The sequence below is a fragment of the Lepidochelys kempii genome, chromosome 1 (genome assembly GCF_965140265.1).
Source record: "Lepidochelys kempii isolate rLepKem1 chromosome 1, rLepKem1.hap2, whole genome shotgun sequence".
Classification (NCBI taxonomy): domain Eukaryota; kingdom Metazoa; phylum Chordata; order Testudines; family Cheloniidae; genus Lepidochelys; species Lepidochelys kempii.
In genome coordinates, this window is record NC_133256.1 from 183,114,742 (window position 1) to 183,186,830 (window position 72,089).

Below are 72,089 nucleotides of genomic sequence, written 5' to 3' on the forward strand. Positions count from 1 at the left end.
CAGATATGATAACAAATTTGTTCCTATGTTTATACACATTCCACTTTACCTGTATACCACTGTAGTAATATATTACAATCTACTTGAAAACGAGTTAAATAACAATTAAAAGTTAAGTATTGTGAATGCCACTAAGATGTGGATAAATACAGTATGGCACCGTCTGAAAAATTACAATAGGGGAAACAAACACTGTCACAAACAGGCTGTGTTCAGATATTCAGAACTGAAGTTTACAGGACATGATTCCTTATTGCAGTGGAATTGCTCAGGGAGCTGAAACTGCAAGAAGTGCTTCAGACAGCAGAGTGGAACTTATCAGTTCTGGGAGCCAAGTAGTTCTGGTTCAAGGACAATGGAGGGTTGTAGCTTCTGAACGGGTTAGGCAAAAGTGACATACAAATGTGGGGTCATCTCAGATTTTAGTGCAGATATGAGCAACCTGAGGGCTGCTTGAACTTGCCACTGGCAGTCAATGGTCCCAACAGCTTAATGGCAGCCAACAATAGTAGTATTACAGATATGTTTTCCTCTCTGACTGCCTACTATAACATGCTTGTTGTGGTAGGGTCTGTTGCAGGGGGTGATAAAGGGCCAGCTATACTGGGTCTGTACCTACTGCAGAAGTCTGTTACATCAGGAAATTCCCTGGGAGCCAGATCTGTTGGCTTTATGGTGCCTACGTAAAAGGGCCATGGGGCAGTGATGACTTGGGGATCATTGGTGGCTGGCAATCCTGTCCTCACCTACCTTACATGGTCGCTCTCTTGGCTATCTCCTTCATGTCCTTCTTTTTGGAGGCCATTCTGCTCACAAGATAGCTGCATTCTTTCACTCACTGCCAAATTAGAGCGGGCTTATACTGGCAAATTGTAAAAGATTGCAAGCCCATAAAACATTAGCTGTGTGTTTGACCAAGTGCAAGGATCAGTGTGATGCTCATCCTGTTTGCTTCTGTGATAGTAAAGTAGGATTAGCACCACATTGACCCTTACACTCTCCCATGCCTGCCAACACTTACCACCCCCAAAACAAAACTTGAGCAGTGGTTGAAAGATAATTTACTGTCACAGTCTGGCTACGAACATTAGAATTCTTTACGTGGTGTGGGATACTCATGAACATTATTTGGGGTGAAATATAAGTACTGGAATATATTATGTGCAGGAACAATATGAGCACAACAAGGCCGAAGCATAGATAGACATCAACAGAAAAGTAAACTGTAATATAGGATAGGATTTGCCCTGCTGGGGAAAACCAGTAGTCCATTAAGTCTGGAACCCTCATTTCCACAGTAGCCACTGGTCCATATTTGATTGATTACCCCTCATAACACACCATGGTATAGTTGGTTGCATAATACTTAATAGTCTTATACTACCCCTCCCTGCTGGCCACACCTCTCCCTCATCCAATTTCCTCCTGCCAATTTCTGACTGAACAGTCAGGACAGGAACCAGTAAGTTCCCAGAACCAGTAAGTGATCGTTCCCCTCTATTCGACATTGGTGAGGCCTCATCTGGAGTACTGTGTCCAGTTTTGGGCCCCACACTTCAAGAAGGATGTGGATAAATTGGAGAGAGTCCAGCGAAGGGCAACAAAAATGATTAGGGGTCTGGAACACATGACTTATGAGGAGAGGCTGAGGGAACTGGGATTGTTTAGTCTGCAGAAGAGAAGAATGAGGGGGTTTTGATAGCTGCTTTCAACTACCTGAGAGGTGGTTCCAGAGAGGATGGTTCTAGACTATTCTCAGTGGTAGAAGAGGACAGGACAAGGAGTAATGGTCTCCAGTTGCAGTGGGGGAGGTTTAGGTTGGATATTAGGAAAAACTTTTTCACTAGGAGGGTGGTGAAACACTGGAATGTGTTACCTAGGGAGGTGGTGGAATCTCCTTCCTTAGATGTTTTTAAGGTCAGGTTTGACAAAGCCCTGGCTGGGATGATTTAATTGGGGATTGGTCCTGCTTTGAGCAGGGGGTTGGACTAGATGACCTCCTGAGGTCCCTTCCAACCCTGATATTCTATGATGCTATGAGTATGCAGAAGGTAGGAAGATGACAGGACAGGAGCAGGGAGGTATTATAGACGGATTTAGTTCTATTCTTTCCCGGTACCTCAGTGCCAAACATAGTGCACGTGTCCTCAGTGCTCCAGAGATTGAGGTGCAGGCCTAAGTGGTCATCCAAAAGACATACAATTAGCTTTCATGGGGAGCAAAGCCAAATTATGGGGAACCTGCACCTGTGGATGCTTGATGGAAAAAACACTCTCTTGACTGAGCATAGCTAAAGTGTGATACTTTTTTCTGCATAGCACAGTATGATTGTGTACTGCATACAAGAGGATCAGTCCAGCTTGTTGTTAGCATCCTGATTAGGGATGGATGAACCGGTTTGGATAAAACAAGAAATAGTCTGAATCTTTGTGTAAAGCACAAACTGAACCTGAATTTGGAAAAATTTGTATAATAATTTTAATTGTTTAAATTTTCATGTATCTCTGTACTACCTGGTAGTCGCCAAATGGAAGTGGAAATGCCAAAAAAGCTGAGAGATGTGAAGAATAGCACATTTCCTGGCCGAATGAAAGCTGGAAACACTGAAAGTCTTATGAGAAACCTTATTCTCTTGAGATTTCAGCTACATTTCAGGACCAAAATGACGTTTTCAACACTTCTCTGAACCCAGACACTGGACATTTGGATGTTTGCCCATCATCAGTCTGTATTCCCAAATCTGTGCCAGGTAGCAGAAAACTGACAATCTTAAACAATAGTATCAGTTTTCCTGGAAGGCTCCTTGCAGTTTTTATAAAGTTTCTCAAGAGGATATTAGGCTGACAGTGTTGAAAGTTTCCATCATGCTCAGTTGACAGTCTAACATCTCGAGACCAAAAGGACATTTAGCTTCTTGCTCTGCAATACTAATGGAGTGTTGGCAAAGCTAAACTAAAGGTCTGTGGGAGTACTGCAGAAATATTTGGATCCTAATTTAAACGAAGGTTCCAAATGGCAATCAAGCTGGAACATGCTTTTTGAAAATGCAACTAAATATTTTATACTTTAAAAAAATGCCATTTTTATACAAAGATGTCTTAAAATACAGGAATAAACATATTTACAAGTCCGTATTCTACAGAATGTATTCAATTGCCTCTTCTGGTTTCCTTCTAATTTAATGAAGATAAATACCCATAGCTAGTTATTTTCTTGGGCCACTCATTTCAACTCTAACCAGTCTTCAGAAGTCTACATTTTACAGAGAAAGCTGCTATTTAATATACATGTTAGGGTTTTCTTTCCTTTAATTGCACAGTGGGATTGTTTCCAGCAAATTAAAAATTTTGACACCAATTATTTTGCAGTATGGGGATGTTTTCTTTTACCTTCATTTCATTTGCTCTAAATTAATCTGACTGTAATTAAATTTTAAATAAAAATTTCTAGGTATTTTTCCCTCTTAGAATTACTTCCTTGTAAAGTGTGGTTCCCTTTGCATTAAACTTGGTGACTTATTTGCTTTTAGTTCTGAAATATTCTGACACTAATTACTTTTTGAAATATAACCATTTAACTATGTTTTTCAGATTCCCCCCCCCCATTTCAGATTCGTTTAGAAGCATTGGCTTGTTGTTTTATTGCTAAATATTGAAGTTGAGAGCCATATTACATATATCAGTGTGCTATTTTTTCTGTCTTTAGCTTCGTTAATTAAATTCTGAATCCTCTGTATTGCTTATGATTTGTAATGTCTGTTGCCAAATCTCAGGTTCTGCATGTGAGATCTACTCAGTATAAATATTTTATATGTCTAAATGTTTTTGAAAACTACTTCAGCCATAATGTCTAGCATTTTCCTCCTTTGCAGAGTGCTGAATGATCACAGTATATAAAAATAAAAGATCTCTTGGTGCACTCAAAGCCAAAATGAAAGTTTGAGTGTAGATTAACTTTGTTGTTAGGAAACAGAAAAATGTGAGCATTCTTAAATTACTGGGTCACTTTCTGATAGAAAAGTAGGAATTGCTATATCAGGTCAGAGTAGTGGTGCATCCGGTCCAATAAGCTGTCTCAGGCAGTGACCAGTACCATCTGCTTCAGAGGAAGGTGCAAGAAACCCTGCCTTTGGCAGTCACAGATTAACCCGTCCATAGGAAAAGTCTCTTCCTAACATCCGTTAGCTAACTATTGACTTATGCCAAAACATCAGAGAAATTCCTACTTTTAATTCTTGTTATACATATTAATGTCCATTCCTTTTTTTAGGGCTGTTGATTAATCGCAATTAACTCGTGCGATTAACTCAAAAAAATTAATCGTGATTTAAAAAAATTTATCGCGATTAATCACACTGTTAAACAATAGAATACCAATTGAAATTTATTAAGTATTTTTGGACATTTTTCTATATTTTCAAATATATCAATTTCAATTACAACACATAATACAAAGTATACAGTGCTCACTTTATATTAGTTTTTATTACAAATATTTTCTCTGTAAAAATGATAACCAAAAGAAATAGTATTTTTCAATTCACCTCATACAAGTACTGTAGTGCAATCTCTTTATCATGAAAGTGCAACTTACGAATGTAGTTCTTTTTGTTACATAACTGCACTCAAAAACAAAACAATATAAAACTTTAGAGCCTACAAATCCACTCAATCCTACTTCTTGTTCAGCCAATCGCAAAGAGATTTACATTCATGGAAAATAATGCTGTCTACTTCTTAATTACAATGTCATCTGAAAGTGAGAACAGGCGTTCACATGACACTGTTGTAGCTGGAGCCATGGAAAAGAAGCCCTTGAGGAATTCCACCATGATTTCAATAATTTCCATCCCACCATCAACCTCAACCTAGACCAATCCACACAAGCGGGCCATTTCCTGGACACTACTGTGCTAATAAGCTATGGTCACATAAACACCACCCTATACCGGAAACCTACTGATTGCTATACTTACCTACATGCCTCCAGCTTCCATCCAGGACATACCACATGATCTAAGATACAACTGCATTTGCTCCAATCCCTCAGAGAGAGGCAAACACCTACAAGATCTCTATTAAGCATTCTTACAACTACAATACCCACCTGCTGAAGTGAAAAAACAGATTGACAGAGCCAGAAGAGTACCCAGAAGTCACCTACTATAGGACAGGCCCAACAAAGAAAATATAGAATGCCACTAGCTGTCACCTGCACCCCCAACTAAAACCTCTCCAGCGCATCATCAAAGATTTACAACCTATCCTGAAAAATGATCCCTCACTTTCACAGATCTTGGGAGACAGACCAGTCCTCGCTTACAGACAGCCCCCCAACCTGAAGCAAATACTCTCCAGCAACCACACACCACACAACAAAAACAATAACCCAGGAACCTATCCTTGCAACAAAGCCCAATGCCAACTCTGTCCACATATTTATTCAAGTGACACCATCATAGGACCTAATCACATTAGCCACGCCATCAGGGGCTCGTTCATCTGCACATCTACCTATGTGATAGATGCCATCATGTGCCAGCAATGCTCCTCTGCTATGTACATTGGCCAAACCTGACAGTCTCTATGCAAAAGAATAAATGGATACAAATCTGACATCAGGAATCCTAACATTCAATAACCGGTAGGAGAACACTTCAACCTCTCTGGCCACTCAGTAAAAGATTTAGGGGTGGCAACTTTGCAACAGAAAAGCTTCAGAAACAGACTCCAGTGAGAAACAGCTGAGCTTGAATTAATATGCAAACTAGATACCATTAACTTGGGTTTGAATAGAGACTGGGAGTGGCTGGGTCATTAAGCATATTGAATCTATTTCCCCATGTTACGTATCCTCACACCTTCCTGTCAACTGTCTAAATGGGCCATCTTGATTATCACTACAGTTTTTTTCTCCTGCTGACAATAGCTCATCTTAACTAATTAGCCTCTCACAGTTTGTATGGCAACTTCCACCTTCTGTGTGTGTGTGTGTGTATGTGTGTGTATATACATATATATATATATATATATATATTTACTATATGTTCCATTCTATGCATCTGATAAAATGGGCTGTAGCCCATGAAAGCTTATGCTCTAATAAAAGTGTTAGTCTCCAAGGTGCCACAAGTACTCCTGTTCTTTTTGCAGATGTGCAAAGATTCATATGCCTGTTCATGCTTTGGTCATCGTTCCAGAGGACATGCTGATGATGCTCGTTAAAAAAACAATGCATTAATTAAATTTGGGACTGAACTCCTTGGGGAGAATTGTATGTCTCCTGCTCTGGTTAATCCACATTCTACCATATATTTCATGTTAAAGCAGTCTTGGATGATGACCTAGCATGTTGTTCTTTTTAAGAACACTTTCAATGCAAATTTGACAAAACGCAAAGAAGATACCAATGTGAAATTTCTAAAGATAGCCGCAGCACTCGATCTAAGATTTACAAATCTGAAGTGCATTCCAAAATCTGATAAGGATGAGGTGTGGAACATGCTTTCAGAAGTTTTAAAAGAGCAACGCTCTGATGCAGAAACTACAGAACCCAAACCACCAAAAAAGAAAATCAACCTTCTGCCGGTGGCATCTGACTCGGATGATGAAAATGAACATGTCGGTCCGCACTCTTTCAATTGCTATTAAGCAGAACCCATCATCAGTATCGAAACATAGCCTCCTGAGGTCCCTTCCAACCCTGATATTCTATGATTCTATGAATAGTGGTTGAAGCATCAAGGGACATATGAACTTTTAGCTCATCTGACATATAAATATCTTGCTACGCTGGCTAGAACAGTGGCATGCAAATGCCTATTCTCACTTTCAGGTAACATTGTAAACAAGAAGCAGACAGCATTATCTTCTGCAAATGTAAACAAACTTGTTTGTCTGAGTGATTGCCTGAACAAGAAGTAGGACTGATTGGACTTGCAGAGTCTAAAGTTTCACATTGTTTTATTTTTGAATGCAGGGGTTTTTGTACATAATTCTACATTTGTAAGTTCAATTTTAATGATAAAAAGATTGTACTACAGTACTTGTATTAGGTGAATTGAAAAATACTATTTTTTTACAGTGAAAATATTTGTAATAAAAATAGATCTAAAGTGAGCACTGTACACTTTGTATTCTGTTTTGTAATTGAAATCAATATATTTGAAAATGTAGAAAACATCCAAAAAATTTAAATAAATGGTATTCTATTATTGTTTAACAGTGCAATTAATCATACGATTAATCACGATTAATATTTTAATCGTGAAATTAATTGTGAATAATGTTTTTAATCACTTGACAGCCCTACTTTTTTTAATCCTGCTAAGCTCTTTGCCTCAATCATTTGCTCACAAATTCTAAAGATTGCAAGATTTTCATAGAGTGTGGGTTTCAGAGTAACAGCCGTGTTAGTCTGTATTCGCAAAAAGAAAAGGAGTACTTGTGGCACCTTAGAGACTAACCAATTTATTTGAGCATGAGCTTTCGTGAGCTACAGCTCACTTCATCGGGTGTGGGGTAGTTTTTAATTGATAAAATGTTAATCTATTTGTAACACATCTAGTGAAAAATGTCTAGAATTACAGCTAACCTTTAATTACATAGTGTCAGTCTGTAAACCTGTTCTAGAATGTAATGGAAATAGACATGGAATCTGAGTCATGAGGGGCATTCTCAGACAACAGTATCTATGTTCTCTGTGTGTGATTCCATGGATTCTAGAGACAATCCTACACAGGGAACCCTCATGGGAGCTAGAAAATTGACCCAAATACATGTATGAGTTTGATGCAGGCTCAACAAGAATTTGGTATAGAGATATAGCCAAAAGCAAATAGCAAATAGCCAAAATGCTTCATAACTTACCGTTTTCAGTGCACACAAAAGAGAGGATAATAATGTTAAGGCTAAATTCTGTTCCAGATGTGGATGAACGCTGTTCCAATGCTGGGGAAAATTAGCTACAGCACATGCACAGCCCAATACACTAACTGTTTTCAAGATACGCAATGCATATTGGGAGACAGAATCAAGTCTTATATTTGAATTTAGGGAAGTACGGCATAATTAAATTTATATTCCTCACGAAGGGTGAAATTTACCCCTATGCAAAGAGCACCAGTCATGTGCACCATTTATGCCCTCAAGATAGGTCTGAAAATAGAACTTCAGTGGTACTGAAGGAAGGTCTGGACTTCTGGAAGGTCTCTGCAAAGGAGTGAATTTCACACATGATTAGAGATGTACAGCACAATCAGATACAACACTGAGCAGATTAAGTAGGAAATTAAATCTGTAAACCTGTACCCTGCTGAGCAGGCTTCTCTTATATAGCTTTTCTCTACAGGTCCTTGTATATTCATCTCCAACTCTTTCTTCTGGTGGGAGATCAGTCTTTTACGCCTCCTAATCAGGCTATTGAGGTCCACCTGCTCATTAGCCTGATTAGGAGGCTGTCAGATCAAGAGGAGGCTGTCCAATCAAGAATGGAGAAGGCTGAAGAAATTGGGCAGGCAAGTGGCCATGTATGAGAAGGAGTAGCTGCTTTCTTCCATGAGCCTTGAAGGGTTGTAAAGGGCCCACGTTCTCTAACACTGTTGCATAAAAAACCTCAAGATTATTAAGTGTCCACTAATTTTGGATGTCTCAATTTTTAAGACATCTAGTTCCTGATTTTAAATGGGTGTTGAGCAACCACAAATCCCTCTGAGGTTAATGGAAGATACAGGTCCCCAGCATCTCAAAAACAGATCTGAGGTGTCCCAGGTTAAGTATACAACAATTAAGGCACCTCAAGTTTGAGGCCACTTGTGATATGGTGCCTTCTATGAAATATAGAAATAATATCTAGGGAATATTTATATAAACTGAAGAGGGATAGAACCTGTCAGCTGCAGCATAAATGGTTTTACAACAAAAACTATGATGTCCTTGTTCCTGTTTTGTTTTGAGTGTGTGGGAGGTATTATGAGGTGTGGTTGTTTTTGTTTTTTGTTTTGTTTTGTAAATGCAGCAATAGAAGCTTCAACTAGATTTAACTGCCCTGTAATTAATTCCCATGAGGGTGTCCTCAGCCTCATCTCACAAGAAGAGCTAATGAAGGAGGAGTAATATCTAGCCTGGAAATGAGCATTAAAAAGGTCTGAGGCAGAGAACAAAAGTCACAAAGGTTATGAGTAGTGTGTCCTCTAAAATACCATGACAAAGATTTCTCCATTTGCAATGCTTTTATCTGGAAGCTTAGGAAGAAAACTAGAATTGTCAGTAAAAGGGAGGGAGAAAACGGGCACACCAGAACAAAACACTCTTCATACACACACTGGCACAAATAATGGAGGATCAAATTTAATCTCCTTATAATGAGAGACAAAATTTAAATGAAGTAGAATACACAGGGAAGTAGGAGAGGCAGAGGCAGAATCTTCCTCAAGGGAGTTTGGCTGTGAAATGCCCGGTAGGTAGTGAAATACCCATTAGGAAGAAGATGGCAAACTCCATGCAGTCCTCCCTGTTTAAGTGGTTTGGCACGACCAAAGCCATCAATTTGGTGACAGAATGCCAACCGAAGGCCTCACCATCTAAGAAGCAACTCAAGTGATGATTAGTTAACTGCTAACATGGCACAAAATACAGCATTATATTGATTCTTGTGTGAGGAGACACCTCTGTGTTTTTTTTTGGGGGGGGGGGGGAGCTAAACAACATTTCTACCATTTTTTAATTTTAGGAATGTCTGTTTCCATGGCATATTTTTAAGAGGAGCATCTGTGAAAGATTTTAAATCCAAAGAAATATAAATATGTTACGCATGTTCATTCTGCTCCAGACCTGTGCCTTTTAGGAGATAAGAGTGCTGAAGTGCAGCTTGAATAAGACCCAGGGTAGTGGTGTGCCTTGAAACTTTGTGTACAGGAGCCAGAATGTGTCCCAACTCAATAGAAAATTCTCTTGCAGGGGTATGCAGAAGAATGAGGCTGTTCCATACCCTAGATAACAGACAATGCTTAATGTGTAATGAAAGAAGTGCCAGGGCTCAAGCAATTTTTTTACAGTCATAACTGAGGGGGCAAGCCCAGAGGTGCCCGGGCTATGAACTGCCAAGCCTAGAGGTGCCGGGGCTCATCCCTGGCAAGCCCTGGAACAAATTAAGCACTGTTAACAGAGCAATCTGAAAACTCCTGAAGTATAAGAGTAACTGAAATTCTAGGGATAGATGTTTCTGGCTGGGAGATTAACAGAATGATTCAACCGTGATTCTGATCCAGGGGGATCAGCAGACAACCTATTTAATCTGGTTACTAAAGTATAACAGAATTAATATTTCTACCCTTACAAATAACCGTTGACTTGCAGTTTAAATTGGCATCAGGTACTCTTTTGATTTCATGCATAGATAATAAGAAATTCAGCAAATAGTCAGCTTCTAGACGTAACATTGCAGATTATTTAGAAAGGAATCCTTGGCTCTGTGGCTTGGTAAGCAGCAGTGCTGTGGTGGAGAAGGGGTGGCTAGTTGAAGAATGACCTCTGGTCTCTTATTCCCATGTCTGGCAGAATAATTCAGATACATTTTGAGATGATTTACAACTATGAAAATCAGGCCCTTAGTCTCCATCCATGGTGCTGGCTCAGTGCACAAATACTATCTTCTGGCCAATCTGTTGATAGGTTGCAGAGGAAGTTTCTCACCAACTTTTGTGGCAAGAAATTAAATATCATGTTTGTTCTTCTCTAAAAAGATGAATAAGTATTCTCTAGCATGAAGGGAGGAGTGGTAGAGGGTGTCCTTAGGATCACCTCTCCACAGGCCTTTGTCACGACAAGGAGTTCACACTAGTCCATTGTGGCAGATTAGATGAGCATCAGCAAATGAAGTAGGTAGATTCTAGCTCTGTATTTTCTTTTGTAGGGGTCAAAGTACAATTTCAAAATTACTTGACCTATAGCTCAGTAAAATGCACCTTTACTTATAAAAATCAAACCATCTGCTTTTCTTGTTCTGGGCTAATTGGCTAAAAGCTTATGGGGCATTGTGCACTGACCATATTGATTCTGTGACCAAAGATCCCCAAAAAATGTTGAGGTACAAATTCTGAGAAACATAAAGCCTGCCATAGGAGGTTTTAGCTGCTTCTAACTGCAAAGATATCACATTGGAAGTAAACGTGTGTGAGTTACTCAGACAGAAGTTGATGTTTTAATATCTTCGGTATTTTATGAAGACTTTTATTAAAATTTGTTCTTTTTTGCTGCTGTATATGAGATTTACCTCCTTGAAAAAGAATCTTTGTCCACTTCCCAGAATGGCATAGAATCATTGGACTGAATAGGATTAGCCTTAACACCCCACACCCCAAAAAGCTAAGAGTTGTTGTTGCTTTTTCAAGTGAAGATTAAATATTGGATCATTGTATCCTAAGGTTTTAAGCCTCCTCAGAGTGGGGTGTTGTCGGGGTTCCTTCCTCACTCTGAACTCTAGGGTACAGATGTGGGGACCCGCATGAAAGACCCCCTAAGCTTATTCTTACCAGCTTACGTTAAAACTTCCCCAAGGCACAGATTCCTTTCTTGCCTTGGGATCGCTGCCACCACCAAGTGATTTAACAAACAATCAGGGAAAGGACTACTTGGAGTCCTATTCCCCCAAGCCTATATGCCCTCTTTCCTGGGGAGGCTTGAGAATAATATCCTGACCAATTGGTTACAAAATGATCAAAGACCCAAACCCATGGGTCTTGGAACAATGGAAAAATCAGTTAGGTTCTTAAAAAGAAGGATTTTATTTAAAGAGAAAAAGGTAAAATAATCACTTCTGTAAATGTTGGCTGGTAATTAACCTTACAGAGTAGCAGAAAATTCAAAGAGCACAGAGTAACCCCATCTAACCTTAGTTTCAAAGTTACAACAAAACAGGGATAAACCTCCCTCTAGCAAAGGGAAAATTCAGAAGTTGAGAAAACAAAGATAAACTAATATGCCATGCCTGGCTGTTACTTACAAGTTTGAAATATGAGAGACTTGTTTAGAAAGATTTGGAGAACATGTATTGATGTCCGGTCCCTCTTAGTCCCAAGAGCGAATGAACACAGAAACAAAGAACCCAAAACAAAGCCTCTCCCCACCCAGATTTGAAAGTATCTTTTGTCCCCATTGGTTCCTTTGGTCAGGTGCCAACCAGGTTACTTGAGCTTCTTAACCCCTTACACGTAAGGAGGAATTTAGGCTACCCCTATGGTTATGACAGGTGTGGATGGAAGTTATTTGAACTTAGCACCATGGAGATCAAAATGTGGCTAGTGAATACTGTGTAGCTTATATCAGATGGAAGAATGGAGAAAAATGACTGTGTTACACCCTCTAGACATGAGAAGAGGAAAAGACCCTACATCCCCACACATCTGTGACACTGAATTCTGACTAGAAAATCTGAAAATAGATTAGAAGCTAGCCGTAACAGATCTCAGAACAGAATTAAACTCACTTCTGGGTAACATTTAGTAGGAGAATCAAGACATGGAACCAGTAATAACAATCTTCATAGTAATAATAAATCATCTCCAAAAGAATGGAGGCATAGATGTATATGACATTATATTTGTGACACTACCATGCTATCAATGTGTCTAAAAATAAAAGTGTGAATACACCCTTGATTTTCCTGGATTTATTATTTCTTCTCCCCCGCCAGAAACAAACCAGTATTCCAGGCTGAAACCTGTATAACCTGATTGATAGTGGTCCTCCGCTGAGATCACATATCAAGATAAGGGGCTTCCCACAGATTTGACAGATCAAGCCTGATTTGCTTCCCCCCCAATATCTGTTAGAGTCCCTAATTCTTTATTTTGCCATAAACACAAATGGTCCAGTGATCATTGCCAACACCCCAGAGTAGCTCTGTTACAACAAACCACTGTACACATGCAATAGAAGAAAACAAATCAGCAAGGAAACAGATTTCAGCTTTAGGCTGGCCTGGGGTGTTAGAGATAACAGTGTGGGGTGAAAATATTTTAACAGTTATTAAAAGTGTTTCATTCGTATCCTGAAAAGTGAAGCATATTGGCTTTCTTGGTGTAATGATATGTAATCCATGTTGATGGGCTAATAGAGACAGAAGTCAAGATCCAGTAAGACTCTGTCTGCAGTGGTTAGTGGCTGACTAAATCTAGAACAAGGAGAAATATTTTTATTTTCTCTTGAAATGAGGGTCAAGCGAGCCTGTAAGTCCTACACACTTTTCCTTTTGTCAGAAACGTCACTCACTAAAATCTATAGAAAATTTTGCAGGTCAAAAGAACAAATGCTCAGGTTCTATCTTTTCCCCCCTTAATATCTATAGATGAATGTCTGATAGATATTTTCCATTATAAGCCCTATTTAAGGAATTTAGAATATGTCCACAAAAGTTAGCCTTTTGACTGTAATTTGGCATATGTCTCAACCCAAAAGAATGAGTTAAAAATGTTTCAAACCCAAGGCTATGTATCTTAACACAGTATCTGTACTAAAACAAAATTTAGCACACAATTAGAGCTGACCTGGAGAGCCTTACCCACACAAGTAGTTCATTCAGCTTCACTGGAAGGACACATTGAAATAAAGATGACTCACAGGACTGGGTCCTTAATTAATTAGATGAGTGAAGTACTTTTGATCCTTTGAAAGAAATCGAGCCATATCAAACTTTACAGTTAGCACACTGAATGCATTCAGAAATGTTTTGCCACAATGCAGTAAGCCATCCATCCCTATGTACGAAGGGTAAAATCCACTCAAAGAAGCTCATATAGCTGGGTTTTATGGGGGGGGCACTAAATGAGAGGTGGGGGAAGAAATAGAATTCACCCCCCCAAAGCCTGGGCAAGCCAGGGAGCTGAAGGGCAGCCACTTTGCTGCCATTACTCCAGTGAGAAGGTGGAAATATTGGCAGCTTGCACATACTCCCTGCTGTGGGGTGTTAGGTGTCCCCAGATAGCCACAGTCCCTTCCACTTCTCACTTTCAAGCTTCCATCATGCCTTGGGTTCTTCAGAGCCACTGCAGGGCCTCATTTCTGCAAAACATAGGGTGGGTAGAGGTCCCCTGTGCAGTTGGTTTGCACACCACTCTCCTCTTGAACTTAAGTAATATGTGGTCCTTGTGTATGGTGCTCCAAACCAGGGGTAAATTTCACCTGCAGAATCATCCCAGCAATCTTTTCTCAAGCAAAACTGAGACTCAAGTATATCAATGGGGCTTTGCCTGGAAAAGGGCTTCAGAGTGAAGGCCCGTGTTAAGACTACTTGTGGCTGAACTTTTACATTGGTTGAAGCTTTCAAATCCATTAGATTTAGAGTATGCGCTCATTTACTGGTCCTTGCCATATTTTGTTTTATATTGGATTTTCTTGACACGTTTGTTAATGATTGAAAACAGATGTGTTTAAATTCAAAGAACTTTGCTCCTGCCTGGGGCCTGGATCTACTTGGTCTTCCGGTCAGTGTTTTATTTGACACTGACTATTTCCTTTGCAACACATGTGACATCACAAATACAGAATTATTAAGACAGATGGATTTTAAAATAATGGTCTTTCAGTACTGGGTGGAAAACATGAAATCCTCCAACAATTCACCAAATACTTTTATTTTTGTGTCAATGGTCCACTATGAAAGTCATCCTTTCAGTTATTCTATTGCCTCCCTTTCCCTCATTGTGTTTGTTTACTAGATGTTTTATCCCTGACTGAATACATGATTCCTGATGCTCCATACGGAGCTTCCTCCTTGATTTCAAAGCTAGCAGCTCTGTAAGCCTGATCCAAAGGACACTGAAGTCAGTGGAAAGAGTCCCTTTGACTGCAGTCGGCAATAGATCAGGCCCACAGCAGTGGTAGCAGTGGGCCACTCCTTCCTCTCCTTTTTTTGTGGTGTGAATTATATGCTTCATAAGGTCAACTCTGTTCACAGCGTGATAACGAAGTTCTCACTAATTCACTAGCAACAGCCCTGCTCAAATGAGAGGACAGGAGCTTCATGGGAACACTGTTCCAACCCTGAGGAGTGTGGAGAACTGGAAAGGACAAAATTAAAGTGTGAAGGATGCCAGACTGTTTCTACGAAGCAGCTTTCCATGTTTGAGCTGATGAGGCATAGTTTGTTCCTTCCTTTATTGCAGATGACATTTCCAGAGAAAGCCCTTTTAAACAAACTGATCTGCCTTTTTTTGTACATATCATTTCAAGCTGTCATGGAGGTTTCTTTTTCTTGCAAGCTCCTTAGCAGAGAGAGAGAGAGAAAGAGAGGAGCCAAGACAAAAAATAAATAAACAAATCCTTGTTGTAGAGGGCCAGGGAAACAGAGTTTAGAGACAAAGAGAGATTTGCTTATTCTCTGGAAATACTGGGTGGCAGTGACTCTCCCCATGAACCAGCTCCTTACTGTATATCATCCCAGCTGCTGTGCATGGTTTACCCACATGTCTCTCTGGTGGTTGGGTCACATTCTGGTTCAGTTGGCATTTAGCATCTAACTTACAACTAGTGCAGGCCAGAGGCAACAGACTGTTTAATTAGAACAAAACATTATTATGGCTTGTGGTAGGCACTCCTGGCCTGTGATTTCTGCCCAGTGCTCTGATTGTCAAGATGAAGAAAGATATTCTTTCTTATGCATGTGCATGTCACCATCTGTGTAACATGGTTAAGCCTCTTTCAAGGATGACTTAGGAGAACAAGAAGCTTGATTCTTATTTCTCTCATGCTTGTGTAAATTGGAAATAATTTCACTGAAGTCATTGGAGTAATACTAATATAAAACTTGTGGGAGATCAGAATTGGGACCATTAGGCCAGTCACATAGTGGCAAATGGATAAGCAATTTATTAAGCCCTGGAAAATAATATCACGTTCCAAGCTACTTTCTTTTGCAATGTCTCTACACAAGTTAGTTAATTCTGCCCATGAAGATATTCCAGTGGCATTTTGCCTTTTCTTTTCCACCCACTGCACTGGTATATGGCTGTGCAAGTTGTAGGGCAATGGGGCATCAGGCCCAGAGGTGTAAACTAAGTGGGATGCTCTCAGGCTGCTCATGCAATACCATTGCTCATAAATAGCCTAACTCTCCTCCCACATAAACAGATGTCAATCAAGGGGTAACAAATTAAGTCAGGCCCTTTATCAAAGACCTTTTTTTTCCCCCCAAACAGAGGAAAAACAGATTTTAATAACCTTATAAAAATACAACATATAATTAATCTTGCAGTTTGTTGCTGCTTCAGTGTCACAAGTATCATTAGAAGCAGTCGTAAACGCTACACTTGTCTGTGTCCTGTTTCCAGCAACATGCTTTCTAGCAGTAGTTTACTGCTTTTTTCAATATAGGGCTGGTACAACCAAGATGATAAATAAACCATCATGAGATATTGGTCAGCAGGATGAGCAATCTCTTGCACAGTCATTTGCTTAAGTCGTAGTTCCTTCTTGTACATTTCAGTGAGCTTGAAATAAACCTCATAGAAGTACGTAGTGGGCCATGTGTGAAAGAGTGGTGTCCTGCAATCTCTGTTTTCATAATGGTATGTTTCTAAGTCACAAATTCCTTTAGTAGTTGAACATAGTTTTTCCATTTTCAGTTGTATTGTTGCCATGTTTTCCAAGGTCCCAAGCAATTCTGCACAGAACATCTCAAGTTCTTCATTATAGTCTGGAGACAGCTTTCCACAGTCAGAGGAATGTTGTCACATTCTATCTCCAGCTTGTTATCTTTAAATTGTGTGCCAATTCAAGTTTACAATTTTGTTTGCAGTAGTAAATCCATTATTATTCAGGGTCTCCCATTTCATCATTAAATTATGCCAGTCTGCTGCGTTATCTTTAATTTTTCTTGCACTGACAGATAAGACAGGTCTTTTTGGAGCAACAGCTGCAGGATTCTTTGTTGTAGGCTCTCATTTCTGCCCCAAGAACTCAATGCTGAGGGACATGACCCGTGGTGGAGACAGTATCAAGTAGAGTGCTTGACAGGTGTAGTGCATTTACTAACCATAACAGTGTTCAGGATGTCAGAAACCTCTCTTGGCGCAAAAAAGCAAAAGCACTCTTTGTCTTTATTTATAGTCTGAAGGCAATCTGTGAAACAGGACCTTACAAAAGCCTGACATTTTGGTTTAAACAGGAGGGTTTGGAAAAATTGGCACAGGGATTATGGCTTGGGTCAGCAAATCATTCACAGAAATGTGTCTTTTAGAAAATCATCAGGGACATATGTTTTACACCACTGCTCAGCTGATAAAATAGTAATTCTGCTCAGTGAGTCAAGCACCTCAGGACCAAACACTTGGTGTATATACTAAATTAAGAACTTGTCTACACACAAATGTGCTCCAGTTTAGTTGAACTGATTTAGTTAAACAATTGTAAAAACCCTATGTGAACATCCTTATTTCAGACTGAGTGATTTATTTTGCTGTAGTTTAAATCTGTTCCTAATCAACCTAAGCTAAATGCAAATAAGAATAGTTCAAGCCAAAATAAGAGTATCCACACATCCTTTTACACTAGTTAAACTGAAGTGGTTTAAAACCACACTTTGAGTTTTACTGGTGCAACTCACAAATGAAATGAAGCTGCTATCTGTGGGATTATGAATCAGAATCCTAACTCTTGTCTGTATTCAAAGATGACTTAAATTGAAACCAGTTTTAAAAATGGTTTAGTTAAACAAGTGCAAAACCCTCTGTGGCCACTCTTAGTTCAATTCAAACCTGGTTTATATCAATTTACCTAAACACAAGTCCTTATTGAATTAAGCTAAATCAATATAAACCAGGTTTCATTTAGCTTAATTTGATAAGGACTTGAGTTTAGCTAAATTGATATAAACCAGATTTAAACTGAAGTAAGAGTGGCCACAGAATATGGTTTAAAATCTGGGGGCAGATCCTGAGCTGGTATAGATGGTCATAGTTCCATTTACTTCAGTGACTATTTATACCAGCTGAGGACCTGCTGCCACATCCAACCATGCCCTTTGAATATAGGCAAGACCATTCATCATAATCCCTAATCCCTCAACATAGTGGGCCAGATTTTCCACTGCTCTATTTTTGCACTTAATGCAGGGATGAGGAAAAAGATGCCTTTAAAGTGCTGTCCATATTCTCAGGTATATTTATATATGCTAAGGAAACTTGTGCATGCATGATCTAAACCTTCACAAATGGTGGGACTGCTTCTTGTTCCCATATTTTCATATCTAATTTGTGAGTTGCCTACAGGTGTATTCATTTGGATGATGTGAGAAAGACAGGGCATGCACTTAAAAGGACACTGGTGGGTGCAGCTTATATTCAGTATCCTGCATTCTAGCAAAAATAATTGGTCCTGAAAGGCTTGGTCCCTGGAATGCACAGGGTTAATCATTAAAGTTGCTACTGTTGCAGGAACTGACTGTTCTCTCTCTCCCCCCTTAATATTTCAGGCTTGTCTTTAAGTCAGCACTACTTAAAGAGATACGGGGCTGCTGTGAGGGTATAACCCTGCTTTGAAAAATGTTGATTGAGAAACTAAGGCCTGGTCTACTGCTCTGTTAGAAGTACAATATTTCTTCTGGAATATTTCCTTCCACTTTTCTTCAACACAATCCTCTTCCTTTTGATTTCTCCTCCTGAATATTTTCCCCATCTAATAATATTTGCCTGTTCCTGGATCCTAGGAGGTGAAGTGTCAATATGTTAGTCTCTTTCCCTCAACTGAGGCCCTGTTGTCTAATGGTTAGAACTGGGAATCAGGACAAAGCTGTGCTAATGACTTTCCTACAGCACTGAACCCTCTCCCCTCAAATCTGGGTCTTTGTCTATTATTATTATTTAATTACTTGTACCGTAGAACCTCAGTTACGAGCACCTTGGGAATGGAGGTTGTTCGCAACACTGAAATGTTTGTAACTCTGAACAAAACATTATGGTTGTTCTTTCAAGAGTTTACAACTGAGCATTGACTTTGCTTTGAAACTTTTCTATACAGAAGAAAAACACCGCTTTTAACCATCTTAATTAAAACGAAAAAGCACAGAAACAGTTTCTTTACCTTGTCAAATCTCTTTTTAAACTTCCCCTTTATTTTTTTAGTAGTTTATGTTTAACACAGTATTGCACTGCATTTGTTTTTTGTTTGTCTCTGCTGCTGCCTGATTCGTACCTACGGTTCCAAATGAGGTGTGCGGTTGACTGGTCAGTTTATAACTCTGGTGTTTGCAACTCTGAGGTTCTACAGTATTACAGTAGGCTAAGTGGAGAGAGTAGTTGGGGGAACACCTGAAACATAAGGGGCTTCTTGTGCAGAGCTGGAATGATACCATCCCTTCAAACAGAATCTGCTGGATTTCCCTACCCATACTCTTGATTCTGTGCCATAGTCGCAACTCTTCTACCATGACTAACTGGGGCATAACATCTCTTTGTCTTGATTTCCCCATCTGTAAAAAGAGGATAATACATAATTCTCAGGGATGTTTCGAGCCATAATGATGAATATTACATAGCACTTTGAAGGTATAATGCACTTATACTGCAGTTGCTCAGTATTATTTCTAGAAATGTTGTGAGAAGGTGAAATAATGTTCAAAGAGCTGCTATTTCTTTCAGGAGACAAGAGCATTATTTATTGTAGTACTAGTGGCAAAGTGGCTGCTTTCCAGGCTCATTTACTTTTCAAGTATGCATATGTGTATATATAAAAAAAATGTCTGTACGGAAACAATAGGGCATTGTGTTTCAGAGATGTGCAAGTTATAGGCAACTTTTAAAAGTTTGGAGGATGAAAACACATACAGGTTTCTTGAGCCATGAGTACGTGCTTTGACTTTACAAGTGGGCATTTTTATAGAAGCAGGGGTCAAGGTTAAATATAGTTCCTGATTCTCTGTTGCCCTGTATCTTTTGTGATTTCTTTTACTGAAGTGCAAATGGGATATAAAATGCTATCATTCTGATCTGTTAATGTTTTACACTGACTTTGTATTCACTTTCCACTGGTGTAAATGATTACACAAAGTGCAGAACAATGGAGAATTGGCTCCATTGTTTATTTTCAGGGCCTGTCAAGGTTCCTCCCCCACTCTGAACTCTAGGGTACAGATGTGGGGACCTGCATGAAAAACCTCCTAAGCTTATCTTTACCAGCTTAGGTCAAAACTTCCCCAAGGTACAAAATATTCCACCCGTCGTCCTTGGATTGGCCGCTACCACCACCAAACTAATACTGGTTACTGGGGAAGAGCTGTTTGGACGCGTCTTTCCCCCCAAAATACTTCCCAAAACCTTGCACCCCACTTCCTGGACAAGGTTTGGTAAAAAGCCTCACCAATTTGCCTAGGTGACTACAGACCCAGACCCTTGGATCTTAAGAACAATGAACAATCCTCCCAACACTTGCACCCCCCCTTTCCTGGGAAATGTTGGATAAAAAGCCTCACCAATTTGCATAGGTGACCACAGACCCAAACCCTTGGATCTGAGAACAATGAAAAAGCATTCAGTTTCTTACAAGAAGACTTTTAATAAAAATAGAAGTAAATAGAAATAAAGAAATCCCCCCTGTAAAATCAGGATGGTAGATATCTTACAGGGTAATTAGATTCAAAAACATAGAGAACCCCTCTAGGCAAAACCTTAAGTTACAAAAAAGATACACAGACAGAAATAGTTATTCTATTCAGCACAATTCTTTTCTCAGCCATTTAAAGAAATCATAATCTAACACATACCTAACTAGATTACTTACTAAAAGTTCTAAGACTCCATTCCTGGTCTATCCCCGGCAGAAACCAGCATATAGACAGACACGCAGACCCTTTATTTTTCTCCCTCCTCCCAGCTTTTGAAAGTATCTTGTCTCCTCATTGGTCATTTTGGTCAGGTGCCAGCGAGGTTACCTTTAGCTTCTTAACCCTTTACAGGTGAGAGGAGCTTTCCCCTGGCCAGGAGGGATTTCAAAGAGGTTTACCCTTCCCTTTATATTTATGACAGGGCCAAATTCCTGATCTTGGTGCTAAACTGATGCATGCCTACGCAACACTACTGGCAAACTGAGGAAGAAAGTCCACTGTTGTGTCTTGTATTCTTTATACAACAAAAACAACATGCTGCAACTATGAGTGTAGATGGGTCCCAAATAACTATTTACTTAATATGCGCAAACGTGCTAGGCCAAGCTACATACATGCTGATGCTCTGATTGCTCTCTAAAACACAGAACACTTTTTAAACTTTTTAAAGGGATAGTACTCTTTTCCTATAGGTTACTTTACACTTTGCAACCAGTCAGCCATATAGTCATTGACTCCAACTTCCACTGCCATATATAGCTGTGGAACTGCTGCAAAGTGATGGGCAGAACTGCCAGCTCAATGGATTTCTTTTGTAGACAGGGTTGTCTCTCTTTCTCTCCAGCCATGTCTACAATACAGGAACAAACAAAAAACAAACAAAAGGAAGTATTTTTTCACACAATGCACAGTCAACCTGTGGAAGTCCTTGCCAGAGGATGTTGTGAAGGCCAAGACTATGACAGGGTTCAAAAAAGAACTAGATAAATTCATGGTGGCTAGGTCCATCAGTGACTATTAGCCAGGATGGACAGCGATCGTGTCCCTAGCCTCTGTTTGCCAGAAGCTGGGAATGGGCGACAGAAGATGGATCACTTGATGATTCCCTGTTCTGTTCATTCCCTCTGGGGCACCTGACATTGGCCACTATCGGAAGACAGAATACTGGGCTAGATGGACCTTTGGTCTGACCCAATATGGCCATTCTTATGTTTCTTAACTATAACGGCATAGCTGTGCCAGCATAACTGCAAGGTTAGATGCAACTACGTGACAGAAGAAGTTTTTTTGTCATTGTAGGAAGACCACTGAATGATGATAGCTAACTTGACAGATGCATATTTCCTTTAACCTAGCCGTGTCTATACCTGGGGTTAGGTTGGCAGAACTGTGGCACTGAGGAGTGTGGATTTTTTACACCCCTGAGTGCTGTAGCTATATCTATCTACATTTTAAGTATAGACCAGGGCACACTCTCACTGTTCTACACAGCTGGTTTAGGTGAATGCCTGTGCTGATTGGCTGCCCTTCCCCAAACCAGTCAATCATAGCAGCACTTCCTAGCCCAGGTTCAGTCCTAGATGACTGTGTGCTTTGTTCCCATTATTGATAGATTAGGAATGAATTTAACCCCATATAAATTGCATTGCAATATGGGTAGCATTGTTATGTTGGTTCATATTAAAGAAGCTCTGTATTAAAATCACAAATGAGTTTGATTCCCCATAGTTTAAATTCCAGAGTATTACTAATTAAGAGGTATCTTGGTTTTTGGTCTCTTGTTTTTACTCTTTATCTCCCTCTCTGTGTAAAACATGCAAGCTGCTAATTGTGTTAGTACATTCTAAGACAGAGTCTGATCTCAAAGCAATACTTTGTAACAACAGAAACAGCACACAGAGACTCCCCACCCTTTTGCTGTGTTTATCTCGCTTTGTTAACACTTGTGATTAAAATAGAGATAGAGGATGTATGTGGATGTATGTTTGGTGTGGATAATAAATGAATGATCAGGGAGGTGCCAGCCTAAGAATCCAGTGGCGATCGGCCGAAGAATGCGCAGGGTGGAGACAACCAGATGACCCCCTAGAGGGCAGACTGGAATCCACCCAACAGCCTCAAGGATGGGAGAACTGAAGATCTGGCAGCACGGAGCCATCAGGAATGTGCCATCTGCTGATTGATTCAGCAACAGAGTGATAAAGCAATTCCCATAGACTGGCATAGGAAGAAATTCCTATAAAAATGGACTCTAGAAACAGAACTTTGGGGTCTGATTCTGCAAACCAACTTCCAGGAGCATCAGATGAGCATCTGACAAGGCCCTGCTCCCTCCTCGTGTCCAGGCCACCTGGCCAGTGTCTTGGCATGAGCAACTCTAAGGCTGGTAACTATGATAACAACCTTGCAGAACCTGTGTGTGTGTGAATGAATGAATGTGTGAATAAATATGAAACTGAATGGAATGTTTTAGCTATAATTAACTGCTTACTATGATTCTTTCTGTATTCACAATAAATGTAGCATTTTGCCTTTTCCCCTTTAATAAGATCCTGCTGGTTTTTATTTTATTGGTAGAACAGCATTGGTTATTACAACACATTTGTAATGACAGAAGCACCTATCTATTTCTTAATTAACTTTAGTAGTGATAGCATGCTCACTTTTGTTTAGTATGACAAAGTAAGGACTACGGGGTTAGGAATTAAACATTTTTCTCTAGTATGTTGGTTAGGATTTCAGGTATGAGTACTCGTGCTGTCAAAAGTTACTATCAGAAACAGATGAAAGTGAAAAAATATCTTTTAGTTCTCATGCCAAATGTTTTGTCTGGCTTGTCAAAATATAAGGGTGACTCAATCTAACATTTGAAGACTTCTGTGTATACTCCTGGGTGGAATGGAATGGAATTGCAAATGGCTCTTTGCAATGTATCCAGGGATATTGTAACATCCTTAGGAGCTCAGTGTTTCTAATGTTGCGTGAACTTAGTTTTGTCTGAGCACAGAACTCAGAGCCTTGTGGTTGAGCTCCGCTTGGTGGAATACAAGGAAGGAAAGTTCCTTATATCTTTCCTCCCTGTTCTCCTATTTGGGCAGATAGTCAGTAGCCTGCCGCTGAATCTGACTTAATGTTTGTACAGAACAGAGATGGGCTAAAACTGCAAAATTCAGATTTGTTGTGTGTAGGTCTAGAGTTTTGGTTTGGGCCCATCTCTAAGAATATGCTTTGATGTACAGGGTGCAGACTCGACAGTGAAACTAGATGACCTTCCTACCCATTTATAGCTCTCATTTGAAGGCCAATGAAATCAGTCAGCACACCTTCCCCACATTGGGGCAGCATGAATCATAGAATCATAGAATATCAGGGTTGGAAGGGACCTCATAGATTCATAGATTCATAGATTCATAGATATTTAGGTCAGAAGGGACCATTATGATCATCTAGTCTGACCTCCTGCACAATGCAGGCCACAGAACTTCACCCACCACTCCTAAAAAAGACCTCACACCTATATCTGTGCTATTGAAGTCCTCAAATTGTAGTTTGAAGACCTCAAGGAGCAGAGAATCCTCCAGCAAGTGACCCATGCCCCATGCTACAGAGGAAGGCGAAAAACCTCCAGGGCCTTCCAATCTGCCCTGGAGGAAAATTCCTTCCCGACCCCAAATATGGCGATCAGCTAAACCCTGAGCATATGGGCAAGATTCATCAGCCAGATACTACAGAAAATTCTTTCCCGGGTAACTTGGATCTTACCCCATCTAAAAACCCATCACAGGCCATTGGGCCTATTTACCATGAATATTTAATTACCAAAACCATGTTATCCCATCATACCATCTCCTCCATAAACTTATCGAGTTTAATCTTAAAGCAAGATAGATCTTTTGCCCCCACCACTTCCCTCGGAAGGCTATTCCAAAACTTCACTCCTCTGATGGTTAGAAACCTTCGTCTAATTTCTAATCTAAATTTCCTAGTGGCCAGTTTATATCCATTTGTTCTTGTGTCCACATTGGTACTGAGTTTAAATAATTCCTCTCCCTCTCTGGTATTTATCCCTCTGATATATTTATAGAGAGCAATCATATCTCCCCTCAACCTTCTTTTAGTTAGGCTAAACAAGCCAAGCTCCCTGAGTCTCCTTTCATAAGACAAGTTTTCCATTCCTCGGATCATCCTAGTAGCCCTTCTCTGTACCTGTTCCAGTTTGAATTCATCCTTCTTAAACATGGGAGACCAGAACTGCACACAGTATTCCAGGTGAGGTCTCACCAGTGCCTTATATAACGGTACTAAAACCTCCTTATCCCTACTGGAAATACCTCTCCTGATGCATCCCAAGACGACATTAGCTTTTTTCACAGCCATATCACATTGGCAGCTCATAGTCAACCTATGATCAACCAATACTCCAAGGTCCTTTTCCTCCTCCGTTACTTCTAGTTGATGCGTCCCTAGCTTATAACTAAAATTCTTGTTATTAATCCCTAAATGCATGACCTTACACTTCTCACTATTAAATTTCATCCTATTCCTATTACTCCAGTTTACAAGGTCATCCAGATCCTCCTGTAGGGTATCCCTGTCCTTCTCTAAATTAGCAATACCTCCCAGCTTTGTATCATCTGCAAACTTTATTAGCACACTCCCACTTTTTGTGCCCAGGTCAGTAATAAAAAGATTAAATAAGATTGGTCCCAAAACTGATCCTTGAGGAACTCCACTGGTAACCTCCCTCCAACTTGACAGTTCACCTTTCAGTAGGACCCGTTGTAGTCTCCCCTTTAACCAATTCCCTATCCACCTTTCAATTTTCCTATTGATGCCCATCTTATCCAATTTAACTAATAATTCCCCATGTGGCACAGTATCAAACGCCTTACTAAAATCTAAATAAATTAGATCCACTGCGTTTCCTTTATCTAAAAAATCTGTTACTCTCTCAAAGAAGGAAATCAAGTTGGTTTGGCACGATCTACCTTTTGTAAAACCATGTTGTATTTTGTCCCATTTACCATTGACTTCAATGTCCTTAACTACCTTCTCCTTCAAAATTTTTTCCAAGACCTTGCATACTACAGATGTCAAACTAACAGGCCTATAATTACTTGGATCACTTTTTTTCCCTTTCTTAAAAATAGGAACTATGTTAGCAATTCTCCAATCATATGGTACAACCCCTGAATTTACAGATTCATTAAAAATTCTTGCTAATGGGCTTGCAATTTCTTGTGCCAATTCTTTTAATATTCTTGGATGAAGATTATCTGGGCCCCCCGATTTAGCCCCATTAAGCTCATGAGGTCATCTAGTCCAACCCCCAGCTCAAAGCAGGACCAATCCCCAATTAAATCATCCCAGCCAGGGCTTTGTCAAGCCTGACCTTAAAAACTTCTAAGGAAGGAGATTCTACCACCTCCCTAGGTAACGCATTCCAGTGTTTCACCACCCTCCTAGTGAAAAAGTTTTTCCTAATAACCAACCTAAACCTCCCCCACTGCAACTTGAGACCATTACTCCATGCCCTGTCCTCTTCCACCACTGAGAATAGTCTAGAACCATCCTCTCTGGAACCACCTCTCAGGTAGTTGAAAGCAGCTATCAAATCCCCCCTCATTCTTCTCTTCTGCAGACTAAACAATCCCAGTTCCCTCAGTCTCTCCTCATAAGTCATGTGTTCCAGACATCTAATCATTTTTGTTGCCCTTCGCTGGACTCTCTCCAATTTATCCACATTCCTCTTGAAGTGTGGGGCCCAAAACTGGACACAGTACTCCAGATGAGGCCTCACCAATGTCGAATAGAGGGGGACGATCACGTCCCTCGATCTGCTCGCTATGCCCCTACTTATACATCCCAAAATGCCATTGGCCTTCTTGGCAACAAGGGCACACTGCTGACTCATATCCAGCTTCTCGTCCACTGTCACCCCTAGGTCCTTGTCCGCAGAACTGCTGCCTAGCCATTCGGTCCCTAGTCTGTAGCTGTGCATTGGGTTCTTCCGTCCTAAGTGCAGGACCCTGCACTTATCCTTATTGAACCTCATCAGATTTCTTTTGGCCCAATCCTCCAATTTGTCTAGGTCCCTCTGTATCCTATCCCTGCCCTCCAGCGTATCTACCACTCCTCCCAGTTTAGTATCATACGCAAATTTGCTGAGAGTGCAATCCACACCATCCTCCAGATCATTGATGAAGATATTGAACAAAACCGGCCCCAGGACCGACCCCTGGGGCACTCCACTTGACGCCGGCTGCCAACTAGACATGGAGCCATTGATCACTACCCGTTGAGCCCGACAATCTAGCCAACTTTCTACCCACCTTATAGTGCATTCATCCAGTCCATACTTCTTTACCTTGCTGACAAGAATACTGTGGGAGACCGTGTCAAAAGCTTTGCTGAAGTCAAGAAACAACACATCCACTGCTTTCCCTTCATCCACAGAACCAGTAATCTCACCATAGAAGGTGATTAGATTAGTCAGGCATGACCTTCCCTTGGTGAATCCATGCTGACTGTTCCTGATCACTTTCCTCTCATGTAAGTGCTTCAGGATTGATTCTTTGAGGACCTTCTCCATGATTTTTCCGGGGACTGAGGTGAGGCTGACTGGCCTGTAGTTCCCAGGATCCTCCTTCTTCCCTTTTTTAAAGATTGGCACTACATTAGCCTTTTTCCAGTCATCCGGGACTTCCCCCGTTTGCTACGAGTTTTCAAAGATAATGGCCAATGACTCTGCAATCACAGCCGCCAATCCCTTTAGCACTCTTGGATGCAACTCGTCCTGCCCCATGGACTTGTGCACATCCAGCTTTTCTAAATAGTCCCTAACCACCTCTTTTTCCACAGAGGGCTGGCCATCTATTCCCCATGTTGTGATGCCCAGCGCAGCAGTCTGGGAGCTGACCTTGTTCGTGAAGACAGAGGCAAAAAAAGCATTGAGTACATTAGCTTTTTCCACATCCTCTGTCACTAGGTTGCCTCCCTCATTCAGTAAGGGGCCCACACATTCCTTGGCTTTCTTCTTGTTGCCAACATACCTAAAGAAACCCTTCTTGTTACTCTTGACATCTCTCGCTAGCTGCAGCTCCAGGTGCGATTTGGCCCTCCTGATTTCATTCCTACATGCCCGAGCAATATTTTTATACTCTTCCCTGGTCATATGTCCAAACTTCCACTTCTTGTAAGCTTCTTTTTTATATTTAAGATCCGCTAAGATTTCACCGTTAAGCCAAGCTGGTCGCCTGCCATATTTACTATTCTTTCGACACATCGGGATGGTTTGTCCCTGTAACCTCAACAGGGATTCCTTGAAATACAGCCAGCTCTCCTGGACTCCTTTCCCCTTCATGTTAGTCCCCCAGGGGATCCTACTCATCCGTTCCCTGAGGGAGTCGAAGTCTGCTGTCCTGAAATCCAGGGTCCGTATCCTGCTGCTTACCTTTTTTCCCTGTGTCAGGATCCTGAACTCAACCAACTCATGGTCACTGCCTCCCAGATTCCCATCCTCTTTTGCTTCCCCCACTAATTCTTCCCGGTTTGTGAGCAGCCGGTAAAGAAAAGCTCCCCCCCTCCCCAGTTGGCTCCTCTAGCACTTGCACCAGGAAATTGTCCCCTACGCTTTCCAAAAACTTCCTGGATTGTCTATGCACCGCTGTATTGCTCTCCCAGCAGATATCAGGAAAATTAAAGTCACCCATGAGAACCAGGGCGTGCGATCTAGTAGCTTCTGCGAGCTGCCGGAAGAAAGCCTCATCCACCTCATCCCCCTGGTCTGGTGGTCTATAGCAGTCTCCCACCACTACATCACTTTTGTTGCTCACACTTCTAAACTTAATCCAGAGACACTCAGGTTTTTCTGCAGTTTCGTACCGGAGCTCTGAGCAGTCATACTGCTCCCTTACATACAGTGCTACTCCCCCACCTTTTCTGCCCTGCCTGTCCTTCCTGAACAGTTTATAACCATCCATGACAGTACTCCAGTCATGTGAGTTATCCCACCAAGTCTCTGTTATCCCAATCACGTCATAGTTCCTTGACATCACCAGGACCTCCAGTTCTCCCTGCTTGTTTCCAAGGCTTTGTGCATTCATATATAAGCACTTGAGATAACCTGCTGATCGCCCCTCCCCTCACAGAGATTCCTGCCTGTGCTTCCTCCCGGTATCCCGCTTTCCCACTTACCTCAGGGCTTTGGTCTCCTTCCCCCGGTGAACCTAGTTTAAAGCCCTCCTCACTAGGTTAGCCAGCCTGCTCGCAAAGATGCTCTTCCCTCTCTTCGTAAGGTGGAGCCCATTTCTGTCCAGCACTCCTCCTTCATGGAAGACCATCCCATGGTCAAAGAATCCAAAGCCTTCTCTCCGACACCACCTGTGTAGCCATTCGTTGACTTCCACGACTCGACGGTCCCTACCCAGGCCTTTTCCTTCCACGGGGAGGATGGACAAGAACACCACTTGCGCCTCAAACTCCTTTATCCTTCTTCCCAGAGCCACGTAGTCCGCAGTGATCTGTTCAAGGTCATTCTTGGCAGTATCATTGGTGCCCACGTGGAGAAGCAGGAAGGGGTAGCAATCCGAGGGCTTGATGAGTCTCGGCAGTCTCTCCATCACATCGCGAATCTTAGCCCCCGGCAAGCAGCAGACTTCTCGGTTTTCCCGGTGAGGGCGGCAGATAGATGACTCAGTCCCCCGGAGGAGAGAGTCCTCGACCACCACCACCCGCCTCCTTCTCTTGGGAGTGGTGGTCGTGGAACCCCCCATCTCAGGACAGTGCATCTCATGCCTTCCAACCAGCAGAGTCTCCTTCTGCTTTCTCCCCCCAGACATATCATCTGGTCCACTCTCCGCAATGGTAGCTGTGGAGAGAACATGAAAGTGGTTAGTTACCTGTGTCCGCGTTGCTGGAACCCGGACATTCCCCCTTCTTCTGGAGGTCACATGTTGCCAAGCTTCTTCACTGGCCTCTTGGCTCCGCCGTGCAACCTGCTCTAAATCTTTAGAGCTTTGTGCCCGTAGAAGCATATCCTGACTTTTGTCCAGAAAATCCTCCGTTTCTCGTATGCAACCAGGGTCATTATCTGTTGCTCCAGACCTTCAATCTTCTCTTCCAATATGGAGACTAACTTGCACTTTGTACAGACAAAGTCGCTTCTGTCCTGTGGAAGAAAGACAAACATGGCACATCCAATGCAGGTCACAACAGCTGAACGCCCCCTTCCATATCACCTTCCTACTATGAGCTTCCTCAGAGAAGTTGGCAAGATGTAAGCCTCACTGGGCTCACTCCAGGCGAACTCCCAGGCAAACTCCTGCTGTGTGCTCCTCTGCTTTTTCCCCGCTGCTCAGCTGGTTCACGAAGCTCTGGCTATTTTTAAACAGCCAGGCTTCCCTGAAACAAACAAACAGACAGCCCCAGTGCCCACCCCCTGCAGGCTACCAGCCAATCAGGCACTTGCTCAGGCTCTCCCAGCAAACACACACTCGGATACTTACTCAGCAAAAAGAAAAGGAGTACTTGTGGCACCTTAGAGACTAACCAATTTATTTGAGCATGAGCTTTCGTGAGCTACAGCTCACTTCATCGGATGCATGCCGATGTCTGCTGCAGTTTCCACGGCATGCATCCGATGAAGTGAGCTGTAGCTCACGAAAGCTCATGCTCAAATAAATTGGTTAGTCTCTAAGGTGCCACAAGTACTCCTTTTCTTTTTGCGAATACAGACTAACACGGCTGTTACTCTGAAACCTGTCATTACTCAGCAAACACGCACTTGGATACTCACCAATCCCAGGCAAACTCCTGCTGTGTGCTGCTCAGCTGGTTCCCCGCTGCTCAGCTGGTTCGCGAAGCTCTACCTATGAATCTTCATAGGTCTACCCATAGCTTCCCAACTGTTTTGCTTTCCCAGCCAGGAAGGAGCAAGTTAGATTGCATGGAATGGCAGGATCCAATCCCCAAGGCACATCAATAACAACAACAAAAAAGTCTGAGTGAAGCCTCCCTAGAGATGGATGCTGTAAATCATATAGTCCTTTTTATAGCATCAGTTCAGTAACTACAACAAGAACAAAGATTAGTTTTTAATAACTTGGTTTTGAACTAGGCCAGCACCTTGAGCAATTGAGTGGTGTCTGACAGACACAAATATCTTCCAACAGAGACAGAGTCCCTTTTTAACAATGCAAATATTAACTAAATTATAAATCATTTCATAGTCTTTTTCCAGAGAAATCCCAAGTCAGAGTCCTTGTCACTAGTATCCTATAGCCCAACACCTATGATGCCAAAACAACCCCTCAAAAATAAGCTTTCCCTTTTTGTGTGTGAGCTTTCCCTATCATTTTTCTGTCAACATAATTGCTTGGAGGCCAGATTGCATATCAGATAGTCCCCATGGATAAATATAGACAAGGGATGCTACTGCTCTAGGAACGAAAGTCATGGGAATTTCTCACAAGAGCTCTTTCCCTCTGCTTTGGGTTCCTTTTAATAGTTTCCATATGGTGTATGCCTCTGGATCTTACATGCAGGTGCTGGGATGTGTAAGCATGAAGATGGAGGGTGGAAGGAAACTTAACCCCAAACATTGTTCAAAATCCAGGGCAATCACAACCCCTGGTCGTGGGGAAAGTGCAGAGACTGCTCCCTCTACGTGAGCTAAGAAAGAACCTTGTCTTTTAATGGAAGTGTTGCCCAGCAACAACAGCAGAGTAACTGTAGAAATGGTAAATCTTGTGCTATTAGTACTCTCTGCCATTAGTATGGAAGTACCATCACACCAATAAGATGTAAGGGACCAGGGCACAGGCTGTCTGTTCTAGCGATAACAGTTGGACTGAGGTCTGGCCACTTGGCAGGAGTTGGATGAATCACAAGGCCAGGTCCCATAAACATAATTCAGAGTCACAGACTGGAGATTAGAGGCAGTGCCAGGCTAGAATTGAGAGGCAGGAATCAGGATCAAAATCTGGCTGGAGTCAGAGATTAGGTAAGTCTGACATTGCAGCAGACCAAGGTCTTTATGGTTGCCCAGACAACTTCCTGGGGCAACCCTTGAGATTAAGTAGGGACACTTGGCCAATCAGAGTGCCTCAGGATACTGTCACTCCGGGTCTCTTGGGCTGTACTTCCTGCAGCACCTAGTCTCCACAGTGCTCCCAGGCTGTACCTATGCATAGCTTCCCAGTAGCACTGTGGGAACCTCATCCTCCCAACCACCTGGCTCTGCAAACCTGGTTCTGGTCCCTGGGTCCTTATGTAAGATTCTTCCTTCCAAACCTGGCCAGCTCATTTCCTTCCAACATAAATGTGAGCTCCTGGCTTTACCTCTTTATTTAAAGCTATGGAGAGGATGGACTTCTAACTACAGCTGTGCAAATAATGGATTTTTTGGTACATTGGCATTTTCACTAAATCAAAAAATTCATTTCAGGTTGGACAAAAAATGAAAATTTTCAGCAAATCGAAAAGTTGGAAAAATTGTCATTTTGGGTCAAATGAAACCTTTTGTTTCAATGAAACTGAAATGTTTTGTTTTGATTCTGACCATTTTAAAATATTTTGATTTTTTAAAAAAAATTTTTTTTTAAATCATTGCGAAATTATTGAAACAAAATGTTTTGATTTTGATACAGTTTGATACAAATTTGATACAATTTTGAAACAATTTGATAAAATCCACACACATTCATGAAACATTTCTGTGTTGGTGAAACCTGGAAAAAATGTGGCCCCAAAATTTCACCCAGCTCTACTTCTAGCCTGTTCTATTGAGCATAGGAATACTTGCTACAGTGTTTTACTGTGACTTTCAGCTTCCTGTAAAACCCAGATGAAAAGCCTCTATTTTCCATACTCAGTTGAGGATTCCAATGACTTTCCCAACTTCTCTGACTTACCTGTATTTAACACCTCCCCATGACCCCTTTTGTGTATCTTCATGGGTGCACGTTTCTGTTGCCTGCCATATTTACAAATTTGAAAAGACATTTAAAAGAGAGCCATTTTAAAAATGTCATTGTGATGGTTTGTTCTCCGAACAAAATCTGTCATGTTTCTACTTTTCATAAAATATGGTATCATAAAAAACCTGGAAATTTAGTGCTGTTGCTTGTCTGGAATAGGGACAAAAGATCTAGAGGTGCTATATTTCCCCAGCCAGCACATGTTTCTGTAATGTTTCTAGTGGGTAATGCTTTGTTAGGGGGATGATGTATGTCTTTTGTGGAGGCTACAGTACACTGTCATTTTTGCAGTTTGTCCACAGAATTTTTACCAACCATATTATTTTTCTGAGATGAGAAAAGCTACACTTCCCATTCTGACAGGGTAGGATACACAGACATAAATCACGCTGCCGTTCTATAGCTCCAATGAATCTCATGAAATGAGAGGATAGCAAACTGTAATTAATTTGTAGTGAAATCCCTATAGAAAAACATACTTCCCTTAAGGTATAATATGTTTTTAATGAGAAGTATAGCTCTAGATACAATGTATTCCACCCTAGCTGCTTTGGTATGCAGCATATTAAATCAAACACTTGCAATAATAAAATTTGAAATCTGAGATGCCATATTTCTTTTGGATGAGGAACTAATTGTACCATATCACTGACATGCTCAAGAAATGTTACTTAAAGATCAAGCTTCAACATCAGTAACCATTTTCTAAAGATGCATACTTTCAGCTCTGAAAAGGTGACTTTGTTTATGTACTGTCAGCTACATTATGTATTGAATTCGCAAACCAAAAATGATGTTAAGGTAGCATTTGTAAATATGTTGATATTTTAAATTCCAGTTGCTGCATTTAACCAATTCCAGATTTAAACAATGAGACCAAAATTGCTTGATAGATAGAAGTACTCTTAAAAAAAGCCATCTAATTATAAGATGTAAGAGGTGTTGTCATATTCAGATATGCCAAACTACTATTCTTTACTACCTGTGGCCTTTATGTTATAAAAAAGAATTCCATCATGAATTTCAGCAGTTGCTGCCTAAGTATACTGTTTAATTTAATTGTCTCTGTAGGGGTTTTGAGCATTTATGAACATTGCAGTGCTACCTGGTGTGTGTGTGGAGCAACTCTGGAAATGTTCTCTTGGAGGAATAGGTCAAACTTGGCACTTACCACCTGGGAGCAACACATGCAAATGGATATTTAACTGTGATGATTCTTACTTCTATACAAAGGGTTAAACAGAGTGTCAGTTGGGAAGGGATTTTCCACCATGGCATAATGAAAGGAATCTGACATGGGTTTTCATCTTTTCCTGTAGCATGGAACTTGATTCATTCTCACCTAACCTTTCTGGAACATGAACTATATACAGATTCTTCACTCTTGTTTTTTGTAAGGGAATGCTTGAATGACAGCCCTCACTCATCAGTTCTTGAATTGACTGACCAGGCTGCCATTTTATTACTAAAGTAAACTCTAGGGAAGAATGTCTTGGAAGCTGTAAAATGGGAGTGATTGGTCACTTCTGGCTTGGTTATTTGGTTCCTTTCCCCTCCTCCCCCCAAATTATACATGCTGAGGAAATCTAGCTGGACTCCAATGCAATAAGATAGCATAGAGGTCGTCTGTGGGGCAGAAATATGGCATAAAGCCATTCATCTATCTTAGGTATTCATACAGTCCCCTTTATCTGGCCTCACGATCTTTAATGTACTTATTCTTATAACACCCTGTGAGATAGGGCAGTGCTATTAGCTCCATTTTACAGATGAGAAAGTGAGGCATGGAGAGACTAGGGCTCAGACCATCCAAAGTTCTTTGATGTTGCTTTGCTCAGCATTGCCACATGTGGCACATGCATCTTTCCTTTGGAGAGGCTATGGAGCACTGGAAGTGGGGGGGTCACTGGTGCCTGGACTGTGGTGCTGCCCATGCAGGGTAAACTCGCTCTCGAGTCCAAACTGGAGTCCTTAAAGGGGCCTTAATTGCATGTAAGTGTAATTTATTGCCAGAGCACTGTAAACAGGCCACAGTATACATGAGAGTTAGGCCCAAAATTTTTAAGAGTGTGCAACAAGCAGCAGTGCTGGCCAGATAGGGCCAGATTCTTTCACCCTTTCTCTCGGTGAGTAGTTCCTTACTCACAGAGTAATTCCAATAAAGCCAGTGGGACAACTCACGTTCTAATCATGACTAACTGTGGTAGAATCAGGCCCCATAATTTGAATAAAATATACATGCTTAGTGCATGATAGTTTATATTTTAAGTTATTAATGAATATGGTGATCTGAAGAAAGAAAATGTATAAATAATTAATATTAAATAAACACTGGTTTAGCAAACTGGAACAGAGGAATTGTTTTGAAGTTGCAGCCACAGCAATTTGTTCCCTGGGTTTATCAATATTTAAAAGCTTATAGAATATATTTTTGATTTTTTTAAACCACATCTTAATCTTCCATTTATATAGCACCTTTCATTCAGAAGGGTATCAAAGTGCTTTACAAACTTATATAAAAACTGCAGGCACGGATCATTTCACCATCCATTAAATGACAGTCATGGCTGTGGTGAGCTTTAGAAACTGTTTAAAAGCACACAGCATCACTAAACAGTATAGGAAGGGAATTAAAAATGCTGTATCCATTCGGGACTGCAGAGAAGACTTAATTTCAGCATGAGTTAGGTGCCTAGGTACTTTTGAAAATCCCAGTAGGTACTTATCTGCTTGTTTACGCACCTAAATACTGTACATTTAAAAATCTGGACCTAAGTAGATAGAAAGTAATTTCCCAAGTGAGCAGTCAGGCCATGCACCAACATTAACATCCATTTTCTAAAGAATTCTGGGATTTTTTAGACAGAACATTAGTTTTACCCGTCAGTTGAAAAACACCACTAGTGCAGTCAGTATCCCTGAGCTCCTGTGCTGGGTTATTGGTTCAGTGACCGAATGAGCTGCATCGCCCTGTGGGGAAGTGGGCCATGGAGCTCCTGCCTCCCAAGGGCCAGCTTTGGCTTAACCTGAGCTCCCCATGTAGCCACATTGCTGGGCTGCCCTGCCTCCCCTGGCTGCAGCATGGGCCTTTCCCCTTCCCCTCCCAGGACCTCCCAGGGTGTGAGCAAGGTGAAAGGACAGGACTGAGTCCTGAGGGGCGGGAGGGGCAGTAAGAAGCCCATGCAGACTGAGAGGGGGCAATAAGGAGCCCAGATGGGAAGTGAGAAGCCCTGTGGTAGAGTGCAAGGCCAGGGCAGGGCAGGGCAGCGGAGCGAGGGTGGGGTCTTGAAGGGAAGAGGGGAAGTGGGGCTTGGTCTCAGGGGAAGAGTTCAAGCAGGACCAGTCCAGGCACCAGTGACTTGCATGCAGTTAAGGCCCCTTTAAGGACTCCAGTTTGGACTGGAGAGTGAGTCTACCCTGCACTGACCTGCAGCAGTAGCTCCTATCCTATGGGGTTGGGCCCAGCTTCCTGCTCCTGGCATTGCAACCTGGCACATGGGTGGGGTCTCAGCAGTGCTTAGGTTTGGCCCATCCACCCCCTCTGTCATGATTGAGGCCACAGTGCAAAATTTGAGTGACTGGCTCTGGGACTCAACACACACCAGGCTGCAACAGCGAGGGCAGGGAGCTGGGCCCAGCCCCGCAGGACAGGAGTTGCTACTGAGGAGTGGGCTTGCTCTCCAACCTCTTCCTTTCCACCCTTGGTCCTTCCCTGAGTACCGGACCAGTGGCCCACTTAGAACCTTCCTATGACCCAGTGCTGGTGGGTTGTGACCCACAATTTGGGAAATGCTGCTTTATTAAAATCCTGAACACAAAGAAAAGTCATGGACAAACAAAAAAATAACAGGTTTCAGAGTAGCAGCCGTGTTAGTCTGTGTCCGCAAAAAGAACAGGAGTACTTGTGGCACCTTAGAGACTAATAAATTTATTTGAGTGTAAGCTTTTGTGAGCTACAGCCCACTTCATCTGATGCATCTTAATAAAATAAAACAACAGTATATGACATTTTTACTACTGTGACAAACCTGCAGCCCTATTAATAACGTATTGTAACAGAGTAATCTGTGCCCCTTAAGGTAGTAGTGGCCCATGGCCAGCCAACTCTGGTCCAGGGCCCAGCCCCACTAAGAAAAGGCTTACTGGGACATGTCATTCCCTGAGGGATCTGGGAAATCCATCCTGTTGTAGGGAGGGTGTCAGGTGTCAGTTACATGACCAACAACTGGTATTAGAGAGACAAGATGGGTCAGGTCTTTTATTGGACCAACTGCTGTTGGTGAGAGAGGCAAGTTTTTGAGCCACACACAGCTCTTCTTCAGGCCTGGGAAAGTTACTCCCAGCGTGTCACAGCTAAATGCAGGGTGGAACAGATTATTGAGCATAAGTGGTTAGCACATATTCTAAGGGACCATTCAAGGTAGTGGTCTGTTAACATCTCTACGGTCATAGGACAAAAAGAGGGGGTTAGTGGGTTTCAGATTGTTGTAATAAGTCATAAAGTTAGCATCTCTGTTCAATGCATAATGTTTAGTGTCTAGCAAAATTATGAATTTAAGCTCCCAGGCTCGTCTTTTGAAAGCGTTATGCATGACTCCTTTGAGTATGAGGACTAATAGGTCAGTTATAGAGTGACCGCTTTGTGAAAAGTGCTCACACACAGGTGATAGTGTTTTTGTCTTATCATTTTCCTGTGTGAGTTCATTCAAGAGCGTAGTGATTGTTTGGTTTCACTCACATAGCTGTTATTGGGGCATTTAGCGCACAGGATGAGGTAAACCACATGTGATGGGCAGGTGTAGGATCCATGGATCTTGAAAGGTGCGTTGGTGGGAGGTGTTGATCATTGTAGCAGTGGAAGTATGTCTGCAGTTTCTGCATCCGTGTTTCTGCCATTTAACCGTGATGCTTGGAATACCTTTCCCAGACCTGAAGAAGAGCTCTATATGGCTTGATAGCTTGTCTCTATCACCAACAGAAGTTGGTTCAGTAAAATATATTCTCTCACTCACCTTGTCTCTCTAACATCCTGGGACTGACACAGCTACAACTACACTGCATACACCTACTGGTCCATAAGGGTAGCTTATAACAGTTTATCAGTGGGGGGGTAAATGAGGAGACTCTTGAGAGAGCTCAGAATCAGAGGGCACTGCCTGCTGAGGGAGAAGCCCTAGCTTGGAGATCTGCAGACTGCGAAGCACTAGAGGGCTACAAGGAAAAGAAAGCCCTGAAGGAGCTATTGGGGAGGGCTATACAGATTGTGAAGCAGAGAAATGCAATACAAGGATTGCAAGGACTGAAAGAAACTGGCAAGCCTAGAAATGAAAGCCCAGAGACCTGGCTTTCAGTGAAAATGTTAGTTTATATCAGTAAATCATGCCCCCAAAAGGGGAAAACAATTCAAAGCACCAGTTGTGGTGGTTGGTTTCACTGGGGAAAGAGGAGGAAACTGAAGCAATGTGTTGTCCCGGCACTGGACTGGGTAAACTTCTGCTACACTTATATAAAAATACTTAGATTATGTCACAAATCTGCACACTCTATCCTAGTATAATTTATCATAATACCAAGTTTTCAGGTCAGCCCACATAAGCAGAAATTTATGTTCCCCACATGTTTTCAGACCATCCTCTTCATTTTTGAACAGTGCCAACATCACATCATTCTTCCCCCATGCCTTTAGCTTCGGCTCTAGATATGTATGTCCTTTACTTGGTGGTTCCACTTCTGAAGGAGGGCTTCGACTCTGATACTGGGGGTAGGAAGGTCCTGTAAGGAAAACAAGCAAGGAGGATGGGTCTTAGCAGGGCATGGGTTGGTTCTAACTCCAATACAGCATCCTGATGTCATCCTATCTCCCAGTGATGAGTAACCTTTTCTCCTGGCATTGTGCCTTCTTCTAGCCACCTCCACATTAACTGTCCAGTCCTTAAAGTGGTGAATTAGCCAGTGCCCTGAGTTCTTCCTTTTCAGCATTTTTATAGTCCTAACCTCTTTATAACCTGTGGCATTCACTGTTTCTCAAAGCAGCACTATTTATCTTTAAAAGGGGGTGGTGTCATTGTGATTTAAACATTGGCCTCCAACTTCTTGCTGTTTTGACTTAATGGCCACTAAACTGCCTGGTGATTTTTCTTTTAAATTACCTTTATTGCATCCTAGTATAGAAGGCTGCTTAGTGTATTATAGCCACATGGAATCTATTATTTTCTTTAATTCTTTGTTGTCCTTTCATCCTAACTGATTACCGTCTCAGTCAGACTTTATCAGCTCTGTTCTGTGCACTGGACTGTATGACCTAAATTTTATGACCTTGTGTCCAAAATCTAATTCTCTGCTACAAACTCATATTTCTCTGTTGAGCTTTTAAAGACATTTTCTTCATTAACATCACAAAAAGGCATTGGAAACCAAGTGAAACAATATGCAATTTTGCATTGCACACAAATTCTTCACTGCAGTGCATTCAACTAACTTCCCATTAAAATTGCATTTTCTTCCCACCTCCTTATTTTATCTTTAGCAAACATCTAATCTACTGGTGGCACGGGGGTATCTATCTATCTCTCTTTGATTATTTCCATTAGCCACCAAGCTTTAATTTTGGCTACTTTGCTGTGGCCACTAAGTTCATCACATGAAAATTAAATGCTAGCAAAGACTGTAATATGTTAAAAAATAAAACCCAGCTAGCGTATTTCCACAGAAGTAGTATTTTTTTTTAAATTTCAGATTATATTACCATAAAATTAAATAGAAAAAAGCATGAATCCAAATTCCAGTATAATACTAACTTTCAGGTGGTAAATTGTGGTTCTCAGTGAGGAATATCAAACAGTTTCAGCAATGACGACAATGGGAGTATATGAAAAAGAGAATAAATTATGGACAACTGTGAATGACAAGGCTGTAATGCCATCCAGATAAATCAGAACTGTGCGCTTGAATAACAAGATTTTCCCCCCCTGCCTTCATGTATCTCATGAGTTCCACAGGAATTTAGATTGTTTCAATAACTTTAAAATTATACTATGCACTAAGAACTACCTCCAGAAATCCATCTCCAATCTTAAGCAAACAAAAGTATTATGATGTTGCTGTAAATACAGTTTTATTTGATCTTTCTACTTACTAGGCATAGCAAAACTTTGTTAATCACTTTGGTAATTTGAGTTTCCCTGTGGTTCTTGGAAGTAGAAATAACCATAAGGTTGAACTGTCTCAGACAAAGATGTATCTTTATTAAATAGCTGTAATCCTTTGTAAAGTAGATGTAATGTTAGAAATGTTGAAAGAAGTGGCTATGTGTACAAAGTATGTGAACAATGGTGACTACTGTGGAGTACAGGAAAAAAGAAAGTAAAGATTTTATAGGAAGTCTGTAAAGACTTTTTTCATGATACATTCTGTAAATTAGATTAGATAAAGAACTTGCTAGAGTAACTACATGTTTAGTTCATGTCGGTGAAAATGTTGCACCATTGGTTCCAGTAAATGTTAATGCTGGTTCAGAAAAACAAACATGGAAAGGGGAAAAATGGTATCTTTATGATCTTCTCTTTTTATCTAGGGACACCAAGGACCAGATTTTGCCTGATCTCTGTATGCAAGCTGGGGAGATGGTCACAGAGAAATTTCTCCTTCCACATTCTCTACTTCTTGTAGCATCCTTCTCAGGAGCTAGCTACAGCTGAACCCTCTGCCTTCATCCATACACAGATACTGCTCTATTCCTTCCCCTAGGAAAACAAACTGCAAATAAGGCGGGGGGGAGCATGGCCTTATCTTTCTCTGCCCACCTGAACTCTACAGGAGAGTTGGATGGGTTCAGGAAGAGGAATACATAGCAGGTGAACATTCCTCCACTTAGGAAGGAACAATCAGTTGCACACATACAAAATGGGAAATGACTGCCTAGGAAGGAGTACTGCGGAAAGGGATCTGGGGGTCATAGTGGATCACAAGCTAAATATGAGCTAACAGTGTAATGCTGTTACAAAAAAAAGTGAACATAATTCTGAAATGTATTAACAGAAGTGTTGTATGCATGACACTAGAAGTAATTTTTCTGCTCTATTCCACATTGATTAGGCCTCAACTGGAGTATTATGTCCAGTTCTGGGCACCACATTTCAGGAAAGATGTGGACAAATTGGAGAAAGTCCAGAGAAGAGCAACAAAGATGATTTAATGACTAGAAAACATGACCTATGAGGTAAGATTGAAAAAATTGAGTTTGTTTAGTCTGGAGAAGAGAAGACTGAGAGAGGACATGATAACAGATTTCAAGAACATAAAAGGTTGTTACAAGGAGGAGGGAGAAAAATTGTTCTTCTTAACGTCCGAGGGTAGGACAAGAAGCAATGGGCTTAAACTGCAGCAAGGGCGGTTTAGGTTGAACATTAGGAAAAGCTTCCTAACTGTCAGAGTGGTCAAAGTGTCTTCCCAGAGATATGAAGCTGAAAACAGAGACTACCTTTACCTACTGATAGTGGTGGGGGCAGATACTTTGTTCTGGAAAAAGGACTATTGAGGAGATAACCAAACAAGGACAGAGAGTCAGAGGCAGGAGGGGAAATTTGATGGCAGCAAAAAAGCAGAATGAAGTAATGCCACCCAAAGAGCCTACGGGGAATATGAAGGACTTTTATCATTATAAATGTAACTCTTCTGCCCATCAGAGTTGGCAGCAACAAGGGCCAGGTTCAGTATCTAGGGGTTCCATTCCAATAACACAATGCAAAACCGGCTCAAGCCCCCACCCAGTGACCTGGGACAAACATATACCACCCCAGCTGGGCGCCTCCAAGAGGCAATACTTCCCCTCTCGCAAGCACAGAGTCTGAGTGTAGCAAAAAAGCCTTTTAATAACAGAGAGAAACAATGTTGCATTATGTTGGGGAAACACCACCAACAGGATTCATAACACAACCCGTGAGCAAAAACCCACCCCAAGCAAATTGGGGCGTGTCCTTTCCCTTGGGTTCTTGAGTCCAGCAACCCAAAATCACCCAAAGTCCCAAAAGTCCAATGGCCCAAAAGTCTCTGTCCCTGGTCAGGGCAGCCCCAGAGTTTGAAAGTTTATCTGTAGAGTTTTACCTCCCAACCTGGGTGGAAATGGGGGGCGGGGAAAGGGGAAGAGGTAAGGGGCACCTTACATGATCAGAAGCTGATTGCCCCACAGCTCCATAGGGCTCCGCTCCGCTCCACCAGCCAGTCCACAAACTGCTCTGCGTCCCACAAGCAGCTCCCACCATCCCCTGAACTACTCCACCAGCTGGTCCACAAACTGCTCCACTTGGCTCGGCATCCCACAATCAGCTCCTGCCACCCCATGAACTGCTCCACCAGCCGGTCCACAAGCCACTCCAGCTGTCCCACAAACTGCTCCACAATATATCTTCAGGCTCCCCCACTACTTAACACAACACTCAGTGATTTCAGCTCTTAGTCAGTTTTTAGCTCTTTTGTGATTTCAGCTTGTATTAGGGGAGCCTCAGTGCTGGTGCACCATTAGCCCAAAGTGAATTCAGCTCAGCAGCCTGTAACTAGACTCCTAATAGAATCAACATTAGCTCTGTTATGTCACAGTGGAGAAAGGAGGAAGATGTAATTAGCATGTAAGGCCCTCACCAGGGGGCCCATGCCACCAAGTATAAATACCTGTCCCCAGCCTCTCTCAATTCACAGAGTTTTGGAACCCATGTCCCTTGCCTAGCGAGTGCTGCTTAGTTGATGGTGAATCCCTCCATCACAACAAAAGGCCCAGTACAGTTCCAAGCACAGTTCCCATAATCAGGGTAATAACAATTTATTCTTCCTGCCCCAATAACAGCGACACTGGGGATCCCACAGCAGCCAAAGTGACCATTTGGGCAGCTATGGGCTCATGCTAGGCGGGGTGGGTGTGCCTATGCAAATGAGATCAGCCCCTGAAGTTCTTTTCCACAACTTGCCACACCTCACCACCAGATGTCAGGGTGGAGCTCATCCTGACTCTGCTTACATAAATTAGTAAGGAGTAGGAAAGAAAAGTCATTTAATAAGTGGTGAGCTATGTCTCCAGCCATTGACTCACTATGTTTAATAGGGTGAGTCATTTTGCCTCTCTGCCTCTATTGCCTCGTCTGTAAATTGAGAATGATAATACTTTACCCACCTATTTGGCAGGGGTTTTATGGGGATTAGTTAGTTAATATCTAAATGGTACAAGTGCAATATAAATGCTATGGAGGGGTGCTCTTCCTGGGGCATTGCTGCTCTGTACTACCACCTATGCAGGGCTGTGTCTAAATGACACAATCTACCCTATAAAACTAGTAAGCCGCCTCCCTTCCAACAAAAGTATTTACCCAGCTGTCCTCTTTGAGGAGGTCATCACCTTCTCTTATGATATATCAATTTAACATAAAAAGTCACTCACAATTATAATCATTGCCATTGGATAAACAATTCTGGGTTTCTGTTTTCCCTCCCATTACCAGTATTTCTCCAAACATTCCTTCAAAGGTAGGAATCACTCTTCATGTGATTATGTCCTTTTGGAACAAGTGTTTTGGGATGCTAATTAAACTTCTTTCTAATGCTTACCGTCCCTGATCACAAGTATTAATTTACCAGAAAGCCCACTGACTGCTTTGTCTCCAAGTTTAAACTCATAGCTGTTAGCCTTCTTTCTTTACATTAATTCTGTTCTGTGTCAGGCATGAATTATTGATAGACTAAAGGCAATCACTACAATGGGTACATTTTCTAAACTGAAAAGCAAAATACCCTTGAGCCTTGAACATAACTCCCTTTGACATCACGATGTGGTCCTTAGTGTTAAGCGTCCCAGGTGATTTTCTGTACAGTCATTGGAAGACTTTTTATGTAATTCCTAGCTAATTTCCTACAGTACATGAATGCCAGCATATTTTAAGTGCTGTATCTGCAGATAGAAAGCTGCAAAATGTTTTTCAGGTAATCATGAAATCTAAAGTGGTTAGCTTACCATGACCGAGTAATGCATTCTGCACAGATCTGAGTGCTTTAGTATACTTAACATTGTGATTTTTCTCTGATCTCAGGTATCACATTTAAAAATGTCCTAATCTTGTAGTTTTATAGCTCATCTTGAATGTTTATCAACAGAAGCTTTCATGGAGCGCACACACATACGCTTTAGAAGTACCATATATTTATTCTTATTCCTTTCTTGTAGTAATCAGATTCTCTCTCTGGAGGTATTTTTCCTCAACCACCAAGAAATTTACCTCAGCTTAGAATATTTTGTCTTATAATAGCCATATTCTTGTTAGATTGTTTTAATTTTACAGCCTACTTATGGTAATTAGTAAAGCTACCTGTATTCTGGTAGCCACAAACAAAAAGGGATTTTGGTTCTAGGCCTGTCAGGCTGTTATATCCACAGAACTGATCTACCCATTTGGAGGTTCATAAGAAGCTGCACTCCCTTTGGGGAGCTCCAGGATTGGTTGTGCCTCCGGGACAGAAAATCTGGGAACTCTCAAGCATGCAGGAAATCATAGAATCATAGAACTGGAAGGGATCTTGGGAGGTCATCTAGTCCAGTGCCCTGCACTCAAGGCAGGACTAAGTATTATCTAGACGATCCCTGACAAGTGTTTGTCCAACATGCTCTAAAAAAACCCCAATGATGAATATGCCACAATGTCCCTAGGCAATTTCTTACTCATTGTGTTTTTCCTTCTTGAGAGTGATAGTCTGCCATGCTTTTAATATTTGCAGTGTTGTTGTAGCCGTGTTTGCCCCAGGATATTAGAGAGATAAGGTGGGTGAGCCTTTAATATTATCTTTTAGGCTCCTCCAACCTTCTCTCACGGGGGGGATTTTAATAATTTATGATGGATTTGGAGTTACTCTATGCATTGTTTACAAGCTGTTTATTTCAACTATTTGCTAAAATAATAAAGATGCCTATCCAAGGCTCTAGGCACCCCAGCATAATTAATTATACAATAAATGCAATTCCATTGACTCTCAGCAGCATTGAAATCATCTGTCCCACAGGAATTCAGCCAGCTTCATCAACTAGGAAATATAGGAAATGATGGTCATCAAAGTCGCATGGTTTTGTTTCTCCTCCTTGACTGAACAACTGAAACTTTTAAAATGTGAGAATAATGAATAGCAAATCACAATTGCTGTGTTCGCACATGAATAACCTTGTTTGCATGTGAAAGTATGTCTTCATCTGAAGAAAAACAGCTCTTCAAACGAAACGGGATATGGACATCAAGAAACTAACTAATCATGTAGAACTCAAATGTTGGCAAACACCATTTCTGCCGTATTCAGCCAGTTTTATTCCAGATACTCCTCAATGTTTTTGTCACCTCTCCCCATTCTGGTCCCTGGGGGTATGTCTACACAACAAAAAAAACACCACAACTGGCCCATGCTAGCCAACACAGGCCCAGGCTGCTTCATTGCTGTGTAGACTTCTGGGCTTGAGCTGGAGTCCAACTTCTAGGACCCTGTGAGATGGGAGGGTCCCAGAGATATGGCTCCAGCCTGAGCCCAGAAGTCATACAGCAATGAAATAGTCCTGCAGCCCAAGCCCTGCGAGTCTGTCAGCTGGCATGGGCCAGCTGCAGGTTTTTCTTTGCTGCATAGACATGTACTGGGAAGCTACATATAATCTTGTTCTCTTTGTCTGACTATTGTCTCTAGCTCTATTAAGTTTCTAAGTGTGTCCCATTTCATTGCTTGCTGCATTGTCATTGTTTGGGCTTCCATATACTTATTCTTGGTCTCCTCCTTCTCTTCATAAAGAGCAGAATATCTGTTGTGAGTAACTATATTAAAAGGGTCTGTTGACATTCGCCTTTTCTCTTACCAATCTTCTTACTTGTCACAATCTTCCATCTCTTTTATTCCTTCCATATGTTTCCCATTCATTCTCTCATCCTGTGATATGTGTCTGATGGTGCCTTTGTCCATGTGCCATCTGATTTTTGTTTTCCCTGTTACCTCTGAATGATTTCAACTTCTGTTTCAGCTCCTCTATTTTCTTTCAGTAAATAAAACTGCTTCCACACCTATGCAAATCTTGCACCTCATACATTCCTTAACAGAATCCTCACAATAAGAAATGTTATCTAACCTAATCTACGTTTTAAAAAAAAACAAACAGTGCCTGTTACTTAAATTGCTTCATCATATGTATTTCTTCTGGCAGTCACATAAGCTTCCACGTTTAGCAAAGCACTTATGCACGATCTTAATTTTAAAGTTAAGCACATGCTTAATTTCTTTGCTGAATCATGGCCTTCAACAGGATCTCCCCTTTCAAAACCCTCTTGGCAAGGGAACTATAGAAATGTCTACAGATAATTGCAGTTATATAATATGCCCCCATCACATCAGTTTTAAGAGGATTATTTTAGTGCTTAGACAAGTTAACTCATGGCTAAGTACCATCAGGTTTAATACTCTGCATCTCTTTATTGCCAGGAAGTGCAGTTGTGGATGGCTCAGTCTTAGTTGCTTCACAGGAGAGGTTCTTGGAATAGTTTAAGGCTTCTTTTGTACCTCTGAAGTATGGGGACCCATTTGTTTAAATCCCAAAGGCCAGAAGGTAAACCGCGTGATACAACATAGTTTATTTTTGTGAAGCAATTTCCAGTCAGATTAAAGGCAGCCTTGTTTCTATATCTGTTTGGAGAAATCCTGAAAGAAGACTTTTCCTCACCTTGTAGCATGGATATTAGGTCTTTCTGGCTATTATCAGGAGAGTTTTGTGGTTCCTAAAGTTGTGCAGCATCTTCCTGGATCATGTCCCCCTTTCCTTCAGTGGGGTTTATAGTGTACTGTGTCCTGAGACTGAGCACATCTGGGAGCTATGTAGCAAAGAATTAACAGCCAAATCTTCAGAAGTGATAACTAATTGTGTGTTTGAGTATCTAACTTGAGATACCTAGGCTCTGATTTCCAGAGGTGTTGTGGATCTGCAGATCCCATTGAAAAGTTGACTGTCAATGGGGTGTGATCTCATCAACAGTGAAAATCAGACCCATATATCATGTTGGGCGCCTAAACCCTGAGGCACACAAAATTAGCAAATACTGCTGAAGTTTGAGAACTAATGGGGCTTCCTGTTCAACCTACAGGCTGGGATCTTCAAAAGTGCTCAGCACTAGCCAAATTCTACTCTCATTGAAGTCAGTGGGAGTTTCCTGTTCAACGAGAGCAGAATTAGGCCAATCCAGACCACCTTTGAAAATCCTCCTCCCCGCAGTGTATTTACTGTTTTGACAGCTCCAGACTTTCTGTATCCTCGGTTATGTTCTCAGACAGCAGCTGCGTGTTTTGCCTTATAAATGGGTTAACTTCAGCTGGGATGCTCTGCTGTGTCAGTTTACTTGTTAAAAATATCAGCTTGTGTTAATAGCTTATCTAATGATTGCTGGCATGAGTTTTGCCATGTCTGAGTGATTTCTTGATTGTCAAATCACCTCTTCTAGCGTACCTTGCTCCTTCATCTCTGTCTCTCTTGCATTGTTTTCTTCTGTCTGTTTTTATGGAGGATGTTTTGTTGACTGTACATATATTGCCACTGACATTACTAAGGCTTGTTCCTGTTTCTGAGTGTAATTTGCTAGCTGAGAGGTCTGTAGCCTAGAGTTCTCTTTAGGGATTTAGCCCCACAACTCTCATTAATTTAAGGGGGAGTTGTGGGGCAAAAGCTCCTAGTAGGTTCTGCAAATCCCAATATGGGTTCTTGTACAATCTGCTCAGGAGCTCAGGCATGTCCTAGTTAGTCTTGTATCATGTGGTTTCATATCAATCCTTTATATGTATCTTCAAGTCCATAATTAGGACAACAATATTTTTATTTAAAACTATAAAGAAATGCATTTTCTGTGTATCCATAGGCACAAAACTTTTTTGGGGGGTGCTGGCTTAAGAGAGTAAGTCCTTGCCTAAATGTCTACAGATAATATAGCAGCCAAGCTTCTTTTGAGTTATTTCATTATAATTGTGTAGAAAGCCCATGAATTGATGTCATATGCTCAAGGTAATATAATTTAGCTAGAACAATTACATTCCTATATAGAATTAGAACTTTGTTGGTAGTCTATAATAACTTCTTGTTAAGAGAATAATTTCTTATTTATCTTCTTCTTGCTAATGAAAGATAAGATTTCTATAGAGTCTGCACTGTGTGTATGTGTGGTGGATGAGCTGACGTAGAGTAGAACTAAATGTTTTTAGACTCCATCGTATGGTGAAATATTGCAGACCATATTTTATATTACCTGTTTGTTAGCCAGGGACAGACAAGGGGAAACAAGTTCTTTTTAACCTATTCTGGTTCAGTCAAAATGAGATCTTCCCATGTTGTCCTTCCAGGATTCTCAACTTGACCTGAATAGAACACCTGCTGAGGGATAATTCATCTTGCATGCCAGTTTAATGCAGGGGGCTGGAGTGAACAGGGATTGACATCTGTTCTAACCAGTGGTGATGAATCAAACATGGGGTGGTGTGAACTATTTCTTGTGTGACCTCATTATCATTTTGCTTCTATTAAAGGCCATTTTTGGATCTTGCCTCAGAGGAGGAAAGGTGAGATAGTTTTTCACATGTGCTGTTAGAATTTGGTAGCAAATAAGCTTGATTTGGTGAGTTCATGTCTTATAGATGTAAGCAGTGTCAGGATGAGCTCCACCCTGACATCTGGTGGTGAGGTGTGGCAAGTTGTGGAAAAGAACTTCAGGGGCAGATCTCATTTGCATAGGCACACCCACCACGCCTAGAATGAGACCATAGCTGCCCAAATGGTCACTTTGGCTGCTGTGGGATCCCCAGTGTCTCTGTTATTGGGGCAGGAAGAATAAATTGTTATTACCCTGATTATGGGAACTGTGCTTGGAACTGTACGTGGCCTTTTGTTACGATGGAGGGATTCACCATCATCTAAGTAGCACTCGCTAGGCAAGGGTCATGGGTTCCAAAACTGTGTGAATGGAGAGAGGCTGGGGACAAGTATTAATACTTGGTGGCATGGGCCCCTTGGTGAGGGCCTTACATGCTGATTGCACTTCCTCCTCTCTCCACTGTGGAATATCAGAGCTAATTTTGATTTCATTAGAAGTCTAGTTATAGGCTGCTGAGCTCACTTTGGGCTGACAGTGCCCCAGCACTGGGGCTCCCCTACTATAAGCTGAATTCACCTAAGAGCTGAAATCACTGAGTGTTGTGTTAAGTAGTGGGGGAGCCTGAAGATATATTGTGGAGCAGTTTGCGGGAGGGCTGGTGAAGCAGTTCGACACGGAGCAGTGTGTGGATGGCAGGAGCTGCTTGTGGGCCGTGGAGCTGAGTGAAGGAGTTCGTGGGGCGGCTGGCGGAGCGGAGCGCAGCTGAGCGAAGGAGTTCGTGGGGCGGCTGGCGGAGCGGAGCGCAGCTGAACGAAGGAGTTCGTGGGGCGGCTGGCGGAGCGGAGCGCAGCTGAACGAAGGAGTTCGTGGGGCGGCTGGCGGAGCGGAGCGCAGCTGAACGAAGGAGTTCGTGGGGCGGCTGGTGGAGCGGAGTGCAGCTGCGCGAAGGAGTTTTGTGGGGCGGCTGGCGGAGCGGAGCGCCGCTATGGAGCTATGGGGCGGTCAGCTTCAGATCACGTAAGGTGCCTCTTACCCCCGTCCCATTTCCACCCAGGTTGGGAGGTAAAGCTCCGCCGATAAACTTTCGAACTCTGGGGCTGCCCTGACCAGGGACAGAGACTTTTGGGGCATTGGACTTTTGGGGTTGCTGGACTCAAGAACCAAAGGGAAAGGGCATGCCCCAATTTGCCTGGGGTGGGGTTGTTTTTGCTCATGGGTTGTGTTATGAATCCGGTTGGTGGTGTTTCCCCAACATAAGGCCACATTGTTTCTCTCTGTTATTAAAAGACTTTTGCTACACTCAGACACTGTGCTGGCGAGAGGGGAAGTATCGCCTCTTGGAGGCGCCCAGTGGGGGTGGTATATATTTGTCCCAGGTCACTGGGTGGGGGCTCGAGCCGGTTTGCATTGTGTTATTGGAATGGATCCCCTAGAGATTGAACCCAGCCCTTGTTGCTGCCAACTCTGACGGGCAGAAGGGTTACATATACAATCACTGAGGAGAAAGTGAGCATAAGGGGAAGCAGTGCGGCTAATGGAAGGGACTAGCACTCAGGAGTTGTCCTTATTCTAACTTTGACAATGATTTGCTGTGTGACTTTAGGCAAGTACTGTTAGGTTAATTTCTGGTTTGCCATGTGCTGCTGTATTGGGTGTGGGGAAAAGTGTTCAAATACTTAGCACTGTCTAAAAAAGTGTGGGGCTCCAGCTCATGTGCTAGGTGGTTCTCACAGCTCCACAGGGACACAGTGTTCCCTGGCCCCTCACCCTTATTACACAATGGCTGGTGTCTAACAGATGTTCAAGAACTCTGAAGGGAGAGACAGGGATGATCTTCCTACTGCGCAGCACTGAACTCAATAATGTTTCTGTTCCTACGGTAATTGCTGGCATTACTTACAGTCCTATTGCTTCTTGGCTAATGAAACCTTACTCAGAAGATACTAAATGCTCCCTCTACTGCTACCTCAGGAACACCTAAAAGGCAGCTGAACATAGAATCATAGACTCATAGGACTTGAAGGGCTCTCAAGAGGTCATCTAGTCCAGTCCTCAGCACTCATGGCAGGACTAAGTATTATCTAGACCATCCGTGACAGGTGTTTGTCTAACGTGTTCTTAAAAATCTCCAATGAGACCTCCACAACATCCCTAGGCAATTTATTCCAGTGCTTAACCTCCCTGACAGTTGGGAAGTTTTTCCTAATGTCCAACCTAAACTGCCCTTGCTTCAATTTAAGCCCATTGCTTCTTGTTGTATCTTCAGAGGTTAAGGAGAACCATTTTTCTCCCTCCTCCTTCAGTACCCTTTCTGAGTACTGAATTTAGGCTCACTGATCTATAATTCCCTGGGTTGCTCTTATTTCCCTCTTTTATAGATGGGCACTATATTTGCCCTCTTCCAGTCTTCTGGAATCTCTCCCGTCTTCCATGACTTTTCATGATAATAGCTAATGGCTTGGATCTCTCCTCAGTCTGCCCCTTGAGTATTCTAGGATGTATTTCTTCGGGTCTTGGTGACTTGAAGACATCTAACTTGTCTAACATGTCTTTGGGAAGCTGAGGACAAAGGGGAGATGTAGTCTAAAGTGCCATAACACTGACTACATTCCCACTGTTAGTTTGGCATGTTGTATTTTGCATTCTGCTTGTGGCAGCACAGGGGTAGGATTCTCTCCCACAGGTAGTGGAAAGGGGAAACCAAGATGGCTGCTACATTCCACCAGCCAGAAACTCCTGAGGTGCGAGTCCTGCATTGCTGCCAGTGTCAGCAGAGCTAACACAAGGGATTCCCTATGCCAACACTTTCCCTCTGAAGAGGCAAAGTATGCGGAAAACAGTTAACTGACATGTACTGGCAATAATAGTGGCTGCAGGCAGTGCATTAACTGGTGTATTAATTCATTTCTAATCACCAACTTCCTGATTAGCTTGATTATTGCTATCATATTTGGATGTGGAAGATAGTAGAGGGCCTTGGATAAGCTTCAATGATGCTAGAATTATCTTTCCTTTTGTACCTCTTTGACAGTCACTTAAGCACAAAAGTATGATGCAGTTTCCTCTGCGTGATCAATGAATCGGACACATTATATAACTAACATTTCAGTAATCACAGGCACACTAAATTTTACAGACCATATTTTATATTACCTAGTCGGGGACAGACAAGGGGACAGACAAGGGGAAACAAGCAGTCTAATTTTTGTTCAGTCGGAATGTGTCTGAGCTATCATTTAAGTGAGGAAGATGCTGGTGTAGTGGGGTGGGCAAACAGAAGATGATGAGAAGGTGGAGAGGTTGGGAAAAGGCAACGAGTATAAGGGAGCAGTTGTTTGATAGAAAGCACGGGCTACGTTGCTGAGCTTCTTTTTTTTAGGTATCTGGTATCCATTTCTCATGGCAGCATGAAAGTCCTAAATCTTCCTGACTACTGGGAATAGTTTTCCAGCACCATCCACCTGATATGAACTTCATGCTATGCATACTCACAGAAAGCTTTGTCTTACTCACCTGAACAGAGGATTAAGGAAAAATAAGCATCCCACTGTGATGGTTTTATGGAAATATGCTTATGAATGTAAATATGACATATCTGGAATATGTTTTATGTTACATATGCCATATAACATATCTCTGTAAAGGTTATGATCTACTGAATACATTCCTCCTATTTTTATGCATGTATCATTTTTGTATTCAAAGTTATGAATATTGGCTGTGTACTTGCTTGATTTCTAAGTAAGCTTTGTAAGGCATTTGGTCAGCTTCTTTAGAAAGGAATTTGCAAAGTTAAGTGCCCAATCAAGAAGCACTTAAGGAACAGTGGATCTTGGAATGCTCCAATCCACATAAGAAGTCTACTTGAGGACGTTCAAGGTAGCATGCTACCTGTAGTTCTGAGTCTTGCGTGGACATGTGACTTGTCCATGTGACTCCAAAACTCCATCTTGGAACTGGACTTTGCATAGGAGAGAGGGAAGGGGTGTCCACCCACAAGGGAGAGTCTCTTTAAGCCAGTGGGAGACCCCTCCATTTTGTCTTCAGCTGCGTAAAGAGAGAGCCTCTCCACGCCCAAGGATACCTGAAAGAAACTGGAACAAAGGACAGTAATTACAGGGGGTGTGAATGATTGCTGGACCCAGACTAGAAGGAGACTAGTCTGTAAAAGGAAGTTTACTGGGTAAGGATTTTATCTATATTTGGTTTCATTACTGTAGTAGACTTAGACTCACATATTTTATTTTATTTTGCTTGGTAATTCATTTTGTTCTGTCTGTTACTACTTGGAACCACTCAAATTCCACTTTCTGTATTTAATAAAATCACTTTTTACTTATTAATTAACCCAGAGTATGTATTAATACCTGGGGGGGATGGGGCAAACAGCTGTGCATACCTCTCAATCAGTGTTAGAGAGGGCAAACAATTTATGAGTTTACCCTGTATACTCTTTATAGAGGGTAAAACAGATTTATTTGAGTTTAGACCCCATTGGGAATTGGACATCTGAGTGTCAAAGACCGGAACATTTCCTAAGTTGCTTTCAGTTAGTCTTCAGCTTTGGGGCACGTGATTCAGACCCTGGGTCTGTGTTGGAGCAGACTGGCATGTCTGGCTCAGCAAGACAGGGTGCTGGAGTCCCAAACTGGCAGGGAAAACAGAGGCAGAAGAAGCTTGGAACATCAGTTGGCAGCCCCCAGGGGGTTTCTGTGATCCAACCCATCACACCCACCTCTATTGTCTTGCTCTACTGTCTTGCCCAAGTCTGCTTGGGTCTTGGGTCCAAGTCTGGTCCTGAGCACTGCGCCTGCTCTCTGGATACTACATAATAGATAAAGGCGGAAGGAAAGAGGTGGAGAGGGGCAGAGAGTGTGTGTAGTCTTGGCTCCTCCCTTCTTCCTCCAACTGGCTGGGCAGAATAGCTGGCCAGGATCAAGTGGGAGGAAAGCTACACCGAAGAGGGGTGCACAAGAAGAACTGTGACTCTAAGCCACAATTCTTCACAGTTCTTGGTCCAGTGCAGTTGCATAGTGTGTCTTTTCAGAGCTGCACATAAAGACTCAGTGTAGCCTAGAGTTTTTGGTCTTCCTTCTCCATCTGCAATCTTATTCTCTCATCTTAGTGCTACGTTCTCTCCTCCTCTAGTTCCCTTTCAGTTTCATTTTCTCTTCCCAGTGTGTCAGCTGGAGCTGTGACTCAACCCCCATTTCAGGCTGCAGCTCAGGAAAATATTTAATCCCTTGGTATACTCCTCAAGTTGTTAATGGATTCCGTTTCTTCTCCTTTTGCCCTCTCATTGCTGCTGGGATAGAGAGGCATCTCAGGGGTCCATCAACACCTTCCTCTGTCAGTTGATTGGGCATTGCCTCTGTGTTAGCAGCAAGCACTAGGAGAGGGTTGAGATGGGGAAGGGGGTGCAGAAGAATCCATTCTCATTCTGAATCTTATCGTTTGAAATACAGCTGCTGTTCAGTGCATGGGGCATCATGGAGCCATTGTTAAATGGGGGGAGTTACAAATAAAATGCTATATATCTTGTCAAACATTCTATTGATTTTTTTAAGGTAAAATGTTTTGTTCTTGCCTGGAATGCAACAAAGGAAATAATAGGGAACTGCAATACAGACCATTAGAGTAGAATACTTTTGTAAGAATTCCTTACTCCAATATTTCTGAGTGCTTGATTTTCAGTTTGGTACCCTTACAACACGCATCCTCCACTAGTATAAATCGGTGAAGCTTCACTGAAATAAGCAGAGCTCTGCTGATTTAAACTAGGTGCGGATCTGACCTTGTATTTATTACAGGCCATGCAAGGGGATATTGCAGATAATGGTTGGCAACTAAAAGGCATAGCTATGGTGAATATTTTCCCCTCACATACCAATATTTCAGAGCACCTTTTAAGTAAGAGTGGCACTGTTACAACTGGAGTTAAAGTTTTAGAGTTGATGATTGGGGCAGATACCCTGTGCAGTGAAGGAATATATCCATATTAATGGGATATTAGGAAAGGATGCAGATCCTTGTAACCTGGTTACAAATCTGGAGGAGTAGATAGCTTAGACAGCATAGGGAGAGTTTCCAAAATGCCAAGGAGATTTAGGAGCATTAACTTTCAATGGGACCTGTGCTCCTAAACTGCTTAAATGTTTTTGAAAATCAACCCCATTCCCTAGTCAATGACAAAATAAGACACAAATCATACGTAATAAAGCTCAATACCTTGTGTGAGGGCACTTCATCTCCATAGTTGCCATCATTAAGACCTTCTCACTAGTTGGTCTTTTCTAGGACACAATCCTAAAATAAATTTAGGTTGGTGTCTCCTCTCTATTTGCATATGAAAAGTTTCTGAATTTAAAAATGTTTACTCTTTATAAGTCCCTAGAAAGTGATCTTAGAATACACTAAATCCCATAGGAAAGTTCTATTTTTTTTTAACCAGATGTTATTTTTGTCTACAATGCTGCATAGATTCTCTTCTGGCCTTACAATGTACCTGGCCTCCCTAATACTACAGTACCACAAATCTATCAATGAGATTGTCTGACTGCTATTGTGTCACTTAGAGTGGCAACCTGTTTACCACTTTGCGAAGGTGAACACAAAGCCAGATGTGACACCAACACTAGATAGTATGTTCTGGCAGTGACTATGGAGCTATATTAATGCTGCTGTGTATTATTCATTTACTCTTCCTACACGAAGATGAAATGTGAGATTTTTAGCTTTTGCAAGTTGCAAATGAATAGTACAACATACTAAGAATGTTTCTAAGTATGGTCCATAGGTTAGATTGCTACTCTGGGACATGGGAGACCCAGAATCAATGTCCTTAACTACCACAGACTTCCTAAGTGACCTTGAGCAACTCACCTAATCTTTGCCTTAGTTCCCCATCTGTAAAATAAGGATTATAAAACTTTCCTACACACAGGGGTACAATAAGAATATATTTACAGTTGTGAGGTGCTCGGATACTATACTAATGGGAGGAGAGGCATATAAATACCCATGATTTCTGGATATGTATAGGGACTTGACTATATGGGGGTATTAAACCAGATTGATATTTGTACTTCAGTCAAGTATTTGATCTGGTACCACATGGGAAATTATTAGTAAAATTGGAGAAGATGGGGATTAGTACAAGAACTGCAAGGTGTACAGGATATAGCTAAAGAGGAGAAGCCAAAGGGTTGTTCTGAAAGGTGAATTATCAGACTGTAGGGAGCTTATTAGTGGAGTTACTCAAGGATCGATCTTGGGAACAATCTTATTCAATATCTTTATTAATGACTTTGGCACAAAAGTAGGAGAGTGCTAATGAAATTTGCTGATGATACAAAGTTGGGAAGCATTGTCAATACAGAGGAAGATCAGAACATTACACAAGAATATCTGGATGACCTTGAAGACAGGAGTGACAGAAATAGGAAGAAACTGAATAGGACAAAGTGCAAGTTCACATTCTTAGGGTCTAATAATTTCTGCTACAAGCCGGGAGCTCATCAGTTGAAAGGCACAGAGGAGGAGAGAGACCTGGGTGTGTGGAATGATCACAGGATGGCTATGAGCCACCAACATGATGCAGCCATGAAAAAAGCAATCCTAGGATGTATTAGGCAAGGCATTTCCAGTCGAACTAGAAAAGTATTAATGTGATTGTACTGGTAAGACCTAATTTTGAATATTTTGTACAGTTCTGGTCACCATGTTCAAGAAAGCTGAATGCAAACTGGAATAGGTTCAGAGAAAAGCCACTAAGATGATCAGGGAAATGAAGGGCCTATCTTATGAGAGGAGATGGGGTTGCTTCTGACCATAGAGGGCTGGGTTCAGCAGCCCTGGGGCCCATTTCTGGTTTACATCGTATGTTTCTAAAAGCTCACACTTCAGGGCGTTAGCTGGCCAACTGCAGGGGTCACCAGCCTGCCTAGCTGATAATATCACTTCTAAAATATTACAGACACTGTACAGTCCATTTGTCCCTGTCATGAAAAACTCTGAAGACAGGAAGAAACTTGAGAGTTCATTGGTATGATGAAAAGTGCAGAAGCATTTCTGCGCTGTTGCTGGTAGCTTAAGTTTTCATTCTTTTGACTGATGATGCAATGTTTGAGAATGACAAGGTGTCAGTTTAGGACATAAAGCTCCAAATATCCAGTCTTCTGTAAGGCTCGATAAAGCAGTACATGAAGTTACCGGTAATGGAGTGAATTACTGTTTAGATTCTTTGTCCACAAACAATGTCTAGGTTTTCTTGTAAACAGGGCATTTTGATTTGTGGTTTAATAATTTCTAATGGCCTGTTCTAATGTCTCTGATGCACTGACACTATGGAATAACTTACATTGATCTTAGCATGACCTGTGCATTTCCACAGATGACCAAGCAAAGAATTGTGAAACAACTGCTCAGTTTAGAGTAGTTATAAAAATCCCTTTCCAACTGGAATGAATGGGGTTAGTTTTAAGATTACATTTTTAAAACCTTGGTATCATGCTCACAAGCTAATAAATAATCTGCAACCTTTTCCAGTCCACAATCAATATGTTATTCAATATTTATTTCCTAATTTCAAACAAATCTAAAGACGAGCAGCTCAGAAATGCCAACGTAGGACAAAACTGATGATAACAATGACATTTATTGACATTTCTGAAGCAGAAAGAGATTTAAATGAAGTTAAAATGCCTTTCCACAAATGACAAGGGTACAATGAAAAGCCAGTGAACACAATAAAATATACACTGCCAGCTGCATGTAGGTCAAAGATGGAATTTACATAAATGTAGGATAACTTTCCTTTTGTGTTACTTTATGGCAGCGGTTGACAATGGCCTGACTGTTGATAGCCCCACAGCAATCATGTACTACTTTCTGCTATCTGAAGGAGAAGGAAAAATTAACAGAGGGATGATGGTTTTACCAGTAAAAAATGTAATAAGAAATTCCTCTCCTCAGGTCGTTATGATATTGCAGTACCCTCAAGGCATTTGGGGTATATAGGGCTTGATATTCAGAGGTGATAAATGTGCACAAATCTAGCTGAAGTCTATGTGTGTTGCCATGTTCAGCACTCTGAAAATACCAGCTATGCTACAAATCTGAAGGGAGGGGCTTCCAATGCATCTAATCTTGCAAACTTCTATTAATAAAGGAAGTGTGTATGAGGAAAGGGAACACCTGTTAAGTTCTGGGATGTGTGCCTCCCCACATCTGAAGGCCCTAAGGGGATGGGCTACCGAACCTGGGGCTCAAGCAATTATGGGAGACAATGAATGAAAAAAACAGGGACTGGACTGAGGGTTACAGGTTCAAAAGCAGGGATCCAGGAGGGGACACTGAGCAGAGAATCCCAGACAGCACCCACTGCTCCTTTAAGGTGTCTAAAGAGTCGGCAGATGTGGCCCAGAGGAACTCTGCCTGGATATGTGATTGAAGGGAGGAGTGGCAATAGGCCTCAGAGGCTCAGAGCATTTCCCTGTCCAGCATCCTCCTCCTGGTGGAATAAATGGCCATCTTGGCAAGCACCAGAAGGAGATTGATGAGGAGGTCTCGTGACTTTGTGGGCCCATGGATGGGTGTGCAAGTATCAGGAGGTGCAGGGAAAAGTGCACACAGAACCTGAGGAGAAGGTTCTGGAGGAGCCGGAAAAGGGGCTGCGATCTGGCACACTCCAAGTAGACATGCACCAGGGTCTTCCTAATGCCGCAAAAAGGGGAGGTGTTGGGAAGGGAGGGTGAACCATGCCAGGTACACACCCATACTCACAGCTCCATGAAGGAGCTACCAGAAGCTATCCCGGTGGGCTGTGGGACCAAGATGGAATACAGGCTGGCCCACCAGGGTTCTTCACCCTCCACAGGTGGTAAAAGGTCCTGCCACTTGATGTCACGATGGGACTGTGCGGTGAGGAAATGGAATATGTGGAACATGCACATGTACAGCTGTTCCTTAGGCATGGGTCAGAAACAAACCGGCTGGAAGTCATGCATCTGGTTCAGGTTATGCAGGGGAGAGGGCTGAGGGGTGGGGTGAGGACTTGTGCGGCAGGGGTCCAATAAAAAGGTCTGGAGGGTGAGTAGGGAACACCCTCCTACAGGACCCATTCAAGGAAGACCCAAGCTGCGGACGATAAATGTGTCGGAGTATATGAGGGGTGGAGAGCCCCATGAGCTGGCCGAGCAGGGGAATCCACCCAGTCTCCCTGGTCGTAGTCCAGGAGGTCTCCAGTTCTGGTGGTGCATGCCAGGACCAACCTCTGGTGCACTGAGGGGGACTCCGCCACCTGCACACAAAGCTGGGGGTTGTGTATCAGCGACTCCAGGAGGAGATCTACCCCCTCAGCAACCACCATGGACCTGGTTGCCAAGACCAGCTTCCAGATCTGGAGGCGGTCCTGATAGAAGACCAGCAGCTCAGAGATTTCTCGCAGAAGATCCCTGGGATGAAAATAAAAGAGTTGCTGGTCATATTGGAGCCCTCAGAGGCAGTGGAGGAAGGCGTGTGCCAACATGCTTCATGCTAGACTGCTTGTACCATAAAGGAGTCTCTGCAGGGTCTGGAGGTGGAAGGCGTGGATCTGGCTGCGAAGGCAATGCAGGCCCTGTCCCTCCTCCTCCAGAGGAAGTCTCAAAAACCCTGCAGAGACTCGGTGCAGTCCTGGTCAAAAGAACTCTAGTGCTAACCTTTTGAGATTGGCCAGGATACCTGGGGCTGGGCTCAGGGTATTGAGCCAGTGCCAGAGGAGGAAAGGGAACATGGGAGCAGGCAGTACTGGGAGGGCCAGAGGGGGTGAATAGTAAGTGCAATAAGGGGAAATTGAGAAAAGCCAGGACAGATCAGGGAATCCATGGGCAGCGTCAAGGGGATGATGTTGTGTAGCAGAAGAAGAAGCTGAAGTCAATGGGGCTGTGTGTGGGTGAGGCAGTCTGCCTGTGTCTAGTAAATCAACAAGATCAACACCTCAGATTGTAAGCTTTTTCACAGCAGGGACTGTCTCTCACTCTGTACAGCACCTACCACCAGAGGGCCCAAATTAATAGTTTACCTGCACAGGAAAAAGTGGTATTGCATGCTTTAGACTTTCTTCCACAGTTTGTATAGGCTGGTGGTTAAAATGTTGATGTGTTTGGGCAGTGTCTTTTGAGAGCATCAGCAGAACTCCAAACACAAAGGAAACTTAAATAAAGCCAGCCAGATTCACTGCTTTGGTAATGAAACATCATGCGCCTCTCTAGATCAGACCACATGGAGATGTTACCGAGTGATGCAGTTCTATGGAAGTGCCGCACTGCAATAACAGTTCTGCTCAGGAGAAGACGTTAAACTGTAGTTCCTTTTGCCTGCCTTTTAATGGCTCAGCAGATACAAATTAAATATCTAGTGCCAAATTTCAGAAGGCTTGGGTTTAGCCCTGGATTTCATCTTATCTCAGTAAGCTTCTTATTTTATACTGTACAAGCCCCAGTCTTGAACTAGAACCCTGTGGGCATCTCTGCAGTGCCCCACAGTTGGGATTAAGGGGTTGTGAATTGCACTTCAGAGGACTACATTAGAGTACTCAGGAACTTTAAGTTCATGCCTGCAGCTTCCACACAGGGAATTATAGCACAGCACTTTGGTGCACACTCCTACTCGCATTCCCTGAATCTGAACTGCCAGGCAGTGGAGGCAGACAGCCTCGTGCTGCAGGTGGATACAGAAAGACAGGGAATATAATGGAGCCCAGTGAAGTATGTGAAGCATTCCACTGATTTCTTGGGCCCCGGATCAGGCCCTTGATGAGCACACAATAGCGACTTCATTTGACTTAGCAAGCACTGTGCTGCCCACAGTTAGCTCATTGCTTTGGGATACCAAATTCTGTTTTATTTGTATAAATAACCACATAGAACTCTCTATATGTAATTACTCCTTTGAGATATTCCAAAGCCTCAGAAATTACACCATTACACAAAGCCCTTATTGTGCATATTTCTATGAGGCTGGCACATACATAATATAGTAGTGTAAGAAATATTTTTATATTCTTGGGTACAGAGGAATAAAACATAGACTGGTGCAATATAAATGTTGGCTTCTGGTGCGTACTCCCACTTGGTTAATTCTCCTTTTCCCTTTTCCCTATTATATAGTTGATGACTTGCTTTTAAGGCTGTTACTTTGTATGCATTGTGTAAATACTGCTAGGCTTCTGGGCACTTGTTGAGATATTTTTACAATTAGGCAGCTCATAGTGCTAACTTGTCTTTTGTTACAGTTTTTTAGTCATGCATATCTTTTGCTATTTCAGTTTCCCTTATGCACTGCTTTTCTGTTTTGATATGATGAAAGCCATAATCCAACACAATTTAGATTGATTTTATATTTATAGTTACCATACAACATTATACACTTTGCTGTCCAAAAAAAATCCTGAAGTAACACTGTGGTTGTACACACTAAATTCATAATGCTGTACTTCCACTGTGCTGTTTTATGAGGCCATAATCTAGTTCCTGATTAGTACCTCAAAAAAATGGCTAAAGCACTGCTATTACTGTTATTTTACAAGTTAGTGCTTTGCTAAACCTTATTATTATATTTTATTGATTGTTTTCACTCTGAATGTGGCTGGGTGAAGTTGTGATTAGAGTGCAAGCATTCTTTGCCTGTTATGGAAACAATGCGCTCCATCCACGGGCACAACTCTTGTTGACACAGGTACGAGTTTCTCGTCTGGATTTGGGGCATGTTACTGTGGTGTTCAGTGATCACTTAGTGCTTAAGGTGTTTGAAAGAGCTCTGTTTTATACTGTGACCAGTTCCAACTGACTCTGCATAACAACATCATGAGCTTCTAAACTGCTTGGGAAGCTCAGCCTTTAAAGACACAGTTCCAAATGCTACAGTTATGGCCCAAACCTGCTTCTGCTACAAGACAGCAATCAGTGCTACACTTGATGGGGTATGATTTTTTATTTCTTTTTCTGGTCAACTACATTTTATCATTTCTGCTGAATTTGAAAACCTGCATATAAAACTAGGTTGGAAGAATTAAGGAGAAAACTTTAAGGGTGGGTTCTGAAAGTTGGACATCTAATTCCATGTAGAGGTACCTAAATAAGTGGGCTTGTTTCCTACAGTGCTATGTTTCTGTAACTCTTTTTGGGGTGGTATGTTGGCCACCCACAGTTGACATTTTTGGCCCAAGAAACTTTTACTGACACAGGCCAACATTTTCAGAATGGACCACTGTTTTGGGGCAACCAACTTGAGAGCAAGAGTCATTAGTACATCCCATTTGTAAAGCAGACAATCGTCTGGTAATCTGAGGTATGGTAGCTTTTGAGGGTGCGGATTACTGCAACCTAACTTTGGAGCTTTCCATAGAAAACAGAAGGAGCTGAAAAGGCCTAAGTTATGTATCTATTTTTATTATGCAGGGCAAAGTGAGTGTTCTTTTTTTTTCTTTCTTGCAGTATTAAGATACTCTCACCTTTAGAAACAGGCAGTCCTGAGGAATAGAGACTGCAAATTTTAATGAGTGGGCTGGATGCACCTCTGCTGGTGTAGTAAGGTGTGAATTGGGCCCTGTGCCTGGGGGAAGGCTGCCCCCAGGAGGAATTCTTCCCTGGGAGAGTGAAGACAGTCTTCTGCAATTGAGCTCTCTGGAGGGCTTTCCATCAGGGAGGCTGGCCAGCAGATGAACTGAATCCCCGCCATGCCCTGGCGTCCCCCCGCCCAGCATGCCTTCGGCCCTCTGCCTCCGTGGGGGCACAACTTTGTTCTACTGTGACCTTCCACTAGAAAGACTTTTAGCTGCAGGACTCCTGCAGGCCTGGGGTATGTTGGTGGAAGCCAGTGTGTCCCAGTACCAAAAGGAGCCCAGAGGCTTTCACTCTTCCCTTTGTAACTAAGATATCTGTTATCGTACCCAAACCTTTTGCTCCTTTTTCAGCAATGCATTTCTATCTAGTCATGTTCTTTCTATTGTATTCGGGCTTTTACATGGTATAATAAATCTTAAATATGTATACATATAAATATAATCTTCTTAATCTGCTCTTTTTAATGGTGTTTGCTCAGGGTGACTCCTGAATGCCCATTAACACAGCACATCCATTATGGATGGATCTTTTTGCTCTTCCATAACCTGACAGACAACAGAGTGTTTGAATTGCAGTCCCAGTACCTCAGGGGGTCCCTTGATTTGTTTATTACAAGCCACGGGGAGTTGCTCTGCTGTGGTGTAACCTTGGATGTCTTTTATAGATTCCAAGCTACAACATAAGGGTGAGCCCTGAATAGATACTGATGTGATCTGAGGAGAGAACTCTAAGGTTCTACTTTTACCAATAGTTTTCTACCCAGCTCCTTTCCACATTACAAACCTCTTGTCAGTCCTTCACCTTCCTAAATTTTATCCCCTCTCCCATCTCTACAGTTGGTTATCTACCCGGACTACCTTTGAAAATCAGAGTGTGGGGCCCAGCAACTCCAGCAGTTGCTTTCCTAGGCCCGGGTTGCTGTTGAATTCAGTTCTATGTGTGCTCATCTGGGCATTCCAGAGTATGTTAGCCATCTTAAAGCATGCACTGTCTGAATTCCCCGGAGATGATGGGAACCTCAGGGAGAGGTTAGCGGAGCTGCTGGGTTTCATAATCATTAAATATACATTGAGGGAGCCAGGAGTCTTCGAAGATTTGTGGGGGGGGAGCAGGCCGGGGGTGAAGGACAGACGAAAGGTGAGGGTGTGGGGGAGAAAAGTTTCAGGTAGCTTTTGTGTGATTGGCTGTGTGTGAATTGGGAGTCTATTGGGGCAACATGCGAAAGGAGACATGGCCATCCTCGGAGCCAAGAAGATGGAGGGTGGGTCAGCCTTATCTTTTCTACACTGGTTCCTTCATCCCTACTGTATAAAAGTGCTGCTAACTCTACTTCCCAGAAGTTTATTTTTCTTTCAAAGTGCAGAAAATGGTATGAAAAAAAACCCTGATTGCCTCTCAATCAATAGTTTAGAGTGGGATAGAGAGGGAATGCAGCTGGGACTCATTTAGCTGCCAGGTAATACAGGAGGAATGAAGGAGACGCCATTTGTGAAGGGAAGAGAACAGACTCTACTCAAAAAGAGACTTTACTGTCTTGCTTAGACCAAAAGACTTTTATGTAGACCTTGTTTATGCCCCACAAAGGGGAGAACTAAAAGCATTTATTTTGTTGTTGTTGTTGTTCTGGGAGCATACAACTTACACCACTGGAGAGGGTAGGGGTCAGCCTGTGACAGGAATCTAAAGTCCTGAATTCTAACATGGCAATCAATGGGTCTTGAAGTCAATGGGACTACTTGCATGTTTAAAACTATGTGCATATGTAAATCTTTGCAGGATTGTGGCCATACATAATGGGAGGAATGTGGGTCTGGAGGAATGTCAGTCTGAATATAGACTCTCATTTAAAACCATATGAAGAAATAGAAGAACCCCCATGCTGCTTCTTCTCTCTCCTTGGGACAGATCCTGCCACTCTCCTCCCACTTGGGAGGTGGGTCACATCATGGGGATTGGGCAGCCAAGGCCTCTATGTCATACAGTGCATAGGCCCTGGATTATCTTAATCCATCCTGCCTGCAACCTGAACCCTTGGCTAACTTTGTTTAGGCTTATAGCCTCTGCATGGTTATTTATGTATTTAGATTTTTAATAGCTGCTTTATATGTTTATATAAATTAAAAAATGAAATCCTCACTGAGATTGGGGAAATGTGTGCAGTTGCTTAACACACCATCTGAATTCCTTTGCTTAAAACAAAGGAAATAAGGAAAACATCATTTTTTCCCAATGAATTGGACATCTATCATCCTATCATTAATCTTCCCATTGTGGGGAAAGATTATGGAGAAAGCAGTGGCTCTTCGGTTACTTTATCTCTTTAATCATGTCGCTTTTGAGAAATGTCAGGTTTTTTCTCACCTGAACATAGCCATGAGATAACCCCACTTCTTCTTAATGATGACAGAGGTACCTTGTGTCAACTGATTTCATAAATCTCTCTCTGCTTCCTTTTGGCATTGTACATCATGGAGCCCTTGTAAGGATATACAGTAGTTGGCTGTCTAGCTATGTCCTTTGAGGCATTTAAATCTTTGATTTCAAACTCCAGACTCCTCTGTAGGTTATGTGAAGAATCAGATAACACTAGAGGGATGAATGGATGAATATACCAATCTCAGGGATGACATATTGGCATCCATTCCCTGTGGCGTTTAAAAAAGGCCAGCAATATTTTATAGTTAGTCCTTTGCACAAAGGAATTCAATTTTGCAGTTACTGCAGTCTTCCAAACAGAGCCACCTTTTAGCATTTTGAAGTGGACCTGAAAAATAATTTTCTGCCTCCCCCATGGCCCTAAATTTTCAAATTCAAATGGCACCTCCCCACTGCGATTATACTATTAAGCGCAGTCCTGGCCTTAGGATTTTGTGGAGGGTCAGAAAAATTGTTCTTTGAAGCCATTCTAATTTAATCACCTTTCTATTAAAAGAGGAGGAAGACTGGGTTCTCATTAAACTGTTCTAGTGCAGGAAAATTCTGGGGCAGCTATTTGTGTTGGGATCTCTACATAGCTACTTGTGATGTCACAGTCAGGCCTTTAAAGGCAGTACTGCATAGTGGTCAGCCTGGCCCCCTAACAGTTTGAAAGACCTAGTATCTAGAAGTGTGTGTCTGTGTGTGTGTGTGTGTCTCTCTCACCCCCCCCCACCCCCCAAAGGTGATATAGATAGAGAGAAAGTGGGAATAATGATGCATGGGAGGAAATCCTGTCACTACATCTTTAAGGACCCCGGGGCCAGGAACCTAGCACAGAGGATGGGGCAAGACTCCCTTCTTGCCCAATGTATTGGGGAAGAGCTAGGAGAAAGAGGTCAGCATAAATACTGCCTCCGTCCCTGGCAGCAGCCAGGGCAGATATCAGGAGATGCTTACCTGCCTGCCGGACCTTCCTAGCTTCAGGATTAATTGAGGAAAAGGGGACCATCTGAGGGAGAAGCTGATTAGGTCCTATGCTACAGCTGGCTAAATTATAACCCAGCCCCAAGGAGAAGAGCTGTTTTAGCAGAGAGGCAGGGACACCTTGGCTTGACCCTGAGCTAGCAGGGGAACTGCTGCTAAGCTTTCTAGGTAGTGGAGTAGCTTGAGGTCTTGATCACACCAGACTTAGATTTGTTGTTTTGGGACTTACATTTTCTCAAGACTTTGAGGTAAGCACCTTTAACTCATTCTTTAAGTGCTGTGCTCCTTGTAGAATGCTATATTAAATGGAGATACACTGATACTAATTAGAGAGTTTGGCTTCTACTTGACTGGACTGTTAGTAACTTCATTGTTATTTCATCAAAGAGAAGGCTAAGGCAGGCTGTAGCAGGGCCATACTTTGCCACAAAGGGGTGTGCTGAAGAGGCTTACGCTGTTACACTACCAACATTTAAAACACATTTTCAAAGAACATATTTTCCATATTCACTGGAGGTTTGGAGGCTGCTAGCACCCTCCAGTTGGCAGAGGGTTGTGTATTTCCCCCTGTCTCTATTTAACTATAAAATCCATATTGGCCAACAATATCAATAGAAAGGCTCAAAATAGCCATCACACCTTTTACTCCAAACATAAAACTTTAGGACATGAGCTGAAGAGGGGCAATAAAATCAGTCAATAAAAATAAATTAATATACTAATCTCTTTTGTGTCTTACTGTATCCTTTTCCCATTTCTTTATTCCTTTTTTATAATACCTTGTCAGACCAATTCCGTTCATCCCAATACTATTACTTTTATCTTATTTCTGTACGTTGTGGTGGTGGGTTTTTTTGGCTTACTTACTGCCAGATTCTGCCACCTTTACTCATACTATGTAGTACTATACTCTCCTACTACATTCATTGGTTTCAGTTGAAACCCTTGGGAGTAAGGTACCAATCAGGGTGAGTACAAAAGTGGCAAAATCTGGCCCTGGACACTTAAGTGGCCTGTGGATAGGACTGGAGTCTTCTCTGCTCTGTAAAATACTAAGCACACTATCGGGACCCAAAAATAAATAACTACTCTAGTGGTAGTGAGGGCTGTGGTGGCCCCTACTGCCCTGATGTTGGGTCCTTGCAACGCTTATGTTACTCAATGTTATAAAAGTGGGAAAAGGTGATTTTGCTGGTCCCTTTTGGCACCAATTCAGCAGTCTGGGATTTAAGCACGTGCTTAATCCCCATTGCTATTTCTGGATGGGCAGACAGCTGTAAAGGATTTCTGAGACCTGACTTATTTTACAGGCAATAAACTTACCCCTTCTCTCTTAGGGTGAAATCTTGGCCTTATCATGGTCAGCACTGTGGAGTGGGGTGGGGTAATCTTCTGTGCCCATGGGGGGTTAGCTTGTCCTTTACCACCTTGACAAATGGGGTCTAGATATGGCCTTTTGTTAGTGGAGAACTGCATACAAGAAAAGGGGATGAGGGGAATGGCAATTTTAAAGAAACCGTGTCACAGAATCCTAATTTTAATTATAGAATATAGAGAAGCTATTAAATGTGCACAGGTAAAAAGAGCAGTGGCCTGCTCTGCCATTATGATGTCAATTACAACCAGAAGTGATATAATGAGCTGCTTCATCTGCTCAGAGCAAAAAAGCTGGGAATAACAATTTCCAAATACATACCCTGGTGAAATCAAAGTAAGACCTTGGAGCTGGAGTGCTGAAGGAAAAAGCAGATATGTGTTAGCAGTCCAGTAAACGTACAGAAAACTAGCTGCATGTTCTTAAAGGCCAAGACAGGATACATGTTCAGATTTATTTTTATGGGAATAATGGTGTTTTCCTTCCCCTGAGAAGAAAAAAATATGTGCCAATTGTATCCATCTAAGATAACAAACAAAACAGAATCCTCTGAAAGAAGGTAGCTATCAGAGAGTGGGGCAGTAACACAGGAATTGTCAGTGAGAGTGAGTAAGGTGAGAGAAAGAACAGAAGAGGAATTTAGCAGCTTTTGTCTCCCACGGCCTCTTTGTTATTTTTTTCACTCTCTGCAAAATTGGTATTGATCAACTGCTGAGCATTATCAGAGTGTCTAGCACACGGGCAATGATGATGGAAATGTGGATGGAAGTGTCATAGAGGATCAGGAAGATATTGAAAGCAGTGAACAGGTAAAAACGACCTACCTAATAACAAGAGCTGGCTTGGAGTCAGCTATGGTTGGCTGTTATAACTATGTGAGGCTTTCTATAAAAGAAAAGTCTGGAGCAATCTGACCGCAGCCCTTTTCTTTCTTGCTGTTGCTCAGAGCTTTCAGGAGTGTTGGAGTTGCTTTTTATTGAACTGATGCTTTCAGGCATCACATCTTTGGTAGCTCTACTGCTCTGTTGCAGATTACTTGGTGTGCCAAGTTCTGGTTTAATCGTTATCTTGACTGACTGCAAGCAAGGTAGGTCATCGTATTCTCTTCCCCTCCAAAAGCTGAGGCTGCTCTCCGCTGTGTGTGATACAGGGAATTTGGACTTCATAAACAGACTTTCCAACAGTTAAACACTAAAAAAACTTAAAATGGACTGAAAGCATTATTCAAAGTTTCCATTCCATTGTTTGACAACCCACTCCCTTTTAAATTCCTTCCTGTTTTCCCTGATGCACTTCAAATTCTGTCCACCGCTTCACCACAATCAATACATTTGCAGATGATGAGGGGGCTTCTGGCATTCGTACAATCTGCTCTGTGTTACACAATCGTAAGTTTGGCAGATATTCCACTTAACCAAAGCATTGAAAAGCAATTCCTACGGTTGATTGCATGATACCTTCCTTCTCTCCTAAGGGGGGGTATTGCTGTTGTTAGATCCCAATTCAGCAAAGCAGGCATGGGTAAGGATGTAGGTGTCTCTTTCTATTCAGCAAAACACTTAAGAATGCACTAAAACTTTGTGCTTAGCTACTTTGCTGAATGGGGCTGAATTGAAGCGTTAAGAAGGGAGTATGTTGTGGCAAGGATGACCAGAGAGCAAGTGTGGAAAAATCTGGACAGGGTAGCGAGCAATAGGCTCTGATATAATACAACCCCCCAAATATCGGGACTGTCCCTATAAAATCAGGATATCTGGTCACCCTAGTTGTCCCTCAACATACTGAAAGGTTACTGAGCAATCAATACATTTGTGTTGGAAGTTGGAACTATTGCCAGGAGTGCATGTGCCATTATTGTGCTAATGTTTGAAACAAGGGACCTAAAAAATTGGTTTAGTGTGTGGGTCCACAAGGCCAGCTAGAGAACAGCACGCTAATGCTCTTGTGGAACTACAGCTTGCCATGCACTAAACTTACCTTCTAGACAAGCCCTGAGCTGTATCAGGCCATTACAGCACAGCGTTTGTAACAAAATACAAACTACCTCTTGTGTGCAGCAGTACAGTAAGCAGTCGGTTCGGTGGGTCAACGCCCCTGTGAACAACCACTTTAGCAAATGGAGAGTGCTGCCGCAGGGTAGGAGTGAGGAGACTAAATATTTATTCCTGTTTATTCATAAAAGAGCATTTGGACAGATGTTTATTTTATGTTGTGGTCCCTTTGAACTGTCTGGAGATCTGGAAAAGACTAGTCTGGGTCCTAGAGCCAAGATTATCTCACCATTCTTTGAACACTGGGAGTCCATCTACAAGGCTTCAAAATCACTTATTGGGAGTTATGCTATGAGTTATTTCAATGTGAGCTGGATTAGAAATTTAATTAGCTAAAATAATAGTTCTTCTAGCACTGTATAGCAATGCATGCAGAAGTGGGAAACAGGAGGATTAAGAGTGCACATTCCTATTAGCCAGTATGCATAAAGGAAAAAAAAAATTGTAACTAGGTTGTAATGTGATGTCTATATATCCAGCCTCACCAAGGTCTAAACGTGCTTTGTTAAAATAGAATTTCACTGTGGAGGAAACAGATGACAAGTTTTATTTTAAGTTATAAAAATGAATATGAAGAAAATAATAAAATGACACGTGTCTGGAGAATTCTATTAGATGATGAAATTAGGTGGCCAATTTTATAACAGGAAAACCTCTTCACTTCAAAAGTAGCATACAGACTTTGTTGACGGGCACATGCACCTTTTTCCTCCTAGCTGTCTTTCTGTCCAAAATAATACACAGCCTTTGAAACTGAATCTTGCCTCTCACTGGTTTTATGCTTATATAACCCCATTGAATTCAGCTGAGTTACTGCTGCTTCACACTGGTTTCTGTGAGAGGTGAATAAGACCCTGTGTTCTTAAATAGCATCCTATATCCTTTGAGGAGTACATTGTTAATGTTTGTACATGATACAGTTTTGGTGCTATGCAAATAAAAATAACCATACATACCAAGAAGTCCTACCAGGAGATGCTGGTTACTTTACATGTGCTGTTTTTCTTTTCTGTAACCATCCCATTAGCAGGCTGCCACCAACCAACATTCCCTTCCTTTCCCTCTAGTAGCCTTAGTTGAGCTCAGAGCTCACTTGAGTGGGTGAAACATCTCAAGCAAATAATTTCAGGTTGATTGCATTTTTTGGCAAATAAACTACTTGCAACTCTTATACAAATTTGCTGAATAGTTTTGGTTAGACAAATTTTGAGGCTACATTCACAAGGGGGCTCTAGTACCATTCACAAAATGGCCACAGAAGGGAGTGACAGTGCCAATCTTATAAATATTACTTAATAGAGTCCAAAGCCAGAAGGGACCATTGTGATCATCTAGTCTGGCCTCCTATGTAACCCAAGTCACAGAACTTCCCCCAAATAATTCGTAGAGCAGATCTTTTTAGGAAAAAGAAATCTAATCTTGACTTTAAAATTGCCTGTGATGGAGAACCCACCATGACCCTGGGTAAATTGTTCCCGTAGCTAATTACCCACACTGCTAAAAACATATGCCTTTTTTCCAGTAAAACTTCTAGATGTGGGAGACTTGGGTATTCAAGTATTCTTTCTCAGTCTCTTGTGTTCAAGTGGTTCCATTTCATATAAAATATTTGATTGATATGAAGTAGGGATGTGAGCTTGAGTCTCTCATCTCTCATGTGGGTGACCTAACCACCATGCTGTAGAGTCATTTTCTCTCTCACTACAGCCTCCTCAGGATAAAGTATTTATGCAAAGCTTCAACAACAAACACCTGCCCCAGAATGCCCCGTAGCCCAGTGGTTAGGGTCTTGTCTTAGGAGATGGGAGAACCAAGTGCCAATCCCTGCTCCACATTAGGCCAAAGGAGACATTAGCTCTGGGTTTCCCACATTCTCAGTGAGTGCCCTAACCACTAGGCTAAACGTTTTAATAAGGAGTGCACCTTAAATACCTCTTCCTCTGGCCATTTTGTGAATTGAACCCTTTAAATATGACCAGAAACAAAACACTTCTGGTCATACAACATGTTGTTTTATTCCACCAAAACCAGACTTTGTTTATTGTTGGTCTCTGAAATGGTTTGAAATTTTCCAATTGTTTGACCTGAACCAAACATTTTTTTGGAACTGCCAGCAAACGGAAAAAAAATGATCAGTTATTTGTTCAGCTCTAATCTCAATGCTTTCTCTTATCTACTTCAAGGTCTCTGCACAGCTCCTTCCCTAGGAGGGTAGAAGGAGCTACAGTACCAGCTGCTCCCCATCTGTGTGACCCAGCAGGATGGCTACAGGGGTGGGAAGGAGAGTGCAAGCACAGGGCAGTGGCAGCTTCTCCTTCCTCTCAACAGGTGTGTTCCATGAGCTACCTTCCATGACTTCTTGTTGCCACTTGGCTGCTGAGCCCTGGCCTGGGATAGGGCCAGACCTGCCAAGAGCTCTGCACCGTGTGATAGCTTGGTGAAATGTTGCTTTGTGGAGAGAGGATGAATTGCACCTGTCAACAAAATAAAAACATAGGAATTGCCATACCGGATCAGATCAATGGTCCATCTAGTCCAGTAGGTGTCCCTGACAGTAGCCAGCAGCAGATGCTTCAAAGGAAGGAGCAAGCAGTTGTGAGCTATTCTGCCTCCAAGGAAAGTGCCCTAATCCCCAGCTGTGACAAGCTGGCTTATGTCCGAAGGCTGAGGTTTTATGTCCTTTACAAAATGCTGCTTGTTTTTAATATTTACTGTCACCTTGGATGTTCTTGTTATCCGTGTGCATGTTTGATCTTTTTTTGAAACCTGCTAAGTACAGTTTTGGCTGTTTTAGAAATAACATTTTTCCCAAGGAGTCTGGCATCTTGTGTTGTAGTGGCAGTTTCTCCACTGTATTTGAAGGATTTACTTGCATGGAGAAATATATGGTCTTTTAGCAGTCTTATTTGTTTCATTTGTTCACTGAATTCAGTGGGGCTCCATGTGGGTGCTGGGCAGGGCAGTCCATCTGCACAATGCAGAATTCAGGCCCTAGACTGTAAACTGTTCTTCCACCTCTTTGTATAGTGCTCAGCACAGTGGGGCCCTGATAATTACTGGGGCCTTTTAGCACTACTGTACTAGAAATAATCCTAAAGCAATTTTTTTTTCTTGGGAGAAGTTGCATCAAATGGTGACAATTTTCACAAGAAATTCCAGAAAACAGAAACTCTGATTTTAGCAAGTCTCTGTAAGAACTCTGTCATTGCAGTCACGCTGCTGTCAAGTGCCAAGAAAAACTGAGAGCTCAAGGGACTCCTCTTAATATGAGAAATAAAATTCACCTTTGGTTTTGAAATAGGAAGTTTATGCTAAGGGTTTAACAAATTACAGATAATTGCCAAATGACTGAATAACTTGTTCAGTTGACAGTTTTCCTATTAAAGTACTGATTTGGTTTGCATTCGGGAATCTTTTGCAAATCTATTTAGCAGCAGGGATCAGAAATATTCATTTTC

At 42.0% G+C, this 72,089-nt stretch overlaps 1 pseudogene; it reads right to left on the minus strand.

The window, feature by feature from the left end:
• Positions 1–16,297: 16,297 nt before the first annotated feature.
• Positions 16,298–45,539, minus strand: LOC140906007 (cyclin-dependent kinase 2-interacting protein pseudogene; annotated as a pseudogene).
• Positions 45,540–72,089: the final 26,550 nt, after the last annotated feature.